The following is a 72,089-nucleotide window of genomic DNA, read 5'->3' on the forward strand; positions in this document are numbered from 1 at the left end:
AAATGTTTTCTTCAAAATGTCTTGTATACAATAGTTTTAGTCTTTTTTTTTTTTTTTTAATTCACATTGATAGCCAAAACTGAAGAAATAATATTATTTTGTTTTTTGGAGGGTTTTACTCATCAGTGAGACCATAGGTATATTTATACGTGATAGCTTAAAGAATTAGAGAGATCAAAATAAAGTCGTTTTTAAATGATGGTGCATAATAACCTGAACAGTACATAGATTGAAGCTGTGGAGTTCACATGAGAATAGGAAAGAGGCAGAGATGACAGAAATGAAGGAAAGAGGAAAGCAGAGATTTCATTCTTAGAATTTACATTTAGAATCCTTCCAATTCTTAAAGGTTTTGGTAAAGGTTAAGTAATGGGATAAAGGTCTATTTTTGACCATGTCCATCGTTTCTCTAATCTCCTTCACCCTAGGGTTTGGTACCCTTAAGCTATCAAAATTCCTATATACAGTAGAATTGTATTAGCATCCTGGGGCTGCCATACAAATTACTACAAAATGGGTGCTTGAAAACAACATAAATTTATTGCCTCAGAATTCTGGAAGCTAGACATCCTAAATCAAGGTGTCAGCAGGGCTCTACTCTTATTGAAGTGGAGAATCTAGTCCATGCCTTTGTCTTAGCTCCTGGTGTTGCCAGGAATGCTTGGTGTTCCTTGGCTTACAGATGCATCACTCCAATCTCTGCCTCCGTTGTCACATGACATTTTCTCTGTTTGAATCTGTAATCCTTCTCTTCCTAAAAGGACCCCAGATATTTTGGATTAAAAGTTCACCCTATTCCAGTCTGATCTCATTTACTTAACAAATTACATCTGCAACAAACCTATTCCCAAATAAAGTCACATTCTACGGTCCCAGGAAAGATATGATTTGGTGGGGGCGTGGAAAGTGACAGTATCCAATCCAGGAGAAGAACTAACTTAACTTAGATCAGTGGTCTTCCTGGACTTACAGGCATTTCCTTCTAAATACTAATCCCTATTCATGGAATACAATACTTTCTTCTACCTGTTAAACTGATTTGGCAAATTCACATTTAGAGAGTCATCTTAAGGTAGAAAGAAAAGAAGAGAAGGGCTGTCCTAGGTCTTTCAAACCACATTATTTATGCTCAAACCCTCTCTGCCTCGTTGTCCATTGTTAAGAAGGGCATGTACTTGGCCTTAGAAGAGCCTCTTAATCACATCACACAGAGAGCAACTGCATCAGAGCATTCACCAAGGAATAACTGCTTGACCCTATGGTTGGACAACATGTAAACAGACTTGTAAATTGGGAAGCAGAGCTTGTGTCAAAAAATGGATAGTGGTTTCAGAGGAAATTATATTCCATCACAGAGTGTAGTCCATTTATCACTTGTGGCTTACAATGTTGTAAGGGCAGCAAGAAGTGGATATAAACATGACCCTTACGTTTTGCACAAAAGTGTCAGTTGAGAAACACAGTCTCTGTTTGCAGGGCATGATCATCATAGTGGTTCCGCTGTTCAAAGATGGCGGTAGAGATTGTTAAACCCACTAAGGATGAGTGATAGACTAAGGTCTACCTAGCTATTTAATAACAGAATCCAGAATGCAACACAAAAGTCTTGGCTTCCAGTGCCTAGCTGTCAATTTCCAGTCAGCACTCTTCCAACACCAGGAAGAAAAAAAAAAAAGTAAAGCTCACCATTAATAAAACAGTTCCTGCATTTTAAAATGAAACGAAGAAAAATGTTAAAGAAAAAAAAATTAAGAGAGAAGAAAGTGTGGGGGGATTGGGGCCGGAGTTTGGGACAGAATGAGTTAGTTTTGGCAGAAAGATTGTTCCAGGGCTCCAGGTGACAGTGACTACTAACAAATGCTTTGAGCTCCTTGTTAAACAAATTCTTGTTTGGTTGATACATTTGCAGTTGGAACTAAAAAGTTCTCCAGTTGGCTGGATGTTTAACAAGCTTCTCTTTGGGAGTTCAGCATCTGTCAGGTGAATCAGAACAAGGGTTCCACTTATATTAAGCAGGAGACAAATTATATCTAATGAACTGTTGATACCAAGTGTTTATTGATTTCTCCAAGGCATGTTCAAATCAAACGTAAGTTAAAAGGCTAATATGAGTTTTTGATGATCTGGGAAAACTATTCACAGAGAAAAACTAGATTGAAATTTTTATGAGCAGAACGATTTGTTGAAGACAAATCATAAGATGCATTATTTCATCCTCACAACTCTCCTAGCCTGAATGCGTTTTGTTCCATTTCACAGATGAGGAAACGGGCTGTGTGAAATCGAGTCACTTTCCCATAGTTACAACACCAGCATGTTGCAGAATTGGCATTAGAAATGGCGTGACTTAAAAACATTTGTACTTCCTCCCTGGAAAATGATGCAGCTAGAAAAAGAGAATTTGAGAAAGTATTTAATCCTACCCATCCTATTCTACACATGGGGACACTGAGAACCAAGTGTGAAAGTGATTGCACAAAAGTCATGTAGCAAAGCCAGGACTAAATATTGGTATTCTGACTTCATCAGAGGAACCATATTTATTGTTGTAATACTATTTACTATGGAGCTTACATAGAGATTTAAGTGCTTTCACGTAGAACTACAATTGAACCGTTATGAAAATAGGCAGTTCCTGCAATATGGAGTTTGTAACAAAATGTCCTTTTAAGCCAGACTAATGTGGACCATCGATCCTTTCCTACTTGGGACTTGGTTATATGATATGGAAGGGAGAATGTGATGGCTGCCTTATCCCTCACTGGTGTTCAACAAAAGTATTTGTTATTTTGGACCTCAGGTTCAAAGAGTAGATCTAACCACACTACTTAGTTTATTGATCATGAATCTTTAACATAATTCACATTTTCCCCCTTTATCATCACCAGTCACTTTTCCTATCCCCTAAAAAAGCACCAGTTCTGACTTGTTTCACATGTGTTCTTTAATATTGCAGCATAACGTGCAATGTTGTTTTTAGTGTGTTATGTTTTCAACATATACAAATAAAAGTGTGGTACAAAATTTGTTCCCTTTCCTACTTTTCTCACTCAACATTTAAATTGTAAAGAATTTCAAACATACAGAAAAGTTGTGAGAACTTTACATTGATCATCTATATACCCATTATTCAGATTCAAACATTAATGTCTTACTGTCCATCTATGTGTCCATCTATCCGTATGTTGAGAGCATTTCAAAGTACATTGCAGATATAAGTACCTTCCTGCCTAAATAGACCAGTGTGCACATCCATACCTGAAGCTGAGGCTGGCAGAGGGGGACATTTTCTTATAGGGAGATAAGGAGCCCTCACTGCCTGTATGTGTATATCCCCTTGTTTGGGAGTATGCTCCCTGTTCTGGCTATGATGTGTACTCATTGTTCTGATTAAGGGTGTGTGTCATATGACACCTGGCCAACTTCACGGCTGTCTCTGTTTGTGGTCAGGAGGCAGCATGGTCCTTCATCTGCAGTACAAGAAGAGTGCCTGCAGACCATTCTCCTTGTTATGGCTTTGGGACAAAACTTGCTGTCATGGGGACCATTCTCATTCTTGAAGCTGATCTTGCTCCATCTCATCTTTATGTGAGTGAAGCTTTATTCCAACCAGTGCTTATGTTGGTTGTGCCATTCTTGACATCCCCAATACCTGTAAACCATGCACTGGGTTGCCATTCTGAGACTGCTCCTCCTGGTGGTAGGCGACAAGTGTCACTTGCTTTACAGGTCCCTTACCTGTGCCTTTCTCAGAGATTTTCAGACTCATACACCTTCCTTTCCTTCTGCAGTATGTCCAAAATTAAGCCAGAGAGAGTCACACTAGCCATGATTGATTTCCATCGTATTAATAATTGCATATCAAAGTAAAAGGTCTTTAATTCATCTTTATAATTGTAGTTACTGTTACATAATTTATGTCCATTTTATTACTAACTATGTAAATTTTCTGGTATCTAAAAAAAAAAATACCAGAAAGGTGAATTAAAATATTTCTCTTAAAAGTATAATACCCAATTAAATAAATTTACCTTTACTAATTTAATCATTTCCATAGTTTTGGAATTTGAACTGCTCGCTTGTTTTAAGCGATGTTATGATAAACTTATTTTTTTTTAATCTGCATATACTCTTTTTCTGTGCTTGCTGTAAAAAAAAGCACCACACAATTTTTTGAATAAAACAACAGAAATGTATTCTCTTACAGCTGTAGAGCTCAAAAATTCAAAGTCAGTATCACTGGGCCAAAGTCAAGGTGACAGCAGGACAGGGCTCCTTTCAGAGGCTCTAGGAGACAATCTGTACCTAAACACTCCAGCTTCTGTTGTCTGCTAGCATTCCATGGCTTGTTGCCACATCATTGCAATCTTCAAGGCCAACATCTTCAAATCTCCCCCTGCTCCAATCCACATCACCTTTCCTTGTGTGCGTGTGTGTGTGTGTGTGTGTGTGTATGTGTGTGTTGAGTCTCCCTTTGCCTTTCTCTTATAAAGACACTTATGATAGCATGTAGGGCCTTACCAGTCTATTCCAGAATAATATCCCAATTTCATGATTCTTAATCACATCTAAAGGGTCTTTTCTACATAAGGTAACATTTACTAGTTCTAGTGATGGGGATGTGATATATCTTTGTTATTATTCAGACTGCTACACATTATTTTCACTTGTGATTTCTTCTCAGAATGAACAAAGCTAGATCAATGGGGATAAAACTTTAAGGCCCCAATATACATGGCCATTATCCAAATATAAGGCCCCAATATACATGGCCATTATGTTTTTTCAAAGTCATAGTTTTTATTTACATCTATTCTAATAACACATGACAGAATCCTTTTACTGAGAAGTTGCCTACATTGTGAATTACTATTTTAGGTGACAAATAGGCTACGGATTTTACCTTCTTGATTAATTGTAAGGAGGAATATTTTTTCTGATTGCTTCCTGCTTAATTTTCTGCATTTTATGTATTATATTTGTTGTCAACTGTTTTTTGTCTGTTGTGCAGTTTTTTAAATTGGCAACTATTGAAAGAACATTTTAATTTTTACATAGACCGATCAAGCTTTTTCTTCTTTTTTGGTTTCTTCCTCTTTTATGTTTAAAAAAGCCTATTTTCTCCAGAAATCAGGGGCATTGACATTCAATTCTATTACCTTTTATTTTTGTAATTTAATTGTATTTTAAATGAACAATGAGAATATGCCCAGCAGAAGATCAAGTCAAATATTAGCCTCATCCACAAATTTATTGAATGAAAATATAAGAAAAAATATTGACTAAGTTACTGTTAAAGCATAAAAATGGCATTTCCTTTCTGATTCCTCTGACTTTGTAATTAAAGCTGTATTCCTGCCCATATTTTAGGGAAATACTTTAAAATGGTCATTTAGCAATTGATTGGTTACATTAATCATAATTTCCATCTGTAATTTATTAGTCTCAAATGTATTCCTACACATATTTATTGAGATCTTTCTATGTGTATGTTTTGGACTAAATTATACCCCCCCCCATTCATATGTTGAAGGCTTAACCCCCAAGATGACTATATTTGGAGATAGAGCGTTTAGGAATTGGGTGAAGGTTAAATGAGGTCATAAGGGTAGAGCTCAAATTCAGCACTGTCCTTACAAGAAGAAGAGACACTAAAGATATCCCTGTCTGGGCATGTACAGAGGAAAGGCCATCTGGGACACAGAGAGAAGGTGACTTTCTGGCACCATGACCTTGGATTTCCAGTCCCAGAACTGGAGAAAATAAATCATTGTTTAAGCCAGAAAGTTTGTGGTAATTTGTCATGGCAGCCTGAGCCGACTAATACACTGAATATGCTATAGATAATAGAACTATATTTAAATAATCTGGTTGACTTTTAGGAGCTCACATTTTATTTGGAAGAGGGGAATTTGCCACCCAAACATATTTGCCACCCAAAACCTAAAACACGGTGTATTTTACTTTGTATATATACTCATGTGTTCAATTTACCAATGATGTCTGTTTATGTGCAAGTGTGTTTGCTTCTCTTTACCTTTTCTAATCAATTATTTATAACCAATTAGTTACTCATTCTATTTATAGCTGAAGCTTGCTTAAGTCTCAATTAAAGAAGACAGAGTAAAGTTAATTTTGATAATTTAAAAAAGAAAACACGTTCCCAGGACACTTAAGCAAAATATCTTTGCAAAAGAAAAAAACAACTACAGCTGTAACATTTTGCTTACATTAGGTATTTCCCTAATGTCCCGCTCTCTGTGATGAAAGGCATTTGACTCAAACATCAGTTCTTTACACCCATTTCCCCCACTTCTTCAATAATGTCTACGTTCTCATTTCCCACTGTGGTGTTACTGAATTTGTAACAGCAGTTCTGCCGAGTATCATTTACCTGTAAGCCAAACCAGCAAATTCAAGGAGTTTCAAATTCTGAAATCTGATTTGGTAGCTTTATGCTAAATGACAATCAGATGGAAACGATGCTGAAATAAAAATATGTTGAGATGCACAAGTAGGTGTCATTTTTCGTATAAGCAGAAATTTCACTGCTGAGCAAGAATGCATAAATTGTGATACTGTCAATCATAGCCTCAAAGATTACAAGGGAATTTTAAAAAAATCCATTTTATGGAGAAGAATATTAAGATTGAGAGAGGCACGCTATAATAGAAAGAGCACACGTTATTAACCACCCAAGTTATGAACTGGGTTCATGGGCCAGTTACACCGATTATGATGAAAGGATCTGGGACAACGCCTTTAAGTTTCTGAGCCTCAGCTTCCTCTGATAACAGAGGTAATTTGTTAGAAACTAGGAGACGTCCTGCCTTATGCCAGATAATGAAGAGTTCGCGTGGAAAAACAGAAACAATTCCAGCTACTTCCATTAAGAAGGGAGTTAATACAAAGAATTAGAGACTTATGAAACTGTTAGGTGAGCTGGGGCAGTAAACATTAGGTAAACCGCCACTAGCTTTCTGGAAATCATAAAGTGCAGAAATCACAACTCCAGACAAGACTTTCAGCATCAAAAAGGCCAATTCCCATTTTGACACCTAGAATCTACCAGGAAAATCTCCTGTCTGCCGTCATCGGAAGCTCTCATACCACCATTCTGAAGTCAAAACAACCCTCCATCTCTCTCTTCCTATCAAATCTTTAACAAGAGCTTTTCCTTTGCAGGGCATGGCCTGGAACCCTGCCCACAAGGCAATCTGGAGAGTAGTCTCCTGGATCATGCACCAGAGGGCATCAGAGAGAGCAGTGTTAGAATGGGCTTGAGATTCCAACAGAAAATTTACAAATTAAACTAATTCTACATAGAAAACAGTCAGGAAATCTAATCTGCCCACTGGTTTTGTCTGCTTTACCTACAAAATGTAGTTCAAACCTATTTCAAGTTGATCTCCCTAGAGTGCCACCACCAATAATTCAAAGTAACATTGTTTCTCACATAGACAATTACAATATTGATCTTGCTTTTCTCTTTCCACATTGCTCTCTGTCTTACCCATAACAAGTTTGGTTATGCTGTGGTTACAAGCTATCTCAAAATTGCAGTGGCTTAATCCAACTGGTATGCATTTCATGTTTATGTCATATGCCTCCTGTAGATGTTTGAGGGCCTCTGTTGCATACAGTCTTTTAGGGACCGAGACTGACTGAGCGCCTACCATCTTACAGAAGTAGCACGTGGAAGACTTAGGCACCTCCACTGTCGTGCCAGGCGAAGTGAGGGGCTGGAGAATTGTTCATGGGAGACTGCTGAATAAATCCACCACTGAACTGGTGATGCCCCATTCAACTCCAAGAAATTCAATTGGAATATTTGGTTGACTCTACTGTTTATTCCATAGTTCCTATAATCAGCTTTCTACATTGTACCCAGAATAATATTCATAAAATACAAATCAGATTATATCATTTCTCTTCTTAAAAATATTCAGGGGGTACTCATTGCACATAAAATAGAGCAAAAACTTTTTATCATAGCATACCACATCCTACAGGATCTGGAGTGCCATTTTTTTTTAAAAAATCTAATTCTTATCCCTTTTGTTCTTGTTCAGTGCAGTCCAAGATGTTGGTTTTATGTCCTTTAACGGGGTGACACAGTTCCTGACTTAGAGATTTGCACCCACTGTTTCTTTTGACTAGAATTGTTTTAAATGAGTTTTGCCATGACTCATTCTTCAAGACTCAGATAAAATATCACCCCCACACTTTATTCTCTTGTCTAACAGCTTTATATCACTTTTCAAAACCTGTAAATTGATTACAAGTTCATTGTTTGTCTCTAATTCCTTCAAAATAAACTTTATGAGGGCAAGGGCCATTTGAGTTTTATTTTTGCGTCGTCCTTAATACATAGAATACTGTCTGACCCATAGTAATCACTCCATAAATGTATGTTGAATGAAAATACAAATGAGTAAATTGCATCTAACACTATTGACCAAAGTCATTAAATGGGACTAAGAGAAATTAAGGTAATATTTCAGATACAGATTAAGTTGAGAATATCTTTTTGCCTTTCTTTTAGAATTAAGGAAACTTAAAAGCCTTACATATTTTTTATTTATTTATTAAAGAATGCTACTTAATGGTAACTTATTTCTGTCTTTTATACAAACACACAAACACATACACACACGCATCTAGTTAAGAAATCAATTAAACAAAAGCATGAATGTGTAATCCAAATGCATTGTGTCAGAAAAGACAAATTGTCCTGTTTCGCCATTAGTTAACATCCATTTATTGATAAACATGGTAGCATTTTTATCTTTGTAAAATATAATAATAGCTATCTTTTTCTCTTCACATGTATGTCATAACATTTAACTATTGGGGTCCTAATTGGGTTCTTAAAGAATCATCTGGAAAGTCATGACAAGTATCATTTTGATGGGTTAGTAGCAAGCTCAGCCATCCTTAGTATTTTATTTGTGAAATAAGGTTTTGTGGTAGAGAAGCATGAGCACATACTTGGACTCAGACAAATCTGAGATTCACACAGGGTTCTGCCTCGTTTAGTAGTCTAATATTGGATAAGTTGCTGTGGGATTCCAGATTTACATCAGGATAATTAATGGAAGAGCTTATTTTTGAATAAAATCACTATCATGGCTTCTGACTCAATGAACATTAATTCTCTAATTGTTTCAACCAAATATGGACTAGAAAGGATTTCCAACATAGTACATAATTAATTCAGACAGAAGTAAAGAAAAAATGCATCATATACTTCTCCAAATATTTCAGAAATGGTGGTGTTTTTATTTTTAAAACAAATTTGAGGTGTAAAAAATGAGCTAGACAATTCAAATTTGAAAAAAGAACAGATGATCACAGCATGAAGTCTACACAGTCCAGGGCAACCTAGAGGACACCTCAAGACACAATTAACAAAACAGACCAAGTATCCCCAAGTTCCTTTGATCCAGAGACTTCATGACTTTGGAAAACAGTAAACTTTCGATCTAAAACCAAACAATATGAATGACCAGATTTCAAGAAAATGTGTAAAATCTTTTGCAAATATATATATATGAAATAAACCCTGATTTAAAATACATGGTTAAGAGTTGGAATTAACACATAGAAAAAGACAGTTTAGATTTAATTTATTAAAAAATACTGTCAATTCCTTATAATGTTGGACGAGGAAAGTAGCAGAAGAGAATACTAATTCAAAAAATATATATGTAGGCTGATACTAAGAAGATACAGAAACATATTTTTGATAACTATACTTACTCTCTACTTTTAGGAGAGCCTTAAAAATGAAATACACATACAAATGTTCCCCCTGGTAGGACTGGTTTCCTAATAATTGATTAATAGGTTGACCAATTAAAATGACACAAAAGTGAGAGACGAGATTAAGCATATGAATAGGTTTTTAGTGCCAGGTAAATTGATTTGATTACATGCCAACAAAATATCAATGTGAATGAATTATTAGCTGCTTACTCCTATCTGATTTTGTCTGGTGGTAATTTAAGCAGCAAAATGCCTTCCTTAGAAAGAGTTTTATATATTATGGTTTATGTGGTGGAGTTGAAGCCAATTTTCCTGAACTATGAGTTAGGAAGTCAAGTTCTTAAAGAACCTGAACAGCAACAGAGAAGTATTCCATGATGACCATGAGTTTGGGAAATGCTGAGTTGAAAAACATTAAATGTGATTTTTGCTTCAGCTTTGAACGGCTTTTTATATTCCTGGAGACTGATCTCAGAGGATGACAGTATGCAGTGCTTTCCAGAATGATTTTCATGGCATATAATCCATGAAATAAACATTCTCCAAAAGCTTGGTCGTTAGTGGAATTATTTGGTGAAAATGAAATTAGAGGTTATCTGTCCCTTTTCAAGCTGTGAGAAAACTGCTGTCAGAAATGCCACTAGAGAACTCTGAAGGTGTCTGTAAGAGTAAGTTTCCAATTAACATAGAGAAATAGTATTGCCTACCAAAGGGAGGCAGGGTGGGGATAGGCCATCTTTAGCTGCTTTAATTTGACGGTATGAGGGCACCCTAGAGAAGGGGTTGGGCAGGATCTCTAAAAACCTTTTGCTTTGATATCACAGCCAGCTAAATGACTGAGCATACACAAAGCCCTTCCAGTCTCTGGAGAGCACCAAACGCATATGATCTCATGGATGGATGTTTTAAACAGTTGTGCTTATTGTACAAATCCTTTCCTTTTCTGAAGCTTATGTACTTCATATTCATCCTTCAAGACCCCACTCAAACCTTGCCTCTATCATCAAGCCACCCCAAGAAAACTTTCTTGACTACTCCAATCTCATCTTCTAACTTAGTTGTACTCTTTTTTTTTTTTTTTGCTCTCAGCATCCTTATCTTTTTTATTCAAATAATGGATTGCAACATGTAAATACATACTCATTTGTTTGTTTATTTGTGTAACTTCTCTCCTTCTATTGGAGTCTAAGCTCTACAGGACAAGCATAAGAATGTTTGCATTATCCACTTCTCTACCCAGACTCTATGCCAGGCACAAAAACAGCATCCATTAAATCTTTGATGAATAGATAAATATAGCTGCAGTGTAATGAAACAACGCTTAGTGGACTTAGAGACCAGGTTTCAAATTCTGGCTCTTTCATTTATCAGTTCTCTCCTCTGTTAAATTCCCTTTCCTACCCCATACAATATTTATAACGTTACCAATATCATAAGGGTTTAGTAACAACTAAAAGAAATAATGTAAATTTTCACATCAGATTTTAGGCAATCAATAACTATGTTATTATTAATCACTGATTTTTCTTTCTCTAAATAGCTCATAAAACTTATTGCACCAAACACCTGAAGGAAATATAACTTTATGCCTGTGTGAGGGAAAAAAAAATTAGAAAGAGCCTGCTCAAACCATCCAGTTACTAAAAATCTGGAATATATTTTTGTTTTTCATGAACTCAGTGCTTTTATTGGTAAGTATTTTCTCAAATCAGGATGGGAAAATCTATTTTACAAAATATTTTCAATTAGCTTTAGTCAATTAAATGCAGTACCCCACTGAGTCTCACTGTAAAGCCTATTCTTCAAAGATCTCAAATGAGTCTTAATATCCTCCTTAGACTCCCATTGCATTGGTGAGGCTAACCTTAGGTGTGGGAGAAAAACAAACCAATTTTTATTTAAATTATAACAACTAATTTTGTGGCCTATAGCTTAGGGATGTAAATGCATAAAAAAACATCCGTTTATATTGACATGAGAAGAATAGTAGCTTTCAATTCCCTCTCATGTGTCCTTACTTTAAAGATGATGCTCAATTTGTAATTGATAAAATTGGATGCCAAAATCAGGGCAGAGAAGGAATTTCAGGCATTTCAAGGAAGTAATCTTGAGGCACATCAACTCAGCCTGAGCATCCACTCACATCTGTCCTAAATCAGTAATTCCTTTCAACTTTTCCAGCTTTATTCAATTATTCCTTAGTTTAATAAATATTTATTGAGAAGGTGTTACATGTCAAAACTGGGGATAAGGCAGTGAAAGAAACAGAATCCTTAAGCTCAAATAGTTAAGTAAACAGACTAATCACAAAAGCTCTGGGAGCAAAGAAGAAAAGCTGACCTGATTGCAGGGAACAAGGTCTCATGGCTCCTTTTCCAGTGTGAGTCCCCTTTGCCATGACACTTAGCACAATGTCATAAATACTAGACACTTGGGAAATAGTTGATAAATAAATCAATAAGTTTAATTGACCTAAAATTCATCAAGATAAACACCTATCAAAAAAATCATAATACACACACTCATTTACTTTCAAATGCAGTCAACTTAATTTATATGCTATCTATTCACCAACACCTATTTTTATTCAGCTAACATTCATCCAAGGTTAACCATGGACTAGGATCTTTAATATAAATTTTCACAATGATTGTGGTAACATTAAATAATGAGGAAGTGATGTCCAGTGGAGCAACATCAGAAGTAGTAAATCACATAATACGATGACGAGACTAAAGGCAAAATCCTTTCAAAGGTTATGAGCTAGTAAATGGAGGGACGAGAATTCAAATTCCATCCTTTTGTTCAGTGCTACATCTTTCTTACTTCACAACCTTTTATACTAGACATCTGATAAAATAAGGAAGTTTGGGGAAAAAGGCCAAATTTTAACCTTCTGATAGAAGAGAAGGCAAACAAAGGAAGATGGATCATTTTCAGGAAGACTCAAGAGATACAGCTAATCATTTGAATTATTTACACACACACACACACACACACACCACCACCACCACCACCACCACCAAAAATAAATAAATAAATAAATAAATAAAACGACTCTGGTTATCCCCTGGAATACTTTTTGCCCCATCCTGAAAAATGCACAGTCTGTGGCAGAAATATATCTCATTCAATTGGTAGAAATAGAGGAGGGTTCACATAGTGAAAGGATTAGAAGAGGCTTGGTAGGTATACCTTCATCCAAAGCTAGAGGAATAAGTATATTCTTCTTTGAAAATGATAATCATAAAAAAATATGGGTGAAAAATTAGATTTGGAGACAAGAATAAGAGGATAAAGGTATAAAATACTGAGGGACATCTTAGGTATGAAGCTAAAGTCATATACGTGCAATAGGGAAATAGCTATTATTGTACTTTGTTATTCTCAGAAGCATTTTTGAGTCATACATATTTTATATATTTGAGCCACATATTTCAGATATATTAAAATTGTAGTTTGTGTTCAAGTATCATTCCTACTTAAATAAAAGAAATAACTATCAGTTGTTTGTTTTAAAGCGCCTTATTAGCGTACTGATTTGTTTGGATCCAATTTATTTAATGTTTACAAAAATTATCTAATACTTTTTTGGAATTAAAAATCAGCAAATTCAGTCTACCCAAGAAAATAATTATTTTAAATCCTTCCTTTGAATTGTTAAATAAATTTTATTGAATTAAAAAATTAAAATATAATAGAATTAAAACACTAAAATAAGAACATGCATAAGAGAGTCATCCTTTAATGGTTACTAAGCCACCATTTTCTGTACTTGCATAGATTCTATCTGCACATTTGCAGAGGAGCCAGGCCATTGATTAAAGGACTCATTTCTCCATGTGGATCCTACTATTTGGGGATATGTATATGTAGAGAGCTTAAATTACCTTAGTATATCTCATATTTTGGAATTCACAATGTTCTGATGTAAGCCATTCATTTCCATGATGACTATAGGGAAAGATTCTAATGAAATACCTAGTAAGGGGATTATTTAAAGGATCACATCTTCCATGAGCATGGAGGTGACTAAGGATACATAAAAATAAATCTTCTAGTGCAGATAATATTTAATAGTAATAACACAGATACAGGGTTAATGTCCTGAAATTTGGCTGTGGGAACTTTTGATAAGTTTGCCTGAGATCCCTACCTTCCAGATTGTCAATTTTCCCCAAAGCTCAGGAACTTCTAAAAGCAAAGGCACCAGCTGTTGCTTTCCGGGATAAAAATTTGGAGTAAAGCAGAGTAGATCCAACCAAGACTCAGGGAATCTTGAAATAAATGTGTTGGATAAAGAAGAAAACTGAGCTATTAAACCAGGCTCAATACACTTGCTCAAGGGGCCAAGTTGAAAAAAAGTAGTGCTGACAATTGGCATAGCTGAGGCTGAGATGCCTCCTGAATCCAGCCATCAGGTCAAGATGTTGTACTTCAGGACTAATGGGAATGAGGAGAGAATAAGACAGAGAGGGAGAGACAGAGAGGGAAAGTGGGAGCAGGGGAGGGACAGAGAGGGGGGAGGCGGGGTGAGGGAGAGAAAGAGAGAGGAAAAGACAGACAGAGAGAGAGAGAGAGAGAGAGAGAGAGAGAGAGAGAGAGAGAAAGTTCAGATTCTACGTCTGTGGCCCCACAGTGGGTGACTGGCCCTCCGGACCTGGCATCAGCAAAGGGTAGACAAGGTCCATGGGACAAGGCACTGTTCGTCTTCACCACTGATTCTCTGTGACAGTGAGAAACTATGGAAATGGTCTAAACTCTGCCTTCGTGACTGACTGGCCTCAGAAGTAGCTGTAATCAAGTAAACACCTGGAATTCCTGAATGGTTTACGAAAGTGTACAGCTGCTCGGGAAGGCAGTGTTAGATTTTCTGTTTAAAAGGTCTGAGAGGCCTTTGGCAATCACTTAGGTAAAAACTATGTTATTACATTCATAACTTGGATGTACAGAGGAATTCATGAAAATAAGCAAAAGTGAAATGAGTGGGTGGCATTAGATGACATAGATTTTGAACCCTTTTAATCATTTCCCAAAAGCAGCAAAAAATTCATTAAAGAGTTAAATGATTTCTTTAGGATTATAAGTGACAAAATGGCTCAGTGCTTTTCTACTTTCCTAAACTATCTCAAAAATTACAATAAAAAATAAGCTAATTTTTTTCCAGAGGGATGGAATATATGGATAAAATGTAAACTTGATAAATGAATGAGTTTCTTTTGTCTTATTAGTACAAATAAAGTATTACCTTTCATAAAGTACATAGCGTAATTTTATTGAAATCTATCCCTCATTCCCATGCATAAATATGCATATATCACTTAAAGTAAATAATTCTAATCTGAAAATGTAGACTTACATAATAAATGTATTTACTCACTGAATAAATATTGATAGAAAACCTATGCATACCAAACATTACTGCATTTAATTGGTCATTAGCGTTGGGAAAAAAATTATATATATATATATATATATATATCCTTATAAAAGTATTCACTGTAGGATCTTAGAAAAAATGACTCAGTCTGCCTTTAAAATTGGATTTGTTATATAATGATCCAATTTGTTCTCAAAATTTCATGATCATGGTGATCTATTAGGCAAGGTACTAACATTTACTTAAGTGTTAATTTAAATATATCCAACAAGAGAGGGTCATTTCAAATGCTGGCTATTGTCACATAAATTATGTTTCTTGAAATAGTCTAGAATTTTTCTCAATATGTTTCTATGCATTACCTATCAAAACTAGCAAGGTATTTCTGAAACATACTTTGCACGAGTATTAATGACCTTAGAGAAAGACGATTTGTGTTATTGACTGTGTAATCTTTTACCAGAGGCCAGTTACTCTAAATTAATAAATATAGTAATTGGGAAATTCATTGAAATGATACTTAGACTATTACAATAGTTCAAAATAGTATCTTACTAACATTCACCATTTCAGAGTAAATGACAGGGTTAGACATTTTTATTTTAACTTAAATTATGTAAAAAAGCAATTTAAAAAGAAAGCACCCAAATAATTTGATGTATAGTTAAGTATGCCTTATTACCAAGAAATACTTTGTGTTCATAGAGTTATAATGAATTGAAATAATCAACAATTTTTATTCTCTCCAAAAACAGGGGTCAGGTTAAACTATTTACGAGAATATGTGGATATGTGTTTCATTTACTTCCAGCTTGTGCTTCTAACTATGTTGATGGCTTAGAGGGCATGGTCTAAAAGAAATGGAAATTGCTGTTAGTTTTTAAAAAAATTATACAGGTTTGACCTATCTTGATGGACTGAAGGGATAGTGATGAAAACTGTAATCTTAATAAATCTCCCACAGCTAGAGGTTTAAAACTCATACTGTTTCAAATTAGTGAGGACAGCAATATTTATTTGCTGCCGAATTCCAGTCAGCATGGCATTTCAGCAGGAAACACTTTATAAGACTTAAACTTATGAGTAGCAAAGTTGAAAATTCGTGTTAAAGAAAAGGAACAGAAACTAAATACACTTAGTGATTCATTCTAAATCAAGAAGGAAACTAACCAAATTTTATCATTTCCTTCTCTTTGTCTTTCCTCACTGCCATTGGCTTCTACTACAAATAATAGCAAAGAATGTTGGCTTTAATAGAGTACTTTACAATGTTCAAAGAGCTATGAAAAGCATCATCTCATTGGACTCACACAGGATTAGTTACAAAAATAAATAAATATTATTCTTAACTTATAGAAGAGGTAACTGAGATAATAAATCCAGTTGTCCAAAATTATATCTAATGATCAAATGTGGGGTGTGACAACAAGTTATGTCAGATCAAGTTGCCAGATGATTGGGCCTCTGTCAACAGCTCATTTTGGTAATGAACATGGCATCTACCACAAGGTCAACTAAACATCGTGATTGTAGGGTAAGAAGGCGGCATGTAGGCTGTGTGATTAGATAGGACTTAGTGAGAAAGGAAACCATCGAGCAACCTCTGCACATGTATTCACCTTCCACATTTATTCTCTTACCAAGACAGAAAACCACTCTTGTTTTTGCTCCAGTCTCACTGGCTCCTTGTCAGCCCCTTTTACTCGGTATCATTTTCTCCTCAACTGGGGAGCACTCCAAAATCAATATTCTGGCCTTGTTTCCAACTATACTTAGACACATTGTGACGTTAGTCAATCCCGTGGATTTTAACACCAGCATCTCTATGCAGATGACTCTTAAATTTACAGCTGTATCCCCATCTATCTCCTCAACTGTAGATTCATATAGAACTGCAAATCTATAATACACTTGAAACTTAACATGCCAACACTGAACTCTTGATTTTCTATCCAAACGTACTCTTCCACTTCAAAATAAATAGCATTACTATTTACCACGTTGCTCAGAAAACAAACTGTAGAACCATCCTTGATTTCTCTTTCTCTCTCACATCCCGTAACTAAATGACAAACAAACTCTGTTAGCCTTACCTTGAATATGTATCCAAAGGCTTACTCTCTTTATAATTACATTACATTCCAAACCATCATTATCTGGTTTCTCTGCTTCTACTTTCAACCCTCTACCATCTGAGATTTACAAAAAATCCAGAGCAATCCTGTCAAAATGTAAATTATATTAGGCCATTATTCTGCTAAAACTCTGTATTCTTTTACCGTATAAATTCTAGGGGCTGTATATGGCCTGACTGTTGGCGACTCTTCAAATGTCATTTCCCACAGCTTTCCCACTTACTAAACTGGCATCCTTGTTCATCATGAATCTGCCAAGCAGACTGCTGTCTCAGGGCATTTGCACTTCCCGCCCTCTTGGCCGGAGTTCTGTTCACTCACAGAGCTTTTACAGATTCTTCACTTATTCATTCATTTATTTATTGCCTGTCTTCCATACTTGAATGCAAGTTACATTAGAACAGAACTTTTTTTTTTCCCCTGTATTGTTTGCTGTTCTACCTCTAGCATTGAGAACGGTGCCTAGTAGGAAGTGAACTAAAGGCACAGAGGCAGAAGGGCAGCAAATAAGAAAGGAAAGAATGACAGAAGAAAGGAATGCAGAAAGATAGGAAGGGAAGGAGAAAGGAGGAGAGAAATGGATTAATTAGTAGAAATTTGTCCTGTAGTTATATAAGGAATACAGGGCAAATTTCTGTGCCAGGAAAATACAAATCAAAGCCCAAACATGTAAGGCAGCTGAAGTGTAGAAGTGATTGAAACTGCACTTTCAGTCAAACCAAAGCTTGCTGGACTTATTGGTTCTGTTACAGGGGAAGACGATTCCATTGGGGCCACTTTTTGACAGTAGAAATAAGCGAAACATACATCTTTGAGAGAGTTTTTCTTGGCATTTTATTTAAAGCAGAGGGCTGCTGAGGAATTCCTATCTCAAACTAAGATCATAATAAAAATGATAATAATATTAACTATTATTTATGATGCCAAGTATTGTTTTGAAGATGGGGCTAATTAATCAATTCCCTTGCACTCTAACAATTACTGAGGGTCTGCTTTGTGCCAAGTTTTGTTATAGGATTGGTTTTGATAAAAAGGATAAATGCCTCAGGTCTCACGAAGCTTATGTTCTAGTACGGAATAAAGACAGTAACATTAAATAGATTAAATAGCTTAAACTAATGTTTAAGTGCTATGAAAAAAAAAAAAATCCTGGAACTGTCGCAGAGTTGTTTAATGGTGGAGCCAGGATTTAAGCCCTGTCTTGCTCAACTCTAAAAGCAATGCTTTTCCCACTATAGAACTTTTCAAAGGAGAGAACATTTTTCATTTCCCAAACACGATCTCAGTTAAGATATACAAGGGGTTTTGAGGTAGACAAATATGACCAAAAATAAGAGTGAAACCTGATTTACAACGAGCAGAAAGTTCAGGTTTATTTTGAAAGGTTCTCTCATTTTTCTACCTCTGCATCTGATCTGTCTTTACTGTTCCATTGATTATATCTTAATAGTATTTTCTTGGCAATTCTAGGTATTAGACTAAATTTGGCAACTTCAAGTAAAGACCTACAGGATATAGGCATGAGTGCTTTAAGCAGAAAGTTTAAATTATCCATGAAACTAAAAATCTCTTTTAGTTCCAGGTATCACATTGATCACTAAAATCAATTAGGCCAAAACAGATCTCTTTTATTTTTCAGTTTTGAATATTTATTATATTTATTTTTAATCAGATGTATTTCATTGTAGCTTACAAAATTAATTAATTATTTTTTTAATTTAAAAAGTATTTTTTAAATTAATTTTTACATTTTAATAATAGTTTATGAAATTCTTGGAAAATTAACAATTAGTTCTTCCAAGCCAACTCCAGCACAACTATCTAGCACACCAGCCCATCTCTCCATTGAAGCTAGATCATAAAACTATAGGGTGCTCTAAGGTTTCTTTGTCAGTTGACACTGCCCTACTTGAAGCTTTCTCCTCCCATCCTTCTAGGTGAGCACACTGTTGTGATTTTCCTTTGACGCTTCTGGCCTGCCTCCTCCATCTCTTTTCTTGTTTCTGTCTCTTTTCCCTACACTCTTTGCATATGTGTGTCCCCTTGTTTTCATTCTGACCTATCTCTTTTGATGGTCATTGATTTCAAAGATGACTGATCGTCAGACTTTCCCCACCTCACAGTCCAACACCACCACCATTCTACCACATATTGATAAGTGACCCAAGATTTCTCTTATATTTTCACTCCCCATTCTCAATCTTTTATAATGTTCTGTTGAATCTACCCTCTAAAACTTATTCCAAATCTTCATAATCCCTCTAACATCAGCCAAGTCTACATCACCATCATCTTTTTATGCTACTTAAATAAACTTAACACATCACTGTTTTCTTTCTTGTCACTTTATAACCTATTCTTTATTAGGCCGCCAGAGTGAACTTAATCTTTTATAAAGAAAAACCCTTCCTGAAAGCAGAAAAGAGAACTAGCTCCAGTGTATAAGAGCTGTTCAAGTTCAAAATCAGATTGGAAGGGCACACTGAATATACAAAATGAGTTATGGAAACATGTACAGAAAGATTTTGAAGCCAAATTCACAATTTATTATAATCTTAAAATATGACCCAATCTCTTTATTTTGATTTTATTTTCCATATGACTCGACCACTGCTACAACTCCCACTATACTTCATAACACTCTTCATCTAACCTATAAGGGTGCCCTCATGCTGTTCTTTGGGCTTTTATAACATGTCCAGTTTATCTACACTTTGGGGACCTTGTGCTAGCTCAGGGGTGGGCAAACTACAGTCTGAGAGCCAAATTCAACCTACCACCTGAGTTTGTAAATAAATTTTGATTGGAACAAAGTGACATCCTTTAGTTTTCATATTTTTGATGTGGCTAATTTTGTGCTACAACAGCAGTATTGAGTTGTCATGACAGAAGCTATCTGGTCCATAAAGTCTAAAATATTTGGTCCCTTATAGAAAAAGTTTGCTGACCCCTGTGCTAGCATATCCCTCTGTCTGAATACACTGTCCCCTCACCTTTACATATGTTTTTCTTTATTTCATTCAGATTCCTTGTAAAATATTAATGTCCTATAGAAATTCATCTGAATAGCCAATATTAGGCTGCTCCCAATTTCATCATCTAAATTTAAATCTCTTCAGGGAAAGTATAGCTATCTGGTATGTTATTTTTAGCATTTTTAATTATTCATTTATTGATGTGTTACTGCTTCTTCCTGGAATATAAGCTTTCTGACAGAAGGAAGCTCATTCATCTTCACAGCTGCTTATAACAATATCTAACATACAGCAGATTCTCAACAAATACTTATTGAATGAATGAACGAATAAATGAATGAATAAACAAATAAGCCATCTCAGAGGAAATATCCTTCTTTAATCCAACTGACTTCAACCTAAAATCCTTGGTTAAAGTCCATTTCAACCAGACAAAACATCATAAGGTAACAATAATCAAATCGGGTTCAGTGGTTCTTCAACTTAATTGAATGTGAATTCCCTTCATGTAAGTGAATGAATCTGCAACTCAACTGCTGACCCGGGTGCCTTGGATTCACAGACATTGAAAAAATGTCAAAGTGACAGTAAAATCATATTGGTTTTATTCAGAGGTCCTGAGCTGTCATGGATTTGAGTCATTTAATTATGACACTGGTAGACACTGGGATAAATTCACTGACTCAGAAGTTGTAGATCAGTTCCTATGAAGACCATCTAGAAAAGCGAGCCATAGTTTCTTTCCAAGAATACTTAAAGGTTAACTCTCACTATGAATAAATTGACTTAGTCAATGATTCATTCATTCCTTCATTCCTTCATTCCTTCCTTCCTTCCTTCCTTCCTTCATTCATTCATTCATTCATTCATATGTGTATTTAAAGGCTGAGAACACAGATTTAAAAGAATATCTCTATCCCTGAGGAGATTGTGGAACCACAGATTGAGAGCTTGGTGTCATATCTTCGCTCCTCTGTGTTTTTCTCTGAATCTTAAGGTAAAAGTAAACACCTTCGATGGTTACTATAGGACATGTGCACCTGAGCTAGGATATGGGCTAAAACAAATTAAGGGTCTTGCCATTTTGTGAAGTTTCTAGGTATGTGATGATATGAGGCATGTTAAGATATATTCTTCAAAATGAGGACCAGAATGTTGTACTTTATGAACTCTATTTCTAAGCAAAAGGCACAATGCCTGATGTTCTTGGAGTATGTTTGGTGGTAAAATATAATACATTTTGGTGTGCTAAACAACCAGTTGCACTATAAGAAGCAGGAGAAGACAGATCAAGATCAGTATACATGAGTTGCATTTAGATTTTATAATCCAACTGATTCACCTGACGGTCAAGTATCTCCAGAAGATACAAAACTTTCTATCAAGACACAATAGGGAATATAGGGCACACTCCTGTTTTTGAAGGTAATTATAACGCAAAAAATTTTGATAAATAGCAACTGGTTAAAACTGAGTTTGTCTATGAGATATAAAGCAGTATGGAAACTGAGCTGCTCATCATGAGTGAAGAGTTATTTGGTCCACCAAACTATAATTGTAATACGGCAACAGAACTCCATCACTAAAGTAGAAATGATATATGTGATAGAAGGTTCCGCCAGATCCTGAGGTGCCAGTAAGTTGCAGTATCAATTGCCTTCGATTCTTATAGTTCTTAAATGGACAAAATTGTCATACTTCCTTCAATCCATACCTAATGCAGTCTTGGGAAGTTCCTTATGATTAATTGACGAATAGAAGAAAAAAATAACAAGAAAATACAGATGATATTCTGACATCTCCCAAAAGTAGTCTACTTCACAGCCATACATTGGAGAAGAGAAATCACTGGGAGAAATTTAAGCAGCACAGCTACCTCTACCATCTCTTTGAAAGAAGAAATAACCAAAGATATGTTTCCTCTTTGATTCATGGCAGGGACTAATGTTTGTCTGGACGATCAGTGAAGTGACAAGAAAAAGATTGACAGGTAATAATAAGATGCTTTGGGCAAGATGTATGTGAATGGACCTTCTATGATGGACACTGAGTGGGAGGATTCTGCTCTGTTTTAATTCCCCACAAAAGACATCCAGTTCAGTAAATGATGGCCAGGAGAACTTGTTCTACAGATGGAAGCTTCTTTTCCTGCTGTCATACCCACCACCACTCCCTGCTTGTGAAATGGACTTATAAAGTTATACTGATAGCAAAGATGATTATCCATGGGCGCCAAAATATATTTCTTCTCACCAAGGCTGGCCTCTACCATCACTTACTGCTAACCTGTTGTGGTGGGCTGAACAGTGGCTCCCAGATATGTCCACATAACCCCAGAACCTGTGAATGCTACCTTACATGGCAAAAGAAAATCTGCAGTATGATTAAGAATACTAACATAGGAAAAAAAATATCCTGGGATTTTTAGGTGGTCTATTACCAGAATGCAGAGACCCAGAAACCAAAAGAATCTGCTACCTGTCCCTGTCAATTTGGATCCTACTATGTTAGAAGTCTTATTGCACAAAGGTTGAGTACTTCCACAAGAAGAAAAATAATGCTTCCAGTGACTTGGAACTTAAGTCTGCCACCTGACCACTTTAGGGTCCTCGAGCTTTTGAGGGGGACTGATCCTGATAGAGGGACAAAGAAGTCTGGATTTAAGGAAAATTTCTAGGATGACATATAGTACTATGATTAAAAGTAGTAATTGTTAATAGAAAATTATAGTAACTAGATATTAGCAAAATCAGTAATGACACAGAATTTTCCAGAAGTTTTGTATCAATTAATCGGGTAAATAACCACAACCAGTTGAGGTTTTGGCTTATAAAATGTGGACAGAAACGGATAGTGAAGAAGGAAGTAATAAACAGTAACTACAACCTAAGGATGAGTTGCAGAAATGAGGAAAACAAAAACAAGCATATTATTTTTGTTGTTTGGTTATTTATATATATATATAAATTTATATATATATATATAAATATATATATAAATTAATATATACTGATTTATATATATATTAATCAGTGGTCTCTCCTTTCAAGCAGATTTTGTTCATTGTGTTTAAATTTATAATTAGAACTTAGATCTTAATTATAATTATATTTTCAACTTTAATAAATCATTGCAAGTCATTAAGGAAGACTGTGAGTTAGGAAATGAGTGACCATCTCCAAAAATGGAGTCTTTTGGGGGAAAAAAAAGAACACTTTTTCAGAGGATTAAAGATAGTTGCATCATATTAGGAGGAAGATTGATATTGTTGTTGTTGCTTTGCAAGTTTAATATGTTAGAAGGGGATATTTGGGTTAACAAACGGGTAAACTATGCTATATAATTTGTTACCAACTCTAAATGATATGTGCTCAAGAACAACAACAGTAAAAACAATCTTATTCAAAAATGGACAGAGGACCTGAACAGACAGTTCTCCCAAACGACATACAAATGGCCAACAGATATATAAAAAAATGTTCAACTTCACTAGCTATTAGGGAAATGCAAATCAAAACCACAATGAAATACTGTCTCATACTTGTTACAATGATTATCAATAAGACAAGTAATACAAAATGTTGGAGAGGATGTGGAGCAAAAGAACCCTCATACACTGCTGGTGGGAATGTAAATTGGTACAGCCACTATGGAAAACAGTATGGAGGTTGCTCAAAAATTAAGAATAGAATTACCACATAACCCAGTATTCCCTCTTTTGGATATCTACCCCAAAAATCTGAAAACATTTTTCCATAAAGATATATGTGCTCCATTGTTCATTGTAGCATTATTTATGGTTGTCAAGATATGGAAACAATTGAAGTGTCCTTCGATAGATGATTAGATAAAGAAACTGTGGTACATATACACAATGGAATATTACTCAGCCATAATAAAAGATGAAATAGTGCCATTTGTGACAACATAGTTAGATTTTGAGATTATTATACTATGAGAAATAAGTCAGACAGAAAAAGTCGAGAACAATATGACTGCAGTCATATATGGTATATAATACTAAAAGCAGCAAACAAACAAGACAAACAAACAAAAACTCACAGACACAGACAACAGCTTAGTGGTAACCAGAGGGTAAGGGGGGAGGTAGAAGAGGGAAAATGGGGGCCAATATGTGGCGATGGAATGAGAACTGACTCTGGGTGGAGAATACACAATGCAATATATAGATGATGTATTATAGAAATGTACACTTGAAAACTATATTATTTTACTAATGAATATCACCACAATAAATTTAATAAAGATAAAAAGTAAAAATAAAAGTATCTGTTTTTCCTTACATTCATCTATTCATCCTAAGGGGAAAGTCTGCAATTTATTTGCCAGTACTCCTTTCCAGTATTAGTGTGATTATGCTAATAGTAAATGGTGCTTGAGTAGATTTGGAAGATGGAAGAGAACAGAGTTCCTTACTCTCCGGTGCCAGTTGAGGGAAGATGTGAATCTTGTCGGGGTTCTCAGGCAAGCCCTTGTGAACCCGTGACCCAGAACTGTAAGCTGTAAGGAGCTGAGAAATATGGAGGCAACTTGCCTGGGATTCCTGAGCTTTACACAGGCTTCTCTACAAGCAACTGTCAGTTCCCCGATTCTGTGCTGCTGGCAGCTGAGATCATAGCCAGAGTCTTCACTGAGTACCTGGCAGTTCCCATTTTTATGACTCTACAAGCATCTTCTATGGCCTTTGCTGCCCTGGCCCTTTCAGAGTTGTGTAAGTTTCTAATGCATTGTATTTCTATTTTATTTTTTTAATATTTAAATTTATTGGGGTAACAATTGTTAGTAAAGTGACATAGGTTTCAGGTGTAAAATTCTGTAATACGTTTATATATCACATTGTGTTTTCACCACCCAGAATCAGTTCTCCTTCCATCACCATATATTTGATCCCTTTTACGCTCTTTACCTCCCTTATCCTCTGCTAACCACTAAACTATTGTCTGTGTCTATGAGTTTTTGTTTCTCCATTTGTTTTGCCCCTTTGTTGTTTTCAGTTTTATATTCCACATATCAGTGAAATCACATGGTTCTCAACTTTGTCTGCCTGACTTATTTTGCTTAGCATAATACCCACCCTGAAGGCACCTGATCTCATCTGTATTTCTATTTTCAATTTGGAATAATGAATTACTTCTTTTTTCCTGATGAACTCCAGCGAATTCCACAGTGTAATGGGAGATAAATAATTAAGCACACGTACAATATTGTGTTATAAAATATCTGATAGAAACATTTATAGTATAAATGGTAACTGAGGAAAAAAAACTATATTGTACTGAAAAGTTCCTCAGTGTAGCCAGAAATATATTATGTGCCCAGTAAACAGTGGTTCAATGAATGAACGGACAATTAATGAATAAACAAAAATGAGTGAATCTGGGTAGATAACAAGGAGTGATTTGAAGAAGCAAGGACTGAAATAGGAGGTTATAACAGATATTTTAAATTGGTTCCCAACACCCATTCCACATGTTTTCACAGCTGCCATGTCTAGGAAGCTTAGAACTATAATTCTCAGACTCTGTTGGAGCTCAGGATTTGGATGAGATTTAGGTTTTGCCTATCAGATGCTCTAGGTGCCAATTTACCAGTGAATTGCCTGGGAAGAGAAGTAGAATTTGAACCTCCCTGGTGCTGGCCCAGATCAGATCTGAGGCAATGTTCCCTTGGATCCAGCAGCTATGGCATCAGCTTCCCATTCTGCAATGTCCTTAGGGAACAGAAGCAATAGATCCCTGGATGGCCAGATCTCTGGTGTGATCTGAAGAAAGTTTGTGAAAGATCCGCCTTGAATCTGCTTCTTCACCTTTCCCAATAATTCTGTTATCTATATCTCTTTATACATTTATTTTTTGTTTAATGGAATAGATGCCATTGTCTCCAGTAATAATTTTTACCATTTCACATAACCTCCAAGCAGAGGTAATAAAATGGAAAAGAGTTTAGTAGGAGCAAGAACAGGTGTACAGAAGGATTTAAGTAATTTTCTCTAACTGAAGTGCCAGTGGTTGTTGGGGGAAAGAAAACACAAAGGCTGGAGGTCTGGGTACCACATAAAATGTCTCAAGAATAATATAGCACTGAAATTACACTATCACTGGGTACTTACATCGTATTTTATATTTCTAAAATATATTTTAAGTCCTTCACTTCCTTATCTTTACCTAAGTTCACATATTAAATACATATGGACTATTTCTGTTGTATTATAGAAAAAGGACACAAATATGAATTCCTATTAAATTCCAGGCACTGCCTAATTACTTTACAGAGGTCAGGTTTAAAAGAAAATCTTGGCTTTGGGATAAGTTTCAACATGATATGCATTAATTTATTCAACCAATATTGAATTCTAACAAAGGGTCAGGCCACTGTGCCCCAGGTCTATTGATCTGGAAGGTCTCTGCAATAAAAAGTACCTGAAAATTCTTCCCAATTGCCGATTTTATACTGTTTTGCTACCTCAAGATTTAGTACAGTGCTTGGGGTATAATAGGTCCTCACTATTGGTTGTTAAATAAGTTAATAAAGAGACTCCCCGACTATTTCTATACAAGAAAATCAATTCTTTCTTTGAAATTCTGAAGCAATTATTGTTAATGAGGCATCTGTCATTTTCTGTAGTATTGCTGTTCAATTTTGCACAGTCACCAGGACTTAAGGCAGTGTTTGGTATTTAAAAAACAAAACAAAACAAACTAATAAAAATAACTCAATGTATATGAATAGATTGAAAAGCTAGCTGAGATATCAAGTCTAATAGGTCACGAGGATAGTGTCACGGTTGATATAGAGACATTACCATAAGGCATTGGTCCAATGGCTTGCCAGTACTGTAAAGACATAACTACTCACTTTTGAAAAGAAAATGAATTATTTCAGAAAACTAGAATTTTGCTACAAAAGACAAATTATGTTTGCCAATATTTGCCCTTGTGTGGTGGTAACTATTTTAGGGAAATCTATATGTTTTATAAAATACTATTTGATGAATTATTAAAAAGTCTTTTACTGGATTGACTTGGCTAACCTGATTATCCACAGCTTAAAACCCTGGATTAAACTGGTATAATTCATTTCAGGACCTGAAAAGACGAGGACCACTCTAGTGCTACCCTGCAAAACTTGAGTCACAGCCAGACTGTAACCTTCAGAGTAAAATTTTTTTGAAATATGAAATCCTCATATTATTTTAGTGTGCCTTCTAAAATTCTGGCATTCAAATGGTGTAGATACCAAAGAGTTCTCTCTAAGTACCTAATTATTGGGATATTTTTTTTTCTTGCTCAACGTAATATTCTTCTATTTTCAGTAGTCAGAAATACTAAGGTACAAGTCCTAATAAAAATAAATTGAGCCTAACTCTAAAAATGGAAGTACCTGTTCACAATTTGTATTTATTAAGGGCTTAAGAGAATATTATGATCGACCTATTTCATTTTCTTTGACCCTTCCTAGAGCTAAACTCTTTATAATACATGGGGTGCTGACATTACTGAGAATAATTCAGGAACAGTATATGCAAAGCATAGGTTTGAAGCTTAAGAAATAATTCAACGGAAGGAAAACAGAAACCACTGTCTCAGCCAATGAGCAACTTGCCATTATATAGCATTATCAATGGAAAAGTGGCCAAGATATTCATTACATTTTTCTCATTATCAAAGATCACATAAAGAGGTTAAACAATATTTTCCTAATATCTGAATATAAGGTTGTTTTCCAATTTTTTTCACATGTTTATATTTGATTGATTTTACCCAAAGAAATATCATTCTATAGGTAATTTAGCACTCATTAAAAATATAACCTAGTTTTTTTTTATTGTTTTGTTTTATTTGTCTGTTTCTGTCCATAAAATCTATATGTGATAGCAGTGAAGAAGTAAACAAAAGTAGGCAAATGTCATCTTTGATTCCTGCTGTCCCAGGAAGTGATTAGCCCATTAACATTTTTTGGAAAGTACAGGTACCAGAAATTATAAGAAAGAAAATAATTTCTTAGAGTAATGATCTTCCAGGAATTCAGATTTTGCTCTAAATCGATCCATTTCTTGATATTAAATACATATCTGTTTCATAAGCTGTGGAAATTCTTTTAAAAAGATAATCTCACAGGAAATTCATAAATGAAAGAGTTAACAGTGATTATTATTTTGTATTCTTTTCATTTCTCTTCATTCACTTGAAAGAGTTGTTTCTGTATAGATGCTAAAGAATGGAATCGCAGTAACAATTTCAAGTATACTTCCTTCTCATCAAATTTCTCTTGCCCTGTACCAATCAGCTGAACACCTTCATTAGAAGGATAGAAGCTATCAAATTAGAACTCCTTCATTTTCCAACCATAAAATTTACAAACCTGCTTGTTTCTGAACTCATATCTCTTTCCTCAATTTCCCTTAAGAAATTTTCCCTGTCTCTTCTTAATACAATCCATCCATCCATTCTCTGGATCCCAGGTTCTTTCTATCTATTTGTCTAGTTATCTATCTATCATCTATCTATCTATCTATCTATCTATCTATCTATCTATCTATCTATCTATCTATCTATCTATCTATCTTTCTTTCTATCTACCTATCCAACTATCATCATGTATGTGTCATCTATTTGTATATTTATTTTCAAGAAGTACGCTCCTCTTTATCTTTTTACTTGTCCTTTGTGCTTTCTCTCTGCATTTCAACATATTTAAATATTTTATTGCACAATTTCTTTATTCCTCTTTATAGAGCTAAGCACATTCTCTCAGTTATGGTTAAATTCAGGTTTATAGAACAGAAAATCCAAAATAAGAGTGGTTTACCAGATAGAAATATATTTCTGTCTTTTAAAATGAAATCTATAGTCCAGGGCCTTCTAATTCACTGCAGTGACATCAGTAATGTGTAGCCTTCATCAACTTAGCCAAAATAGATGCTGAAGCTTCAGTCATTGTGCTTCATTCCAGGTGACAGGAAGGAAGACAGGACAAAGAAAGGACATCAGTGAGTGTATGGCAGTACTCTTTGAAAAAGACTTCCTACCCGTCCTCTTACAACTCAAGCCCCAGATGTTAGTTACTAAGTGAAAAAGGCAATGGAGACTATAACCTACATTGCAAGTAACCGTGGGATTTGTCAAATTCGGGGGTTTAATATCTAAGGAAGAAGAGGAGATATGTCAGTGGTGACTCACATTCTCTCCCATGCTTCCCTAAACCTATTTTATACTCCTCTTGCCCAACTCTCCATTTTCATTCTCTCTCATCTGTCATCCATCTCCACTCCTCGATTAAAACTAGTTGCAGAGATCATCAGTGAATTCTCAATTACTGTACATACCCTTTCTCACTTCACCAAATTAGTTTTCTGAGTAGATACAAGATAGTTGATAATTAACTCCTTTTTGGGAGAGCTTCTTGTATGACTGAGGAACAAGATACTCCTCAGATATGCATACCTCTGTTTTCTATCTCAGTCTCCTGTACTGGCCCTTCTTTCAATCCAACCTTTTAATATTAGAATTCCTCAGGGCTAAGCTCTGGATACTTTTGTCACTCTACACTTCTCTCAAAGTCATCTCATTCAGTTATATGGTAGGAAATAATATCTTTAAAATCATACAAGTTCAGACAATTAAGTTCATGAACTCATGCTAGAGAGAGTGTTGCATACCTCACTGCTGAATGTCACTACAGTCACTTTAAAGTCCTCCCCTTGGGAAGCTATGCACCGATGCCAGTGCCTAGTCCACACTTCAAAGCAATTTTGAAACTCTTTTTTCTGGAATGGCCACCAGAGCTATCAGCATATTATCCTTGATGTCCTGAATGTCATAAAAAAAAAGTCTTCCTTTCATTATTTCCTTTATCTTCACGTAAAGAAAGAAGTCATTGGGGGCCAGATCAGGTGAGTCAGGAGGGTGTTCCAATGCAGTTATTTGTTTACTGGCTAAAAACTCCCTCATAGTGCCATGTGAGCTGGTGCATTGTCATGATGTAAGAACCATGAATTGTCGGCAAAAAGTTCAGTTCATCTAACTTTTTCACACAGCCTTCCAAATAATAAACTTGGTTGACTGTGCTGTCCAGTTGGTGCAAATTCATAATGAATAATCTCCCTGATATCAAAAAAAAAAAGGTTACCAACATCATTGCAACAAGTTCGCGAACTTAGTTGTTTGACCTCATATTAGTTGCCTCTCTGACATTACAACTTGACCCTCTCAGGCATCCCAAACCCATGTTTTTCTTAGAATATCTTCCTTTCACCACAGTAAATTTCACCTAAATTAGAGTTCCCCGTTACAGTTTCCTATGGTCCTGTGTTTTTCCTTTGAATACATATTTATTTACTTATTTATTTGATATTTGTCCTCTTCTTCACTAAACTGAAAAGGCAGGGATGGGCTCTTGCTCATCAACTTATCCAAACCCAAAGTACAAGTCCTGGCATATAATGTTATTTAATAGGTATTTGTTGAATGAGAAAATTATTTAACCAGTGACATAGAGCAAATGTCACGCTGGGCATCTTTAGAAAGTACACAGGGCACCTGTATCAGAGGAACTATTTAAAGTTCAAGCACAGGAAATTATGCCATAGGGGAAGGAGTGAGACATGCAGCAGGACAGGAAAATACCGTCGTAAAATTAAAATAAAAAAGCTTCTCTAGAGAATGGAGTGAAATGTGTCCACTAAAATAACACAGGAAACAGAGGTTGTAAAACAAGACTTTTATAAAGATTTGCAGACTGGGCAGTAAAGTTCACATAGGTAGACACTGTTTTAAAGCAGAGAATGTACAGACAACCCTTGCAACTTGCATAAGAATAAAAGAACTGGTAAATGAAGACAGCTGGCAGGGGACAGCGACAGAATCAACTCCATTCAGAGACCCTCACCACTTCAGTGTTGGAAGACAGACTTGGTGGGGTTACAGCTATAGAACATCTTTGTGTGTTGCCACAGGATTCATTTATAAATTGAAGTCATAATTTTTTGCACTGTGTGATTTTCATGGTCTTGAAAACCATGAGAATGGCTCTTGTTTCAAATCCCAATACAATATATAGTAATTGTACCTGACATTTGTTGACCATCTGTCTTTTTCTATGCAGTGTTCTAAGTATTTTATTTGTATCGATTTGTTTATTCTTCATAATAAGTTCATAAGGAATGTGATATTATTCCCCCCATTTTACAGATGAGGAACTGAGGCACAGATAAGTTATTTAACTTTGCTAACACAGATACCAAAAGGAGAAATTGTATTTGAACACCAGCAGCCTGATTCCAATATTGGCCTCTCAATCATCATATTATGCTGCCTTTTATTTAAAGAAAAAATTTCAGAATAGGTAATATTTCAAAAATATCCAAATGCTGATAAACTTTCTAAAGCAGTAACAAGCTTGCCTAACCACATGTGATTCACCAGAACAGTAAGATGCACAGTGAAAAGTCATTTCTTGTCTTCCAATGGCTCAAATATCTGAATAATAGTAAATTTTACAAATAATCATTTAAATAAGGCTAACTATCTGAATAACACCCCAGCCAACATACAACCAGCATCAGCTTAATGAGCATTTCAGGACTTTAAGATCTGTGTAGGGAAATAAAATAAAAAAACAATGGACTCAGCATCAAACATCTGAATTTAAACTAATTATACAGACTATTATTTGTATGACTGTACATTTGTCAGTTTCCTCATCTATAAAATGGACATTGCAACATTTACCTGCCTACCTCACGAGATACACATAAAACTAAACTAAAAACCATGCATGTTGAAAAGGGGAAAGTCCATTTCTTTCATTTCGAATGACAGTGCAACCACTGTCCAGTGGGGGAGACAAATGGAATTCGAATCTCAAGGTACATAGTTTTTGTAATTCTTTCAGAAGGGTATTTAGAGGGATTAAGAAAAATCTCACCACTGATCAGAAAAATTAGTTAACTGTTGAATATTTGGACACCTAATGATGAACCCTGCGTTGCCAACATCTTGTCTTAACAGATATTATAAAATGGCAGTAGGAGGGTAGGGAGAAAAAACAGACTCCCCATAAAACAAGGAGTAAGTAAGAGAACGTATCATAAATAAGTAGACTATGAGCTATTGACAGTCATCATTAAAGAATTAGAGAGAGAAGACTCTAACTTAAAACAATTGCTCAGGAAGCCTTCACAGCTGAGTGAGAATATGAGCTAGTTTTACATAAGAGATAGATTAGATATACAGAAGGAAAGAAGAGAGTGGGGAAGAATAACTGTGATTAATTCCATGAATTAAAATAATCAAAAAATAAAAAAAGACATTTGGTTATGAATTTGGATGTTATTTCAACTACCTTGGCTACAAGGCAGTTCTGACCAATAAGAAAACATAATGCCTCTAAAAATTATTACATTTTGCATTTATATGACACCAAATAACAGATTCCTTTACCTTTCTTGTGCAGGTTTCTTTAACACATGCATCATCAAAGCTTTAAATGAGTATTAGTTTTTCTAGTGGTAATTAGGCCAACCACACTGGTCTTATTTGTATTTTTAGTTCAACTGTCTTAAGTGGAAGGGATTATCAGTAGGATTCAAAGACATGGCCATGGCTGGGCAGGAGACATTGCCCATTGTCTTATCATACTCAGAGTCTGTTTTTTCTCCCTACCCTCCTACTGCCATTTTATAATATCTGTTAAGACAAGATGTTGGCAACGCAGGGTTCATCATTAGGTGTCCAAATATTCAACAGTTAACTAATTTTTCTGATCAGTGGTGAGATTTTTCTTAATCCCTCTAAATACCCTTCTGAAAGAATTACAAAAACTATGTACCTTGAGATTCGAATTCCATTTGTCTCCCCCACTGGACAGTGGTTGCACTGTCATTCGAAATGAAAGAAATGGACTTTCCCCTTTTCAACATGCATGGTTTTTAGTTTAGTTTTATGTGTATCTCGTGAGGTAGGCAGGTAAATGTTGCAATGTCCATTTTATAGATGAGGAAACTGACAAATGTACAGTCATACAAATAATAGTCTGTATAATTAGTTTAAATTCAGATGTTTGATGCTGAGTCCATTGTTTTTTTAACTGACTCATGAAGTTTCAATTGAAATATAATTGTTTTTGACTTTAACCTTACCCAATAAATTGAAGAATTCCCTTTGAAAATCTTAAGGCAGCAACAATCTCATTAATTTAACTCTACAAGAGAGAAAAACTGCTGGGTTGTTCTCATGCTGATTAGAAACATTTCAACTAAAAAAAAAAATCAAAAACCAGAGAAGACAAAAAAGGGGTAAGAATCGACAAAAGTCAAAAGAAAAAGTGTACTACAAGTGGAAGATTTTGAAAATCAAAACTTAAAGGCTGTTGGACAGTTAAAAGTACACAGGAAAGACACAAATCGTGCTGCTAAGCCACTATCTCTGCTGCTCAAGTTAAAGATAAAAAGCATGCTTGGTAGTTGAGAGGAGCTCTGATTTTAATGGGTACATTTGATGTATGTTGATATTGTACCCAATATAAGTATATGTCTACTGAGGTTCGATGGAATTGGGGAGATGAAGAAGAATTAAATGGGTATATTTTTAAAGTTTTAATTTTTTTTCTCCTGCAAACAGAGTGGAAGCCGCCAAAAAGCCACTGATCAAGGCCTTTGGGTAGTCTGTAATTTAATTAAGACCAAATTACAAATTCTAATTACCTGGCACCAAAGAAGCCAATGTGTGAAAGCTTGTTTAGTATTCAACACACAATTCAAGGGTTTCTGTTCTTGGATTCAGCTTGTTTCCTATTAGAAGCACACATGCAAAGACATCATGTTACTCTCTTTTTTTCCCCATTCTTACTTGATGACTTAAAAATATAAATGGTGAAAGTCTGTAAAAGAGAGTGGAAGACAGTTGAAACTTTACTTTTATAAAAAAACTGCATTTTTTATTATAACTTGACTTTCGAATTTTATATTTAGGAAAGAAAGAAATGGGGGATTAATGTACATATTGACTATTATCAAACATTAGGCTAGAAACTTCAGATACATGTTCTTTCATTTAAGTGACATGACGGATACAAGCGATAGAGATGAGAAAATTGAATATCAAAATTGGATAAGTAAATTAAGAATCAAGAAGCCAAGATTCACACCCCAAAGTCATCTGCTTTCAAAGCTCAGGCTCCCTTTTTCTTTTTTTTATATGTACATATATAATATGTATATTAAATTATAGTTGACATACAATATTATTCAGCTTCAGCTTCAGGTGTACAGTGCAGTGGTCAAGCATCTACACGGTCCGTGAAGTTGTCTTCCTAATAAGACACGTGCCCATCTGACACCCTACAAAAAATATTTACAACATTATTGATTAAATTCCCCAAACTGTCTTTCATATCCCCATAGAGAAAAGGGAACCCTAGTGTACTATTGGTGGGATTGCAGATTGGTGCAGCCACTATGGAAATCAGTATTGAGGTATCTCAAAAAACTGGAAATGGAACTACCTTATGACCCAGCAATTCCACTCTTAGGCATCTATCCAGAGACATCCAAGATGCTAAAAATATAGATAGATGATAGATAGATAGATGATAGATAGATAGATAGATAGATAGATAGATAGATAGATAGATAGATAGATATACACCCCTATGTTTATATGTGGAATCTAAAGAACTGAATAAATGAGCGAAGTAAACAGAAATAGTCTCAGAGATATAGAGGAAAAACTGATGGTGCTAGAAGGGAGGGCGGTGGGGATGAGAGAGAAGGGGAGGGGATTAGATAGCATAAATCGGTCACTCAGGCTCCTTTTAACCCATCACCACTTTCCATTTCTGTTCTTCCTCCATCCCCTAAACAATAATTATAGTGAGACACTCATTGTCCTTGATAGAACGAAATCCCATATCCACCAATAATTGAATCAGATTATATTGAGGTTAGATATGAAAGGAAGGCAGAGAAAGCTTAAAAAGTAAAGCACGGTCTTCTCAATAGCAATCCCACAACCAAATATATCTACTTACTTGACATTTAATCAAACCTCCTTTGAAAAGAGACAGGATTAGTTTATTAGGGTCAAATGATTATTTAAAATAAAAGAATCAGGAAGTACAAATGATAAAACCCTTGATTTCTAGGAGAGGCTAAGATCATAAACCCAGAAGCTCTTCCATGATTATTCAAAGTTTTATTCTCCACTTCGACACTAACATAAACGCTATTTTGAGTTTACAGTTTTTGTTTGTTTTGTTACATTTTTGAAAGATAAATGGTCAAGTGGCCCCACAAATCAATAGGGCTTAGCAGTTGAGCTCGTCAAGCTTGACTCAGCCTGATGGAAAAGAAAACTGGTTTTTTTTCTAATATTACATTCAATGGTGAAATCCTAATAGATCTAATAGATTAAAAGTCCACAAGTGAAGGGTCAAACAATAAATTTAATAGAAGAGAATGGACTATATCACCTTTATGATATAGGAGTGAGGAAAGACACTGCAAGCAAATATAAAAACAAAACAAAAAAACATTGAATTATGGGGAATTCAATTACAATTCAAAAATAAAGGATTTCTCTCAAACAAAGGACACCATAAATAAAGGCCAGAAAGATGATAATAGCCCAATGCTTATTATGTGCCAGAAACCTTTTATATTATCATGCTCACTTTGCTGTTGAATCAAAAACAACAACAGAGGTTAAGTAACTGTCCAAGATGATCTGGATAATTAAATGAAGAGTCTGTGTCTTTTACCACATGCCATGCACTCTCCCCTTGGATGACTGAGAGAAATATGTTCAATATCAAAAACTAGTAACTAGACTTTTGGTAGTGATCACTTTCTAGTGCATACAGATGTCAAATTATAATGTTGTGCATCAAAAACATAATATTATATACTGATTTTACATTTAAAATTAAATTTACTTTTTTTACTTTTACATTTACAATTAAAAAATTTAAGTGCTGCCTATGTAGAATATACAAAGAATTCTGGCAAAGCGTCATCAACAATAAGAAAGGCTAATACTACATACAAAGGTAAAAATAGAAAGGGTTATATTAAAGCAATTTTCAAAACTGCAACCACCAAAGTAACAATGGATTCTAAATCACATTAGTAAACAGAGAAGTGTAAAACAAGTATTTTTTTAGACTTCTCAAGATGGCAAATATTAGAAAGCTGGATGAGTCAAGTTGATGGAGATTTTGGAATATGAAAACATTCCTGCACTACTTGTGGGTGCAGCCATTCCAGACAATTATGGGACAGCATTAGGTCAATTTTGATACATATTCATTTACACCTGGGCATATATCCCAAAGAAATGCTCACATAGGTCCTTCTGGAGATGTGCATGTAGATGTTAACCATAGCTGCGTTTGTGGGCCAGAGTGTTGGAAGAAAAGTAACCATCTCTTACTGGGGAAGTGTATTAGTAAATTGTGCTAGATGTATACCATGGAAGATAATGCAGCAAAGGACTAAATAGTCCTTGGATAGTGACATCACTGAAACTAAAGAAAACAATGCAGAGTAAAGAAGGAAGGAAGATGTGAAATCTATAATATGATAGCATATGTGTAAATTACTCGTAAAATCGTATGTACCCCCAAACAACAAGAGACATTTTATAATGGCATATACCAACAATGTAATACATATAAAATACTTTTTGAAAGTAAATGATGAATGAGAATAGGGAATAATTCACTTAAAGGGAATAAAATGTTCAATCAATCAAGAGAGGGACTTTGGGCAGCCAGTTAGCTCAGTTGGTTAGAGTGTGGTGCTGATAACACCAAAGTTGCTGGTTCGATCCCCACATGGGCCACTGTGAGCTGCATCCTCCACAACTAGATTGAAACAACTACTTGACTTGGAGATGATGGGTCCTAGAAAAACACACTTAAACAAATAAAAGTTTGTGTTTTTTTTTTTAAAGAAAGGGACTCTGCATACACTAATGATGATAATTTTCCAGGAAATGAAAGATTATTGTTTCAAGCTAGTATACCCAAGGTCCAAACAGAAAAGAAAGGGAAAGTAATATTTTTTAAAGTATTTAATATTAAATGATAATGTTTATTAATCACCTACTTTATGTAAAATTACTGAACTGAACGGTTTACATACATTATATCTTGTATTCTTCCCATCAAAAATGCCTGTATTAGAAATATTAACTGCTGTTTACAGGTAAAATAATCATGGAGCTAACATATGAAGTAATCTATTAAGAACTGGCAGGGTTGGGAAACGATCACCTGTCCATTACCTGTTCCAAAATATTTTACTCATTTCATTTCATTTTTCTAATATTTTCAAAGTATTTTCCCAGGGATTTATATTCATATTTAAAAAATACAGGGGAAAACAATGTTTTATTACTACAGGGTTTCCTAGAACGTTTAATTCCACAGCTTAGACAATCTGCAGCATTTTTTGAGGGAAAATAGCACCACACAAATGCATACACCACCATTTAGCAAGTCTGTAAAGAAAGAAAGGAAGAGAGAAAGAGAGACAGAGACAGAGACAGAGAGAAGAAAGAAAAATAAAAGAAGAAGTGGAGGAAAAATAAAAACACTTTTTTTTTTTAATTGCTCCCTACTCCAATTCAAACCCTCTAGAAGCTAGTTTTCCCCCTGCCCTTAGATGAAGGATGAAGTGTTGGTTGGGAGTTATACCTTACGTCCTCTCTCAGGAAATTAAAAGTTACCTGGTCTATTATGTCCATATTCACAAGAACAGTATCAGTTCAGTTATTGATGTAATCCAATGTTATAATCAATCAATCCACCTTCTCTTAAATTGAAGCTCTTTTCTGCCTCTAGTGTGGTCCTGCTTGGGCTGCTTACCTTAACTGGGACTCTGTAACTGGCTACCTCATTCTTTCTCTTGCTCTGTGTTGCAACCCAACCTCATCGGTTTGAGATAAAGGAACAGGAAGGACAATTAAAGGGAGTAGAAAATATTCATAATAATCTAGGTGAAAGATGATAGTGGTTACAATCCTGGACCAGATAGCATAAGTATCTGCTAAATTATTTCTGATTCTAGTCTTTCCTTTCTACTCCTTTGTTGTACATGTATTCTCGACACAGAAGCCACCAGTGATCTATTTAAAACATAAATTGGATCTGCCCACTCATTAGCTCAAAATCCTCCAATCAGCCCCCCATTCACTCAGTATGAAAGCTAAAATCTTTGCAAGAGCCTATATAATCTAGATACAGCCACCACTCTCACCTCATCTTCTATGAACCCAGCCTCTATTTCTTCACTTATTGTAAGTTCTACAATCCTGAAGCTCTTTCTTGAACATACCAAGTCAAGTATAACCAAAACAAGACCTTGAACACATTATCAATAAGAGTTCAGTTACCTCTCAAACCATAGTCCTCTCCCCACTTACACAGACAGCCTCTCATCCTTTAGATTTCTTGGTCCACTCTTCCCATGATTCACAGGACACATATTTAGCTTTTTGGACTGAATCTATTTGAAACTCCTCTCATTATGCTGAAAATGAATGGGATACAATGCTTATTTGCCCCTTGTGGTGGGGTGGGGAAAAATGCGAGCTGTGCAGTATTCTCATTGATGTTTTGTTTAATAAGTATTAGATAATTAAGGATTCCGCCAATATACCTCAATAATGTAAAAGAAGACAACACAGGACATAGAAACACAGGCTTGCAAATATAGTTAATGCATCAATATTTAATCACTGATTTATTATTTACTCATACAATAAGTATTTATAGAGTATCCACTATATTCCCAAAGCTACTCTGAGAGCTGATGATTTGGTATGAAAAAAGATTTTGAAGAAGCTCACATTTTAGTTGAACGTAGACAGAGAATAAGCAAGTCAACCAACAATGAAGAAAAGAAGGCTTTCAGATAGTGATTGGTACTTTGAGGAAAATCAAGTAAGGTGAGTTGATCAGGAGTAAAAGGACAGGCTTGTAATAGAATGTACATGAAATTTCTAAGAATGTGCCATTTGAGCCAAAAACTGAACTCAAGATATTTTAACTCTTTTAAAAATTAGAATATGCACATATTGTACTTAATAATCTGCTGTACAACTTATTATACATTGTATATTTGCATATATGCATGTATATACATATATATAAACAGACACATATACATGTATATGTATTCATATATACATATATCAATTTATCTTTACATATATGTATAGTATGAGTAATATATATATTTATATAATATGTAGGGTATACCAAATTTTATAAATACTATATATCAAAATATATTTCCTACTATGCATATTTTCCAGGATTTCTTATGTTACATTGACTTTTTTCCTACCCTGAATTGATGAGATTTTTAATGAACAAGTACTTTTATATATTAACAATATGAGAAACAACTTATAATATGTAGGTGTATGTTATTTTTTAATCATTTGTTTTTATTTCTCCAGTTATATTCCCAAATAAATAAACAACTCAATTACTGACTTCAAATGTTCCTGTCTTGTTATTTACCATATTATAGACTAAAATGCCCCTTGCTGTACAGACAATACATAAGGATCCAGAGGAAAGTCTAACTTACAGTGAAAATTATTTCAACTAGAATATTAGTTCTCTATTTTAATGGTGAGTAAACTGATATTCTGACACTAAGGCTCATTTTATAATTCATTTTCAGCACCTTGTTAGTAGTAACAACTTTTTCTCAACTTCTATCTTCGTTTTATATCCCACCTCCCTTGACCACCACCAAGACCTGGACACTTCCAGGTTGAAAATTATTTTATCTCTGCCTTACTTTGTTTAACTTTCCAAGAACACATTTTTATTCTTTTCCATGTATAATGAGCACCATTGGAAAATGCCATAATTTTACATTCTAGTACTCACAAGTGATTTAAGAGTTGGAATTTATTTTTTTGCCCTTCAGTAAATTTTAGAAAGAAAAAGAATATAATGTACAAATATCATTCATCCACATAATAAATTATGAATTCACACATCTTTGAAAAATGTTCGGTTTCCCAGCAAAAACACATGTGTACATTCACACCCATCAGAGAGTAACATAGAGCTGCATCTCTTATGAAAGGACCTTTATATACTTCACAGAATTTATGAAGAGAGGTCCTTTTAAACACCACTGAATGATAACATCTGTGGTTGAAAATTCAACAGGTATTCAGCACCACATCACAAAGAAAAGGGTGATTTGAGTTATAGCTCAGAAATGTCATGTATCCGGATACCTTTGCTAGTTAAACAGACTCCGTATGAATTATCTTTTAAACAAGTAATACAAATTCATTGTAAAATACAACTGTGATGCAAGAAAAATTATTCATAACATAATTACACAGGTAGACAACTTTTTTTATGTTATCTACAAATAAGCTTAGTCTTGTGCTTGGCATAGTATAACCATTCACTTAAAGGTAGCTATTGTTATTAATAATATGAATGACATTTTTAAGATTATTATAGATCAAGTAAAATTGTTCTTACCTAAGATAACCATTTCTCTCCCTGTATTATGATGAATAATATAAATCAGTCATCTCACATTTTGACAAATAGCATTCCTTTTAATCTTCATATATTTATTGATAACCAAAACAAAAATGACTAATGGATATTGAGCATACAGTATGTAATGGGAACTGTAATAAACACCAAAATTTGATGGTAACATATTTATCTATAGAATAAACATTTCCAATAGGTACTGATTTAGAAACTGAGACACAGAGAGGTTGAGAACCTAACTCAAGGTCACACAGAAAATAAGGAAGGATTAAGAATCCAAACCCAAACAACTCTTCCAGACCCTACTATATATTCTTACTGATGACAGTAGATACTGCCACCTATGCCTCAGAGGAGGTACGTCACTGCAATGCGTCAGAAGTCTACAGGACTGATTGACCAGTGACCCATGCCTCAGCCTGTTAAGGGACCTTGGGTCTCTGAGTGAGCCCTCACAGGACAGATCTGAAAGCCAGAAGGGAGTCCTCACTGCTCCATACTAATATGGGAATTCTAGATGTAGAAAGGAAAGGAAGGAAGTGCTGACTAAGAAAAGTGCTACAGTGTGTCAATCTAGGGTGCCTCAGCTAAAGACAGTCTTGTGAAAGATACCCCTTTGCTTAAAAATTGCTTATCTCAAACTATTAGGTCAATAAAATGTAATATTCTATAACCCAGACCCATCCCTGCCTTTACTAGGTTACCCCAAGGTAACAGGGTAACCATAACTACGAGAGGAGGAGGTTTTGCCCTGGAGACCATGACTGATTCTGGTACAAGATAGCAGTTAGAGCTTGTGCAATGTGATTGCTCTCAATGAGCTCTAATGTCCTCCCTGCCAAAATGAGGATAATACCTACCATGTACTATTTGATATATGAGAAAACACACATTGACGCTCAGTTATTGTTAGACACCTTTAACTCCTGTATTTTACTAGAAGATGCCATTTCTGATCCTTATCAATGTGATCCATTCTTTAAGACTCCGCTCAAGCCCTTTCTCTTCCAAATGTAACATTTTCAGTTTATTCCAATCCTCATACATTTCTGACTCGTATTACATTGTATAATATCTGTTCAGCTATTAATCGTGACTTTCTCCCAATCCTTGTGCTGTGTTTAATTTTAATTTACCTTATACATTACTGTTTAACTGAGTAGAACTTAATTTTACTTCCCACATCCCAGATAGGTATACCAATAACAAAAATTATGTGTTGTATTTGTCTTTACACCAACATTAGTCTCTCCCACAGTAAGAATTCAATATATAAATAAATGAATGAATAAACTGATGTCATAAATTGATGAAAATATCACTCATTCCTTTATATTGAAAATAAAATTGTTTTTACAGTTGCCTATTTCATACGATTCTTGTGAAGGGAGATTTTTATATTTGTACATATCACTAGAATTAATTTCATGGGATGTAACAGCTATTTTAGTGGATAATTTAATATTTAACAATTATAAAATACCTTTCTTTGAACATAGATTTATAAGGGAAAAAAATCACCTTTACTAATGCAAAGTCCTTTTTCCCCCTAAATCTCATCTTACATTGATTTGACATTAATTGATTATGGAAAAAAACATGGAAAAGTGACAACAAATTCTATTTCCAAATATGCTATCGGTTCACAGACTGTCTCCAGGACACAGAAGGCAAGGAGAGACAGAAGACAGAAGCAGACCACTCCAGAGGAGTAGGTGGCAGTTGTAATAATAATCAAGGGAACTTAACAGGAGGCTTGTTTTGTGCGACCACAAGACAATTCGACCTGCAAATCCACCCAACAGAATCTTCAAAGTGTACATAGACTTCTTAATGGGACTCAGTAATGGATGCAGTCCAGATGGTCTCAAGAAAACATTCTTCTCTCAAGAATGCATCCTTGAAACCTCCAGTTGTGAGAACTCTTCACAAAACATACATTCCAAAGCCAGTGGAGGGGACGGGGAGACTGCAATTGTCCATTTGCTGGAGTCAAGTTTACAGGTCGCCTGGGAGTTGCATCCTCTCTATGACCTCCACCAACAGATGCCTTTGGAGCTTTCTTTTAAAATGGAAGGTGGTTCAAAAAACATTCCTCTCTGGATTCAGTGGATACAATTATATCGAAGGCGACCTTGATTTCACTGTCAAATGTTACTTATTCTTAAAATTGAAAAGACTAATTTTGTCTTTGGGAACAATGCACAGTTTATGAGAGGTGAAGCTAAAAAAAAAAAAGAAAGAAACTAATAGAGGGGAATATCTCAAAGGGGAAATCAAAACAAAACAAAGCAACACACTGATAGAGGATGATAAAATCAAGTGAATGAGGTAGGCAGGCTGATCCCGTTCCACTCAATTATCAAGAGGTTGATGCAAAGATGTCAAGCATTCTTACTTCTATAATTTTTTTTTGTAACTTCAATCCCCGTAGATTTTTTTTTTTGTCCTGACATTGAATGAAGCAAATCATCCTAGTTCTTGAACATCCTGTACCACAGATATGAAACAGGCACCTTACAAGTTCAATTGGTTCTTTAAGGTCACTTGGGATACAAAAGAAAGCAATGTGGCATGGTGACCAGGGCACTGTAGTAGGAACTGATACACAAGCAGTCCTTAGCCTCAGACCCTCAGATCTAATATGCCACTGTAGGAGTACACTAGGATTCAGAGATGATGGTGGCATTTGGAGGTAAAATATAAGGCTTGGATCTAACTCAAAGTCTATTGTATTACAGCCTTATCAAAGACGACAGTACTTCAGAGTTATGGCACAAACGGTTGGATCAATAAGTTCAATTTTCAAACATAATAAAAAAGTTCATATTTGTAAAAAAATAAATAAATGAAAGATTTTATATTATCAATAGGCTGCACTTGAGCCACTAAAATTGTATCCATTCTGTTTTCTAGTGTCTCTCTTTTTCATCACCCTTGTGTGTTCTTTTTGTTCTGCAATTTTTAACTAGTCTAGCTCTTATCACACTTGTTAAAATTGTATGTCAACACTATAAAATGGTATCAGGGAACTTTCTTGGGAATGGAAATACTTTTTACCATGCTTGTGGTGACTGCAGATATTTGTGAAAACCTATTGAACTGTATACTTTAAAGGGTGAATTTTACTGCACTTCAATCATGCATCAGTGAACCTGACTGTAAAAAAATGCAATAACAAAAAGAAATATATTTCAATGACTTTTGTGTGTGTACCCCTATGTTTTCCAACATCTGTTTCATGAAAAATTCTGTTTATTTCGCAATATTTTCAGTATCATATTTCAAAACATTTTTTAGTTGCAATGCACTAGCAGGTTTTTTATTTGCACTAGCATCACCTGTGAAAGACATACTAATTATTACTAGTCAGATAATCAACAGGGATAAATGTTTGGCAGGTTTGAAGTTGAGTTATAACTCGGGTGTCCAGAAATATGATTTTCCTAGTTGTTTAGTAAGTGAATGTAATTTGCTCTCCATTTTCTTAATGGCAGAAACTCATAAACTACCCAGCTTAAGGGACTCAATGATTCTATGTTGAATACAGTCATTTTTGTAAATATATTAATCAAATTTAACACTTTTTTTTCTTCTTTTCCTTTACCACTCCACCCCTAAGCATGATCAATTTTACTGAGACTGGTGGGAGGAGTTCTCAAAAGGGAAAAGGGAGAGGAGCAGGGAATATATAGGGGATATATATTTTTCTGGTATCAGTTTTTATTCTCTCCTATGTTATTTCTGGCCTCGGGTACCTTGTATCTCATTCCATTGGGGCATCCTGTGCTGGCTTCAGTGGAAGAGTGGCTTCTCCTGTCCAGTTTTCGAGCATCCTGAACTAGTATCAAATACCAATGCCCATGGTCCCTGCTGTGTCCTCCCGGGAGTGTGTGAGATCCATGTCTTCTGTGTCCTCTGAGACACGATGTCATCTGGACCATGCTCCATTTCAGCACTACCAAGTTTCCCACAGTTTTAGGAAATACTTGGCTACGGTGTCCTCACATAAGCTTGACGTATGAATTAATTCTTTGAGACTATTCACTGAGACACCCTAGATACTAATTTACCACCAAGTTGTCATGTTATTCTGGGGCCTTGGGGAATACCAAGATATCTTAGAGACTTACAGTCTTCTTAAGACCACAAATAGAAAACACTAACACTCCTCACCCCTGAGTTTACCCTGGAAGGAACAGAATAGAGAGCCATTTCTTAGGTGCCCATCTGCAACGATTCATTCATTATTATTTTTTCTTTATGAAAGAATCCCCTTATAACTATTCCTTTATCATGGACAATAATTAGAAAGGTCAAAATCAGAGTTTTCTTCTAATACTTTGAAATATTGTATTTTAACTATTTTGAAAATTTGGGTTACTGTTCTTCTTTTAATGACTTAGTTTACTATTACAGTCACTAAATGACATATATGACCTACAGCCCCTAGTTTTCTAGTGGATGGATATCATACAGTTTTACAAGTAGGTGGTAAATCAGTGTATCCATTTAAAAATTTTGCACTTTTGTATTTAAAACACAAATTATAAGGTATAAGTCATTTGGAAAACACGAGTTTAGGTGAGCGAATATTTTAAATTTAATATTCTTGAAAATTTACTTAGCTCTAGCATGTCAGGTATATAACTCAGTGAGTTTGTGTACATGAACCATCCATCTTAACAACCAGATTTATGCTTTGTATTCTGATGAATGTTGTTTGCTTTGCAACTATGTAACTCTGAAGTGTTAGATTAATGAATGCATCAAATTACACATATCTGGAATTTGTATTTTACCTTTTTAAAACTCTGTCAGTACAAAGAGTGACAGAAGTATTTAAGTCCCCACTATTTTATATCTCCTTCAGATTTGAAGGTCTCTTTGTCTTATGGCTTTCCTGAAATATATTTTAAAGCAACATTATTCAGGACATTGAAAAGTTTTGACAATTCTTTGTAGGTTCCATCCTCTATCAATATAAAATGACTCATCATTGTTCCTTTCAGTCGTTTTCACTTTGAATTTCATTTTATCTGACATTGATATTGCATTGCAACTACCAGTGATGTTATGTTTTCATTTCCTGATGTATCTTTTACTTGTAACACTTTTGCCTATAATTTTGTTTTACTCCTATAAATAGCATGACATTGTTTTTATGCATCCTTATGTGAGTTTTATTATGAGACCTTCTAATCCATGTATATTTATCATTTAGCCTGATATATGTAATGTTTTGTCATCTTATTTTTCCTTCTCCAGCACGTGTTATAAAAGCTTCAGATTTTTTAACAAATACTTGATTGGTCAATGACCAGCTCTGCCTCCCCCTCTTCCACCTTCTCTCCCAGGCATGCTGTTGCAGCAGTGCTTTCCGCTTTATGTAGCCTTCTGCCAACATTAAGTATAGGTTGGGTGTGAGAGTGACAGATGGGGTTTGTGCAGTGGCACCCTTGTTCTTTTCAGGAAACACAGGTATATCTGATGTTTGCTTCCTAGATCAATGACTTATAACCATCTCTATACATACAGAATTACCTGGAAAGTTTATACAAAAAAATCTCCCCACAACCTCACCTCTCTCTCCCACCAAGATTATGATTTAATTGTTTTTTGGATAAAGGCTAACATAACTGTTTTTAAAAGAATCCACAGGTGATCTAATGTGCAGCCAAGGTTCAAAATTGCCTTCTCTTCTGTCTCTGCACTTCCAGCCTTGTCCTTCCCACTAATTTCAAGCTCTGGAATCAATTTCTTCTCATGTATGACTCATGTGTTTGTTGATTTTTTTTTACCACAATATCCCCCGAAATATCTTCCCCAAATTATTTCAGGCTTTCAGGCATAGAGATGTCATCTTTCCCTAATTTCCAGCTCTGCTCTCATTTTTTTTTCTTTTTATGCAGTTACTTTGGTATTTCACTGGGAATTCTGAAAATATGTGGAATGAGTAGATTCAAACATCTGGGTCTCCAAAATACCCCAATAAGAAAATTTCCTTGGAAATGAGGTATCAAAATACAAATTCATCAAAAGAGGGTGCCAAAACATGTATACACATTTTAAGAAAGGAAAATTATTAAAATTATAATACTCAATATATACCAATATCAGAAGATGAATACAAGTCACATTTGACTTCTGCAATTACAAGAGGTGCTCAAAGTGGTTACCATCAGCATCCAGACAGTTCTGATTACGGCAAACTACTGCTTGAGCAACGATGTCCACTTGTATACATTTTTTTGGCACCTCCAGTATATATTTTAGTGTGATCCCAAGAACTGAAGCCTCTCTACGAGCAATTTTTTACCTTCTCTGTGTTTACTTCTTTGTTGAGCTAAGCCAGCTAAAGTAAAACTGACTCTAACCATTATTTTTATACCTATATTTTCTAATTTTGGGTATATTATTGCCCAGAAACCATTTTAAAACAGATTTTTCACTTTTATATGAAAGTAATACAGATTTGTATTTTATCAGCAAATAAGATAAGCCAACAAGTTTGACCTAAAGCATCAAGTCTAGTAAACATTCAACTGTTCTCATGTTAAAGGCTTTAAATTTAATTGAAAACTTCTCTTAGGATTAATGAAAGGGAAATATTCAGCATATTATTTTTTGCTTTCTTCATTAGTATTTTTGCCACATCAGTAGTTATGTTGATTCCTCCGTTAAAACATGGGTAAACACTCCAGGTAGAGCTGATGTGCCCAAATAGGTACAACATATTAATTAGTTTATTAATGATGATATTTACCAGTTGGTGGGTTACACTGTGATATTTGAAACCTTTAATTCAGCATGAAGAGGCACAGCTCTTCCAAAATAGGCTATGATATTGTAGACACTAAAGTGTCAGAATTTGATGAAAAGAAAATATGGCCTGTGCTATTATTAGACTATTAATGGCTCTACCTCATACTTGATGTCTTATACTTCTCTCCACTATTTCATTTAATAATGCACAAACGAGTATGATAGTAAACACACATCCTTCTGGAGATCTGTGCAGGAAGCATTTAAAAAATAGCTACTTATAAGTACCTTTGGTACTCTGAGGCCATGGTTGGAACCAGGTTATAACAAAAGTTCACCTATATCTCTCAGTTGTAAGCTGAGGTCAGCAACAGATAACACAGTGGCAATAACAAAAATGTCTAATAAACATCTACATGAATGTTTGAAAAGATTATAGAACAATCTTTTTCTCACCTGGAGACTATGACTGAAAATACAGAGCTGGCGTTATCAAACTCATGACAAAAATCACCAAATAGAAAGAGTTAAACTCATTAGGTCATCTTTGTTCTATGAATATTCCTTCCCCATTTTATGACTGAAGAAGTTTATATTGTTAAAACTGAATAAATATTATATCATATCTAATGCAATTTTATTATTATTTTTTTTAATTTCAAATTGCCCAATTTTGGAATTTAAAGAGTGTCATATATAGATAGACAGTTATAGATGATAGATATAGATTTGATGATATAGATATATAGATATAGATGTAGATATAGACATAGATAGATATAGATATAGATATTGACAGGTATAGGTATAGGTATAGATATAGACATAGGTATTTTTCATTGCAACCGTGAATGTCATTTTTGCTAAGTTATATTTAAACAATTTTTCCCTGAAGTCAACAACATAAAAGTCTTGAAATGGAATATGTGGAGATTGAGCACAAGTGTTTTGCCTGAGTTTCTGAAGATACTATTTATGTCAAAGTCACTCTTATATTTCAGTTTTATGAAGTAACAGTTAAGCTCTTTAGGGAGGTTATTTCTTATAACCTAAAATTCATTCAGCCTGACCAGTAGCTTAACAACTCCATGAAAACGAATTAGAAGTTTAGAAAGAATAAAAAGTATTTTTCAATATTTTTTGGTGTCTTTTTTGTTTGTTTTATTTTGTTTTTTCTCTTTTTGTTTTTTGTTTTGTTTTGTTTTGTTTTCCAGCCTTCTAGCACCATGTGACAACTGAATGTCAAGAAAGAGAACAATATGTACATAACGGGGTGCAGGACAGATCTCCATAGAACTGATTGTGATTTTTATATGACTGTCTCTAATAACTACTAATCAGAAATTTAGATTGAATGTTACAGAAAAAATTACAGAGATACTTTATTTCCCATTTAATTTTAATATCGACTTCCACTTTCCTTTAACGATTTAAACAATACTTATTGAAAATAACAGTACCAAATACGGCCAAGTAAGTGGCCCAAAGATTTCAGTGCTCTGGTGATCTGGGTTGAACAGACCCAGAATTTTTTTGGTTTCTTCTCTTGACCCATCTTATTGTTTACTTATAATGGAATCTGCCTCTCTCTCTCCTCTCTCTCTCTCACCCTCCACCCCCCCGCAAGGGCTGGACCTCCAACAAAACCTGTAGTGAATACATGAGGCAAGAGATCAGGACAGGTGATTTGGACATGGGTATTGAATCTGCAGCCAGTGGACAAAAAAGGCTCAGAGTGGGTACTTAGAATTTTTTCAGTGGAATAATTTTAAGAGACAGTGGTCACAATGGAATCAATAGTTTCCAAGATCCAGTGATGGTGACAGTGCTACATAACCCAGCTGTTCCTGTGCCATGGCCTGTGCTGTTACTACAACCATCCAGCGAGGGTGACCACCTGTTCCAGTTTGCCCAGGACTGAGGGTTTCAAGGGGCATGGGACCGTCAGAGCTAAAACTGGGAGAGTCCCGAGCAAACCAGGATAATTTGGTTACTGTACATCCAGCTTCTCTAGTTTCTTTCTCAGTGCCTGCGGTTGGTTCTTCCAAGGGATTCCATGACCTATTTTAGTTATTTCGTAAAAATCCCTTTCCTGTTAAAATTAACAGGGGTCTGTTTTTGATTTCTGCATTACAGACCCCTGACTGGTATACAAATTGGCACAGGACATGGGTTGAAGGCAAGAAATCTTCAAGGAAATCAGATAATCTGGTACTGGTTATCTGGCTAAGTGAAATTCATTTAATATTCAGAGAAGGGCTATTGGGTACAACTAAAAGTGAAATTCTCACTGGTGATAGCTTGAAATTAAGTGCTCATTGAGGGTTGGCTTTTAAAAAGTAAGGTCATGAAACTGAGGACTGAATGTGGATTGGCTGTCTGTGCCTGCAGAGCCAGGGGCCAGGGGGAGAGGAGAGAGAAAGAGGGAAAGAGAGAGAGGGAGAGAGAGAGAGAGAGAGAGAGAGAGAGAGAGAGAGAGAGAGAGAGAGAATGACATGTTACAACCCCTGAATATTTGTTGAGATAATAATAACTAAAACCTGTGAATTTTCCAGGACTATGATAAAGAAATTCTAATTTTCAGCAACTGCACAACTGAAGTAATAAAAATCTAAATGCAAAGTTCAAGCCTAAGTGTTGTTGCATTCTAAAATGGGTCAAAGTCACCCATTTTATTCACCTAATATCTTCTGTGAAAGTTAACAAATGAATCAGAAAAGAGCAAGATCCTGAAACAGACAGACCAACAGGGCACAAGGCAGTGAATTTGGAATACTGAAATGCTCAATCACCACCAAACTGCCTTTGTCACTCAGAGAACTTCTGTCTTCCTTGAAGATGTTACTACTTCCTCAGCTGATAGCTTCCCTACGTTATAAGAACAGCGTTTTCCTTGTGACCCTTCCTCCCTATGTCTACTACTTTGGTCTCTATTTTTATAACTAGAAACTGCTCCCAGTTTATCCTGGGGAAAAAGTTTACAACAAAAACTTGGCGGACTGTGTTAATTTGCAAAATTCTGGTAAATACATATAATAGACCCTGACAGTACTTGGTGAAGGATAGAAGAATGTAAATTTTAGATCAAGCTGACTTTAGCAATATGGGTGCACTTACCAAAAATTCTAGTTCCCACGTGTTGGTTTAGCAGCTAACACCTGGGAATCATTGTACCCATGAGCTCACTAAGGTGACAAACACCATTTGGTAGAGAATAGAGGAAGGAATTAAACACTATGGATAACATTTAGGATAACTGAGCAAAATTTTCTTGTTCATCATTCACTCAGACAAACCATGACGCCACAAAGGACCTGGATGCTACCCTCTAACCCTAGTCCTTTTGAAACACATAGGTGAGGAGAGTGTAAGAATTTCTAAAAATTATTTTAGGAGCTAGTGGGAAAAGGGGAAATGGAAAGGGTCTCATTGGCAGAATGAGTGAGAAGATGGCAAAGTTAAAGAGGCCACAGAGCAATAAAACTTTCAGAAGTAACTTGAGTGTGGAGACCTGAGAGGCAGCAGGCTACCATGGTAACCTGGATAGGGTGACCCGCAGTGGTGTGTGACTGATCATGGGGGCTGTAGGGCAAAGAGAGGTGGGCATCCTGCTGAGATCCTACTTGGTTTTTATCACCAACCATGGTGGGGACTTGTGATATCTCACCCGATTTCTATTCTTAAATTATTTCATGGACTCAGAGACCCTGAAACAAAGGAGAAACCTGATCACCTTTAGAATGCAAATAGTATTAGTTCTGTAGACCCTCTCCCATAAGGAAGGAGGTGGGAAAATACTCAGAAAAACATAGATTTATTTATTTTTCCTGCCTGGGGCTCTGAGCTTCTATTAATTTCTGGGTATGTAAAAGACACTGTGATCCAGAGACACAGCGTATAATGAGTAGTAATCAATGGCGTTGTAATATTTGTCTATTTCATAATAGACCCTCTAGGACTCCAAAAATATCACACTCTACTTCCCCAGTTCGGGAATGCATAATTGAAACATAATATGTCCTTGGTAACTGATAGGCTCCCGCGTTAGCTCCCTGGCACACAGGCTGTTTTGACAGGAAAGGTCCTATAGAAGTCCCTGGAACTTCCTTTACATGTGAACATAAATAAATAAGGATAAGTGCATTCCTGGTGGAATCATAGACATTATCATTACTATCAAAGATGTGAAATCTGCCAAGACAGTGGTTCCCACCATATCCCTCCTAGCAGTCCACCTCAGATTGTGCCGAGGTAGGTAGGCTTTGGCGACTAGCAGGGGGCTATCAGTGAACATAATCAGATAGTCTCCACCTGCAGCAGCTGCTGCAAGTGGGTAAAACCTCCAGACTTAGCAAGCACTTCCTGATCGGAAGTATGCGATTTTCTCTGTATCTACTTTGCTGTCATTTGGAAGGAACATGCACTTTAATTGTTTTGCTTCAGGATTGTCTCAGCTCTGAGACACAATTTAGTTGGGACAGAACCTAACCATTTCACAATCCGTAGAATTGCCTACAGGTAGGTCGCCATCATTGAAAGTATCATGTTAATCGGATTTGGAGAGAAGCAGCAACAGCAGATGTCTCAGACACACTCAAGACGGTAAGAAAAGAAAAATCCACGGAAATAGAGGAACTAACTGTTACTGATGTTTCTGGGGATAAATAGATCTGGGATGGCAGGACATCACCTGGAAGGTAAAGAACTCATCCCTAGGTACCTGTTGTAGCTCTTATTGTTCTGTAATGTCCTCTTGATGTTGAGTCTAACACATACCACTTTGGGGAGAGCAGTTTTGTTACACTTTCCAGGTGACCAAGGGCTACGGAGTGTGGACATGCCCCAGGGTCAGAAAAAATATCTGCAGCTGGTTATGGCCAAAGTACAAGCAGGGCTTGTGCTCGACCCTGACGGACCAACCGATTCCATCCAGATCAAAACGCTGAAGAAAGGCTGTGTAAAGTGTTTAACATTATGGGGCAAAGCTATGCTCTGCTGGGCACACACATTTTCCTTTTGAAACAAAATTGTGGCTCTGGCAGAGGCTACCAACATTACTACACAGCCCAGACTGTCTGCCATGAACTTGGGTGCTAAAGTCCGCATGCGCATAAACAAATGAAGTGTCGTTGACCACTGAACAAGGAGGGTTTGAACTGCACAGTCCACTTGTATGCTGACTTTTGTCCATAAATATTAGGCCCTCCATATCCCCAAGTTTGCATCCTCATAGTCAGTCAACCGCAGATCAAAAATGAGACTTTTGATCTGTGGTTCGGAATCCATAGGGGGCCAACTGTATGTATTGTGCTGTTTTATATAAGGGACTTGGGCACTAGTGGATTTGGGTGTTGGCGGGGGTCCTGGAACCAATCCCCCACTGGATACTGTGGGACACTGCAGTTAAGTTTTTGAGGAGTCAGAAATTATACACGGATTTTTCCGTTGCCTGGGGCTTGGCACCCGTAACCTTCGTTTTGTTCAAGAGTTAACTGTAACACATTCAAGTCCGAAAGGCAAAGATCCCGACGACAGTAGTTAATCACATATATCTATAAACTCATAAATAGTTCTGAAAGAACTGCTTATTATGGAGAAAACAATTCCATCATTTGCAGAATGATTAAAGCTGTTTCACATACTGTGGATTCTTTTCCTGCTGATTTTTGTTTTGTTTTGTCTTTTGCTTTTCTGCGTTCCTCTAATACAAGGAACAGATAGCATATTTGGGAGGTATACTTTTTAGAATCTCTTTAAACCTTTCTGCAACAGGTTTCTCTGAATTCCTCACAATGAGGCAAATGGAATTGTAAAAAAAAAAAAAAAAAAAATTATCTTTAAAAATTACAGAAGCCCTTTCCTCCGGAAATGAATGTGGTGTTGGTAATGAAATACAACTGCTTGCGTTTTGCGTGCCTTTCAGAGATATATACAATCCACTGCCCAAGCTGCCATGCATAATTTGATACAAATGGACTATCTGCCTTTTTGCTTTTTGGTTTAGACACAGAGCAGAACTAGCATGCCAAAAAAAGAAAAGAAAGAAAGAAAAGAAAAGAAAGAAAGAAAGAAAAGAAAGAAAAGAAGAAAGAAAAGAAAGAAAAGAAAAGAAAAGAAAGAAAAGAAAGAAAAGAAAAGAAAAGAAAAGAAAAGAAAAGAAAAGAAAAGAAAAGAAAAGAAAAGAAAAGAAAAGAAAAGAAAAGAGAAAATAGAAATACCACCTGTAAGTTATTGAGAAGGTGGTCAACTTTCTGGGAGCCAGGATAAGGGTAACTACCTGGAAGGACCACACTCTAATCTGCCTGGAGAGAAACAAAAATTATATACTCTGTGTGTGTGTGTGTGTGTGTGTGCACGCGCGTGTGTGTGCAAGCATGTGTGTCTGCATGTGCACTAACATTTTCAAGATGACTGTCACTATAATCTACCAAGATTCAGTTTTATCTTCCCCCCGTTCGAGTAAAACCCAGGTGCCACTGTCAATACTGTAATATTTATTAGGTTGGTGCAAAAGTAATTGCAGTTTTTGCAATTTTTAACCTTTTAAACCACTGTTACTTTTGCACAAACCTAATAATAGGCAGCGGTGGGTGGAAGCCTTTTTTTCTTTTTTCTTTCTTTCTTTCTTCCTATTTTTTTTTTTTTTAACACACTGAATTTCTCTTACTCCTTGACTGGCACAGCTTTCTCCCCTTACATCCACTGAAATTTGCAGAACAACTCAACTGTAAGGTGATTTTGCATGCCTCTTATTTCTCAGCTCCCAGTAATTTGCTCAACAAATAACACAAAGCCCAGTTATTTGCTGCTAACACAAAGGTAGTTTCCTCTGGATTCATAACTTAGATATCAAATCTTGAGCATGCTGTTATTTTTTTAAAAACGTTTTAATCTTGGCCAACTACAGTTACAATGTATTTCCATATTTCACCTTTTCCTTCACACTTCCTTTTCACCATTGTGTTATGAGCAATACATTGTGTATTTGTTCTTTCATTCAAAAAGTGTTGACAAACTCATTTCTGTCTCCTACAACTGAGCTTGTGGCAGAAAAAAAAAAGTGTAAATACATGCATCTGCATAAATTTTACAAAATAATAGAAATAACAGACTACATTTTAATAAAATTGAGAAATCCATTTGATGGGTGAGTGTCCCTACCTGCAAAAGCTGTTTGAAAGACAGGCATAGAATCCAGTATAATAGACCCTTGGCATCTATGTAAATTCTTAAATCCATGGATACTAATGCTATACTGCATTTTTAAATAAAATGACATGCTAAAATATTTCTTCAAATGCACACACCCCCCTCAAAGGCTTAGCACTGAGCAAACAGAAACATATGACATGCAGATGTCTTCTCTCCCTGGTACCCTTGTCAGATCCTCCTCTGCTTGTCCCCCTCTCCTGAGGACTGGCACTCTGCAGGTCACTACCCCTTCCCTTCCTCACCCGTCCAGTATAGCTGCCAACATCTGCTACATTCACTCCAAACCAGCAAACCAGCTGTGTCTTCTAGCATGTGTTTCCCCTCCAACAGGAGGATGGCACTTAACATAATGCCTTTCTTCCAGCTTCAGTGGGAAAGGATATGGCAAATCCCCCAAAACCACTTTATTTCTGCCTGTTTCATTAGAGTGGAATGAATATAAAGCGGGAGATATTCTCCCCCTTCAGGCCCCTTTTTCTTCTATCTAAACCTCATTTTGGCTAACAAACATATTCTCACACATATTCTCTGCTAGGAAAGTGAATCCTTCCTAACCTTGCCTGGCAGCTCCGGGTTAACATTTGTTTCAGGAAAATTGCCAACTACAGGATGTTACAGACCTTGGAGGTGTCACATTAAAGGAAAGGGGAATGGGGACTCCTCGCTATCCTATGTGGAATAAGTTCCTTACTACCTTGTGGTACAGATCATTACTGAGTAACTTCTATAGGAGTCAGTAGCTAAGAAAAAAAAATAATCTTTCTTTTTTTATTTTCAAGAGCAAGAAACTTGTTTGTGACTCTCTTTGTCTCCCACACTATGTTGGACATAAGGGAGGTGCTCACCATTTAATACTTTAAGAGGAAACAAAACGGCATAAGGTGGAGGAAATAATTTATTGGGGTTTTAAAGTCCTATCTTGACTCCCTTGTATTCCAGAAAAATGAAGGGGAAAAGGGGAGCTTGTAAAAGAAGAAAAATATTCAGCGCACGATCACTGTCAAATTTATATTTATCCATAACAAATTTGTATATTTTTAATATTTGCTCACATTGTATTCATTTAAGGGCTCTAGTTTCAATTTTTGGAAAAGTTTTAGAAAGAAATGTTAAAAGAGGTAGCTCTTGTCCTTTTAAGAAGAAGAAACTAATAATTTGTGTCATTTCTCCACAGGGCCAGATACTGAGAGACAAAGTTTAAAATCACTAATACCGTGTTTCCCCAAAAATAAGACCCAGCCAGACAATCGGCTCTAATGCACCTTTTGGAACAAAAATTAATATAAGACCGGGTCTTATTTTACTATAAGACTAGGTCTTATACAATATAATATAAGACTAGGTCTTTGTAATATAATATAATACTGGGTCGTATATTAATTTTTGCTCCAAAAGCAGCGTTGGAGCTGATTGTCTGGCTAGGTCTTATTTTCGGGGAAACAGTGTATTACCTTTTGAGTATTTCAGCTACACATAAGGATGGTGGAAATGAGATACTTAATTAGTGAATGTAAAATTGATAGTTCTATAAATGTTGACCAAAAAGAGCCTCTACTAATTTCATCTGGGCAATTTGAAGGCAATGAGGGTAGCCTGATTTTTCAGAAGTTTGTTTCGGTTACTTGTTTTCAGTGGAACAAAGAGATTGATTTTGGTTATATATTGTTCAAATGAATCACTAAATATTTTATAAAAAGTACAGGTGAGTGAAATTTTTGTGATCTGATATTCTGTTATCTCAGTCTGACCTGAAAACTCTTAACAGGGCAATGTAGTGACCCAAGTTCTAGGGTGTCCTTAGTCCCATTTCCTAATTCAGATACAGATGCTGAGATTTATATACACATATATTCAAAAGAAAATAGAAAATTAATTTTTCAAAGCAACTGGAGTTATGATCAATATTTTTAAGCAGATGGAGAAAACAATCTTTATAAAAATTAGTCAATTCAATTTCAAAGTTTATATACATCAAAATACAGCTGTGTGACCAGATGTTTTGCTTCCTTTGGTAGCTTTATCATTGTAACATGTGAGTCTCTTCTTCAATGCTAATATAGCTGAGTTACTCTTTATGAAAATAAGCTCATTTGATGCCAACCATAACTGTGTATGTCGGTTTTTTAGGAGTGAAAATAATTTAGGATTTACTATAAAATAATTTTTGGAGAAAAATATGAAAATTACTGACAGTCTTCTAGAAATACCATTAGAAAGCCTACAATATTAAGCAGTTGTTTATAAAATATTTGATAATGTCACAGTTCTGAATCTCAGAGAGCACAATAGTAAAGATATATAATCATCTCACAAATTTTAAAGAGCACAGAAGCTTGACACCTGGAGCATTGATGTCTTTACCTTCATGCTTTTCAAGCTTAGGGACCTTTTCCCTTTATGTCTTATCACCTCTCCTTTTCTCCTTTAAACCATAAAGCAAAGGCCTCCCAATGTGATTTATCCCAGGCCTTAAACCTCAAATTTGGCCCTGAATGGCGCCTTTGAAGGCTAAAGGAGGTCCAGATGAAAGAGAGGCTGACTGGAAAAACCCACAGAGAAATGCATTACACAGATTAACATGCCACAGCCCCTTAATCAAAAATCCTGAACAAAAATCAACAGGCAACAGAGGCTGCATCCGAAAGTTGTTGGAGGAAAAATGTAGAGAGAAAGGACATCTGGACAGGAAACGGGTTGAAACAATGTTTATAGCTCAGTGCTGACTACAAGAAAGTTAGAAAATGCAAAAGTCTGGGAAGGGTAAAGAAAGTATTAAGTAGAGTATATTAAGTTAATAGGGTAATTATTATTGTGGATATACATATCATGCTGCATTTTCATAAGGAACTTTATTTGTATCCCTATCGTGTTCTATGCACTGTTATTTGGTATTAAATATCTTACGTCACCTTTATATCACTCTATTAAGATAGGTGATATTACCTGATATTATGGATGAGGAAACTACTGTTAGAGAGAAAGGGGTTTGATCAATTTTAAGTGTGCATGGACAGAGCTGAGAAGGATTATTAAACGGCACTACATCCCAAACTTTTCTGCTTTAAACTGAGGATACAAGTTGTAAACGCATCCTTGAAGGAGAAGAGGCCTTAAATTTTATTCTTATGTAAATGCAACTCTAACATTGTTATTTATATAAAATCAGATATTTACTGTGCATCTGAATTACTTGGCTAAAAAAGGCAGATTCACTGGTCTGCTTTCAAATCATCCTACTCAGTAGGTCTGAGGCAGTCTGAGTATATTGAGCACACTTTTAGAAATCCAGTGTTCCAATGACGGGTCTGGATTGCAAACAACTGAATCTGGCTTTGGCTGCTATAATCAGAGAGTAGACATGTTTGGCAAGCAGAATGATAGCCCTCCAGAAATTTCCAAATCTTAATCCCTGGAACCCTGGGACTATGTTACTGTACCCGGCTAAGGGACTTTGCAGATGTAAATTGAGGATTTTGAGACTGGAATGGGGAGATTATTCTGGATTATACGGGTGAATCCAGTACAATCACAGGGTCCCTCTAAGTGGAAGAAGAAGGCAGGAGAGTTGGAATCAGAGAAGGAGATGTGATGAAGGAAACAAAGGGAAAGAGGGGGTATGAGCATGGAACCTCCGATCAGAGCGATACAATTGCTGACTTTAGTGATGGAGGCAGAAGCCAGGAGCCAAGGAATGCAGGCAGCTTCTAAAAGCTGGAAAAGGAAAGGAAACAGATTCTCCCCTACACCCCCCAGAAAGCATGCAGTCCTGCCAACACCTTGATTTGAACCCAGTGAGAACCATTTTGCACTTCTGAAATCTGTAGTTGTAAGATAATAAATATGTGTTAGTTAAGCCACTTATATTTGAAGTGGTTGTTGCAGCAACAATAGGAAAATAATACAGAAGCATACTGAGGTACTCATATTTATATGGACTTCCAAAACACAGTGTTATGCCTCTGGGTGTAGCAAACACCATGTATCCTCTGAGCATATCTCTCCATATTTCGTTATTAGTTTAGTGTTCTCTTGTCCTTGTTTCTCACTACTTCTTTCTAATGGCTTAGTACCTGGGGACTTTTTCAGAGGATTTTCCTTGGGCTATTAGAACAGAAGTTTCTGTTGAGAGTTTAAGTGTTCCAAGCCCTACCTAAATACCAAGAAACGTACTACAACATTCAGTAGTGACCTATTTATGAGCTTTTTCTTCTCCATGCAAATTTGTTCAGTTGTCTATCAATCCTTGGGGCTATCTGAATACATTGTCACTCACTTTAGATGTTCAATTAATGTGTTTCAAAGGAATGCACCAATGAATGAAAAAAAAAAAGAATGGAATCATCCTTGACATGACGAGTCCTATTTACTTTTGACTAATGTAACACAATCATCTCAATAAATACATATTATTCCGAAAAGAGTACTCTAAGAAAAATAAGGCAATTTATCTAAATGGTTTGTGTTTTCTTTTCACTATTAATGGGGTGTGATAAGTGGGAATGCATTTTGGATCTCTCTCTCTGGCATACTTACACACATGAATAACATCCACTAAATATTCTTCTCAGCCAAGAGTTACTGTAAGAGAAATTTTATCACTGATGAAATGACAATGGTTGTCTGACTTCACATTTAATTTGTAAGTCATTCACAAAAGACCCAAAAACTGTTCAGTGTACTTAGCTTTAAATATGATAATTGAGGAAACCCTGTCCATTTGAGGAGAAAATGCCGGAAAGCCAACAAAATGACATTCCAATTATTCTGGCTAACTCAAGATGCATTCGTGCTTTCCTTGGCTTGCTTGAAATAATTCATTTTAAGGACCAAAAAAAAAAAGCTACATTGATTTTAATTTCCCCATGTCTACCGCATCATCTTTAATATCACTATTTTGGTTGAAATAATGGACTTCAAAATATATTATTTGTTTAAAGATGGAAGGATATAGGATAGTTAATAAAGTAGTTGTTTTCCTCCTTATTTAAATTTAACAAAAAAAATAAGGCAAAGATGGATAGTTAATTATGACAAAAACAATATATTATTTAAATCACTTATAATCTAGGTACCTTTACAAAATTATGGTATTTGTCATTTGGGAGTGGAGCAATACCAAAATCTACAAATGAAACAGAATGGAGAAGACAACCAATGTTTAGCGGATTTAATTTAAGATTAAGAAGAAGTTGCAATAATTTGGGAAATTATGGCTACGTCAATAATTAGTGAAAAACTGGCTGTAATGAGGGGAAAAAAATTGAGTTAGAACCACACCCCATGTCATACATAGCAATAAACACATAATAGTTTAAAGAACTAAAAACCAAATAACTATTAAATATATATGTGTATATATATATAATTTTAAATATATATGTGAATATATATAATGCTATATATAATATAAATATAATATATGTTATACATTATACATATAATGTATATATATGTAATATATATGTGTATATATATGTAATATATATGTGTATATATGTAACATATATTACATGTATAATATATATATTTATGTAACTTTGGATAATGGAAATTCTTCCTGAAATGAACAAAAACCAAAGGCCATAAAAGAATAACCAACAGATTTGAGTATGTCAAAATTTAAATTTCATTATGATATATTCATCTATTAAAATAATTAAAATATAAACTACACTTTGAAAGAATCGTAGTATATTTAATAAAGAATTAATGGGCAGAATATGCAACACTCATATATAACTGAGGAAACTATCAGTATATACTCCAACAGAAAGTAAATATAAGATTTAATTAGTCAATTCACAGTCCAATAAATACAAATGACAAAAGAATTTATAATCAGGGAAATGTATATTAAAAACCACAATGTGATATCTCATTAGGTAGACAAAACTTTTAAAGAATTGAAAAATGATGTGGCAAAATGAGAACTCTCCTCTACTGTTGATAGAGTATATATTAGCAAAAGTTAATGAGCCAACTTTGTAATATATATCAAAAATCAAATGATTCTATTCTTAAATTCAGAAACTTAATCTCTACAATACTACCTTGATTAATATTTTCACATGTAAACAATAATATAAATATGTGGTTTACTGTGATATTGTTTCACAATTTGGAAATATTGGAAATCCCTAAGTGCCCATCCAAAGGGGAATTATATACTACATATTTCAGAATCTTCATAATATGGACCATGATGTAACCATTACAATTAAGGAAGTCTTTATGAATTGATATTAAAACATCTCCAGAGCATAATGTTCAATAAAAAAATCAAGTTTTAGAACAAAAAAAAAACATGATCCTATTTATGTTTTTAAAAAATGTATTTGTAGAAAATACACTTGTAAATTCATAGAGAGAATATGTTGACCAGTTCTTTAACAGGGGATGCCTCTTGAGAGGGGATTATGGGAGGAAAAGATTATGGGGATATTCCATTTTGATGTTTTTCTATACATTTTAAATATTTTATAATAAGCAACATATGTATTTTACCATTAAAAAGACCTAAATATTCTCTTTTATAAACATCCCCACATTTTGAAGTTAGAATCAAAATCATTCCTTCAAGTGAGAATTTCAACGTTTTAATAACTGATTACCCTTTAAGTCATGCAATTTTTCTTACCAGAAAGCACCAGCAGAGCTCTGATCATTAAACAAGTAATATAAATTAAATATATGATACATATAAAATACACACCAAACAAAAGCTCCTCAAGATAATTCCTACAAATATCTTCCAGCCTGTCTTTCAACACAAAACTTTCCATTTGAAATGTTTTGAGATTTCACAATTATATTACATTTAATTATAATTTATAAATTTTGAAATTTAGAAGAGAAATCCCTTCTATGTTCCCATTTCTCCTCTGTACTAGATTTTTCATTCTTGATCGTTTGTGTTTGATTCCCTCTGGGGTTGTCCTCCTTTTACTTAATAAGGTACTCCAGTAATGAGACTTTTTTTTAGGAGCACTTCCTCCCTTTCCTTCTAACCTTCCTTGACTTGGTTTGATATCAGTGAGCCCCTGATAATTTCCCACTGCCCTGTAAAGAATTTCTTTGCTTGAAAGAGTATTTGACTCTCCTCAGTTTGGCCAGGCCTTCCAGGCTGAAATTCAAAGTACATCCAAGATAAAATTCAACCTTAAAGAGTAAAACACCTATCTGTCCATCTCTGGATTACAGAAAAGCATTGTGAGGTTGACGGTGTATATAATATTTCGATGATAGCAGAAACAGAAGGAAGAGACTTTTCAAGTCTGGGCAACAACAAAATAAAATGACTGTGGTGAGCCCTAGCCCAACAGCGACATCCCAGGAAATTGACAGACCCGAGGCGGCTCCTAGGACATCAACGCAAAGGTTGACAGAGCCTGCCAAGGAGCCAGATGCTGCTGTCAGAAACAGGACAAATGGACTGCAGTTCGGTGTCTGTTTCCTGTGATTAGCATCAGCGGCACCCGTCACTCCCTTTTCCAGATTAATTAGTAAAATCTGGTGTGAAGAATTTCAATAAAATGTTTGCTCAAAAGGGGGAAACGAAACATCTGTTTCAGAGTTGTTTTTCTCCCTTAGTAATAGTCTGTCAAATGTGTATGTGTGTTGTTGTTTTTTATATCTTGTTTCTGTGCTTACATTTGTTGGACATTAAAACAATGCTGAAGCAGAGTTAAAGGCAATATTGTTTGATTCTTATTTTATGATACTTTTTTCAGCATTAGTCTCACAGATGAGGATTCAATGTTTTATACTTTCCCTAGTCCTTCTTCTTTCCTTCCTTTCTCTTTTCTTTCTTTTTTCTTCCTTTCTCTCTCTCTCTCTCTCTCTCTCTCTCTCTCTCTCTCTCTCTCTCTCTCTCTCCTCTCTCTTTCTTTTCCTCCCTCCCTCCCTCCCTCCCTCCTTCCCTCTCTCTCTCTCTTTCTGTTTTATTATAAAAGCAGTTCTTTATGTCATAGACAGTTTCATTTAAGAAGCAAAACAATGTTTTTAAGACCAATAACACCTTCCATGGTGCCAAGTTCAAAAGGAACCACACTGTACTGTGAAAAGCCAAGGAGACTATGACCTGAAACAAATATTTCTTACCTCTTATATGCAAAAATGTAGACTTCTTTCTCCCCTCAACCCCCCAAATGACAATTACTGGTTGATTAGAAAAAAGAACAGAATGGCCAAAGGCTAGTATAAATTATAATATATTTTATAGGTTGTTAATTAAAAATCTGTTATATAATTGAAAGTTTTTCTTTCTTCTATAAGAACATGATGAAAACAATTCATACCTGAATAGAACTTTACAGTGTGTGTGTACCTGTCATGTGTCTTACCTTGTTTTTTCTTTATAGCAAAATTGAGAGATGAGGAAACTGGGTATCAAAGACATGGCCAAAAGCAGCCAGCTGAAAAGTGCCAGAAGAGGGACACAAAAGCCTGGATGAACCTCCAGTTTCAGAGCTTTTTGATTATGCTACCGAAACTTCAAAAGAATATAATCTATTAGAGAAAAATACATATAAAAGATGGGTAAACATACAGGTGCAATTATTCAGAAGACTGGGTCAAGTACAGTTCTTTCTTAAGAAAGAACAGTTCAATGAATAGACAAATACATCAATATTACAACCAGGAGTTTCATTATCTTATTTGTCCCATTTGTTTTAAAGATGTGTCAGACTGCATTAAGGTTATTTAAACAAGGGTGTGCCATTTGAGTCACTAGTATTAGATTACTTTGGTATCCATAATCTTATAGGTTTTACAATCCTATTTTTATAAAAAGCAGGGTAAGCAATGTGTGTAAGGTCAGTTAGAAGTGGTAAAACTCTCACAAATGAGGAATTCTCAGTACATTCACTGATCAGCTGTTCATCTATTATATTTACTTCTCTCCTTCTCTATTCACCTCTTTATGAAGTATTTCATTATGCCTCTCTTTTAGCAAAATTGAATTTACTTTAATAGCCTTTTCTTGGAAAATCATACACTTGTATTTTTACCACGTATACAGGGGTGTTCATATTCAATATCTCCATGAAACGAGGTTAGAGGGCTGAACTTCGAAGCGTCCTTACCTCTACTGCTTTAAGATGTCTGTGCTTTATTAGTCAATAACCAAAGACCGTAAAAGTCTAATTATGTACAAAATTGGATATCAATTTTTTAGAGTTAATGAATGCACAAATTACAGTTTATTTTAAAGGACATGCCATCATACACTGTTCTCAGAAATAAGCACTCCAGATTTAGAAGCATGATTTTTTGTTGAGAGTATCGTTTACAGTTTAAAGAGCTACCTTGTGTCCATTTTAAAGTATATTTATCAATCTCTCAAAGGCAGCTGATATCTCCGATCTGCTTCTCACCTGAATCAGTAGAACAATTAAGGGAATATTAGTGCATATTTTTCCTAAGTCAGAGGCATGATGGGGTGGGGAAAGGTCTATAGCTGGAGAAGCCTCAGAATAGGTGAGTCATTTCTACTTTAAATTTAAAATCAGACAGGGCAAGACGATTCCTTTCATGGCTAATGAAGGTAAGGCTAAAAGCCATATTTAGGGCCTAAGAAACAACAGCAGCCACCATCATAGTTATAGAGCTTATACTTGCACATTTAAAGGTGGAGGACAAATATGCAGCCAGCTGGAATTGTTATTATTTTTTTAACCTAAGAGTTTATTTACTTAAATCACTTTGATAATCCATCTATAATTAAATTATAAAATTGGTAATGTATAGAATATTAAGTTAGATTTTTATTTTAATGTTATAATAAACATGAAGAAATCTTAAATTGACCCCCATAAGAGACAATATAAGATGCATAAATGACGAATTTGTGACTATATTTGCAATCAACTTGCAACACTGTATTTGAAACTTTGAAGTACAGTTTTTTTGTGTGTTGCATATATTACATATATGGAATCCAAGTGATTAAACATGAAGCAAATAGGAAACTTCAGTCAGCTGTGAATCAAATTGTGTACAATTTTGTCATCGATGACTACCAAGTTTTGTGTTAAATTTAGTGTCAACAATTAGATCGGAGATTTAAGTGAAGGATTTAATTTATTTTTTTAATTTAATATTGACCTTTCTGATTATTTAATTTTCATCTTAAATTTCTGTAATTACATCAAATAGAAGTTTTAAGCATCCCAAAAAAGCTGTTATTAAAGTGAATTGTCTCAAGCTTAGAAAAGAGCTACCGATACTTGTATGTTGAAATTCAAAATTGTAGCAAACATATCATGGAATCATTTTTTTAAGGATGTATTTAAACAACATTACGTTTCACTAAACTATTTCAAAAATTATTTTGCAGATATAAAAACACAATTGTGATATTAAAACACAATTGTGTATTTGAAATGAATTTAAGGAGAATTGATCTCTGTCATATTTTAAGTAATACGGTAACTAACGAAGAAATTTTCATGAGAACTTCAAATTCTAGAAATTAAAAAAATTTCTCAAAATATTCAAATATTTGGATTTTAAAATAAAATATGATGTAAAATATTTGCAGATAAAATAAAATATTAAACTGTAGATTATAAAATTCAAATATATTAATATTTGGGGGAAATAAATTTTGTCACCAAGAATAATATTGAAAATAAAGAAGAAATAAATTTTGAAGAAAACTGGGAAGTATGGAAAATATTGATCTGTTGAAACATATTTGACAGCAATTAGGATGATGAATAAGTGTCATCAATTTCTATAACATATTTATTAATAATGCATTTTGAAATATGTTTTTCTCAGTTTGTTTTTCTTGCCAAAAAGCAGAAACTGAATCATAGGTAAGGATTCAGCTTCATATCTTCCATTACAATTGAGATACTTTCATTAAAATAGAGTCATACATCACTTAACATGGGGCTAGATTCTGAGAATTAGTCATTAGGTGATTTTGTTGTTGTGCAAACATGATAGAGTGCATTTTCACAATGCTAGATGCTACATAGCCTACTGCTCCTGGACTACAAACCTGTACAGCAGGTTACTGTACTGAATACTGTAGGCAACTGTAACACAATGCTAAGTATCTGTGTATTTAAACATATGTAAACATAGAAAAGATACAGTAAAAATATACTATAAAAGATGAAAGATGACACACCTGTATGAGGCACTTACCATGAATGGAGATTGCAGGACTGGAAGTGGCTTTGGGTGAGTCAGTGAGTGAGTGGTGAGTGAGTGTGAAGGCCTAGGACCTGACTGGACACTGCCGTAGACTTTAAACATTGTATACTTAGGGTGGACTAAATGTATAAAAAACACTTTTCTTTTCTCAATGATAAATTAACCTTATCTTACTGTAACTTTTTTACTTTATATATGTTTTAGTTTTTGTTTTAACTTTTCAACTCTGTTGTCATAACACTTTGCTTAAAACACAAACACAACATAAAACCATAAAACAATGTATTCTTTTATGACCTTATTCTTATCTTTTTTCTAGTTTAAAATTTTTTTCTTTTAACTTTCTTTTTTTCTTTTGAAACCATTTTTTGTTGTTGCTATAGACTAAGACACAAACATATACATTAGTCTAGGCCTACAGGGTCCAGACCATCAATATCCTGTCTCCCACCTCCACCTTTTGTCCCCCTGGAAAGTCTTCATAGTCAATAAAACACATGGAGCTGCCACCTCCTACGACAACAATGCTGTCTTCTGGAATACCTCCTGAAGGGTCCGCCTGAGGCTCTTCTTGGGGAGGTGTCACCTTTTTCAGAAATAAGTCCATGGTGGTTTGCTTGGTCTGTTGCTTTTTTTTTATTATTATGGATTTTATGATGGTACATTATATGCAGATCATGACCATGAACATTCTGCTCTATTAGTGAAAACATTTTAGTGTGTGTTTGGGGGGGTGTCCATGTTTTTAAACTTTTTACAGAGTTTGTGGAGGCCTGCCCAAGCTCCTACTAAGCCCTTCACTGTGAACTTTTTTGGCGCTTCTTCTCCTTGTTCTTCTCCTGAAGTTTCCATGTCTCTTGCCTCTTCTTCAGCTATGTGTTCTTTCTCCAGTTCCAACAGCTCCTTGTTGATCAATTCCACGGGGACCACCTTAGGATGACTCCTCAGTGTCATCAACACCCACAGCCAGATTCAAGTTGCTTACCATCTCACCCACAGCCTGATTGATTTTTGCATCCTCCTATTCCTTGGCAAATCCTTCAAAGTTATGGCTGAGACTCTTGAGCATCTTCTTCCAGATGCCATTCATACACTCCTTGGTGACATCAGTCCAAGCCCAAGCAAGGTTCTTGATGCAGTCATAGATATGCAATCCTTTCAGAATGGCATCAGTGTTTCCTCAGTGTCTTCCTCAGTTGCAACAATAGCCCGTGCAAAGGTTCTTCTCAGGAAAGTAGGCTTTGAAAGCTGCTATAACTCCTCAATCTATTGGTTGGATCAAAGCGGTGGTGTTTGAAGGCTGAAACCCCACTGTGATATTGGGATGAAAATCACCAATAAAAGGACGACATCTGGAAGTATTATCAACAAAGTATAATCTTTAAAGGCATGTTATCCTCCAAAGAGTACTTCTTCATTTTGCTGGCATAAAAATTCAGGAAGTCATCTTGGAAGAGGAGCTGGATCATCCATGATTTCTTATTGCTCCTGCAGTACACTGGTAGCGTGTGCTTATTGATATACTTTTGAAGGCCCTGGGTTCTCACTGTGTCAGATCACACAGGGTTTCAATTCGTGGCCTGCAACACTGCCCCAAGCAAGACTGTAGTCCTGTCCTTAGAAGCCATGAAACCTGACATTGACTTAGGATTTCCTTAGGGAAGGAAATCCTTTCATGTACACATTTCTAGAAAATAGAGTTTTCATCAATACTGAGATTTGACTCTGGCAAGTAATTTTTCTCCACAATTAACTGTTCTAGAGTTTCCAAAAATTATTCTGCTGCCTTCACATCAGGACTTTGATTCACCACTCACTTTCACAGTTTGTAATGAATAATGATTCTTGAATCATTTAAACCACCCAGAACTAGCAGTGAATTCAACATCGTAGCTGGGTCCAGCCTTTTCGTTCAACAAAAAGATACTTTTTGCTTTGGTCATGACCATCATGGTGCTGAGAGGGATACGCTTCTGTTGCTGGTCTCTAATCCAGATTGTTAGAAGTTTCTCAATATCTGGTATAGGCCCTTCTCAAAGTTTCATTGGACTCATTACCTTCAATGAAACAGATCATTTAATAACTTTTATTACTTTGTTCTTGTTTTTCAAGATTGTAGCTTGAAGAACTACAATCTTCCCCGGAGTGACGAGTAATAACTATCACTGATTTTTCACCTTCATAGTCCTTAATCACTTTTAATTTCATTTCCAGGTCAATTATTTGATGTAACCTCTTACTGGCAAAATTAGCAATGTAATTTGTATGCTTGGGGCTATGATGAACAAAACAATGTGACATTAAATCAAGCCCAAGAGAAAATGATGCAACCAAGACATGATAAGCGTAAGATGTATGAAGCTGCGGGCAGTATAACATGGCATACTGCCTTACAGCAAAATTTTCTTTTTTGTAAATGGAACAGTACACTCTAAAATAATGATAAAACACACACACATATATATATATATATATATATATATATATATATATTTATATATGTATATATAGATATACATATGTGTGTACGTATATATATATATATATATATATATATATATATATATATATATACGTACACACATATGTATATCTATAGAGAGAGAGACAGTAGACACTTTGGTCAACATTGCTCAATCAATAGTTCCCCAAAATCAGAAGTGTCTGGATGCTGATGGTAACCACTTTGAGCACCTCTTGTAATTGCAGAAGTCAAATGTGACTTTTATTCATTTTTTGTTAACAGTTTATATTTAATATTATAATTTTAATACAGTTTTCCTTTCTTAAAATGTGTATACATTTTTTTGGCAACCTCTGTGTGTGTGTGTGTGTTTGTGTGTGTGTGTGTATCACATAAACCAGTAACTTAGTCATTATTATCATTATCACATATTATGTACTGTATATAATTGAATGTAATGTACTTCTCTTATGCTATTGGGAGCACAGTAGTTTTGTTTGCACCACAGACACAAGAGTAATTTATTGCACTAGAACTTTAAAATGACTACAATATCACTAGGTGATAGGAAAGTTTCCGCTCCATTATATCATATGGCACCACCATCATATATGTGCCCCACCAATGACCAAAACATTATGCTACACATGACTATATAAGATCTGGCTATCAATATGAAATAAACTCTCTTGTTTCAGTCTTTAAAAAGTATATTAATAATATTGAACTTTTACAATAATGTTTAAGATATTTAGTCATAAAATATTATATTAAAAGTATTAAATATTAAACATATGGAATTAATTCATCTATTTTGCCATTTGTGGAAAACAAATATAAGTTATTCAGATAATGTTAGGAACTGGCTAACATAAGCAGAGCAGTGGTGACATCCTGGATATTAAAGGGGTGAATTGTAATACCATCCTGTCATTAATATGCATGTTTATTCCAGATAATTTTACAATTAAAATAATTCTGGGAACCAAATAAATATAAAATATTTAGATCTTATACTTTCTTAGGACTATCTATCATGATCATCTAATTATACTTCTGAAGAATTTTAATGATATGTAATCAAGTACAAGTAATGTTATATCTTTAAATGTATGGACAAAACGTGTGTGTGTGTGTGTGTGTGTGTGTGTTGTAATTTCATATATGACTGTGGGTGTGTCACTGTTAAGAACAGCTGTATTTTTTATTCAGTATATAGATTCAAATATTGGAAGGAAATGCAGTAAGATATAAGTAATTCTCATCTAATCTTATTTCTTTATGTATATATATTTTTAATTTCAACAAAGAGGATATCTTTTACAATGAGAATGAATTATTTCCGATACTATATATGCTCATACGTTAACCTGACTGATATAACAGAAAACCCATGATGTTTTGGGTGGCTTATAAAAAAATACAGGTTTATTTCCTTTCACATAATTTTTACTGTAAGTCACCCTCCACTTCCTCCATCTTGCAGTAGCAAAAAAAAAAACAAAAAAAAAACAAAAAAAGGAGAATGTTCACCAGCACTCAATAACTTCAGTGTAGAAGTGACATAAAATCCATTGGCCAGTACTAGTGGACAGCCCCAACTTAACTATCCGGTAAACTTGGAATCACAAGGATCAAATAGATATTTGCCAAATATTAATTTTCCCTGCCCAAACATCTATTCGCCAGCCCTATACCTATGGCCTTATGGTGACAAGTTCACAGTGGTGTTTAGTTTTGTTTAGGGTCTCCCCATTTATAGTGTTAAGCCTGATTCCTATGAAACTGACGATTAACTTGATGTGGTAACTTGGCTAGGCTATGGTGCCCAGTTATTTTGTAAGCACCAGTTTAGATGTGGCTATGAAAGTGTATTTCAGATGTTCACACCACTCAAATCAATAGATTTTGAGCAAAACAGATCATTCTCCATTATATGGGTGGGCCTCATCCAATCACTCAGAAGCTCTAAAAGACTGACGCTCCCTGAAGAGAAAGAAATTCTGCCTTCAGACGGCCTTCATCTTCAGACTGCTCAAGATTGCAAGTTAATTTTTGCCCAAACCATTTCTTTAAAAATCTCTCTATCTCTATCTCTTATCTCTCTCTCTCTCAATCTCTCATTCTTTATATATAGATACCGTGTTTCCCCAAAAATAAGACCTAGCCATACCATCAGCTCTAATGTGTCTTTTGGAGCCAGTCTTATTTTAATATAATATATGACTGGGTCTAATATAATAAAATATAATATAAGACCGGATCTTATATTAATTTTTGCTCCAAAAGACACATTAGAGCTGATGGTCTGGTTAGGTCTTATTTTCGGGGAAACATGGGATATGTTCTATCTATATCATACACACACACACACACACACACACACACACACACAAACACACATCTTACTGGTTCTACTCCTCTGGAGAACCCTGATTAATACGCTATTTCTCAGAGAATAGAATATACTGAATTTTCTATGTACTGAACTTATTTAGGGAACTTGTTTAGTTTTGTTTAGGGTCTCCCCATTTATAGTGTTAAGCCTGATTCCTATGAAACTGACGATTAACTTGATGTGGTAACATTGACATATGGTCTAAAAAAGAGGAGAATATTTGAAATTAGAACTCAGAAAATCCAAGATAAACAGTATCACAATAATGTTCCCCTAAAGACAAATTAAACATGTTTCTATAGACATGATCTGTGAAGGGCGTTAACCCTTTATCCCATCTTACCTCTAATTATGCTTCTATTAATAGTTTGTTTTCTTACTAAAATATAGAAAGCAAAGAAATAAAAACCAAAAAGTATTTTTCCATGCCAACCCTTAGATTGTAGTTTATAGATATGATTACCTCTCCAGGAAAAAAATGCCCATATTGGTAAAATGTCTTGTGAGGTTTGGCAACTTTATGTTTTATCTTTCCCTATTTGGTTATCTTTCCCATTTCCTATAATATATGTCGTTTTTTTTTTTTTTTTCCTGGCTATTCACTGACTTCCCAGGTTTAATTTGTGTCCAGTGGGAGCACTATATTTGCTTGGTTTTGAGGTTGACACTTCTCTTTGGATACTTACCATATGTTTTTACAATATATATTATACCAAGTTCCTGTTTTTGCAGTGCATATTTTTATATGTGGGGGTTAACTAGAGCAAAATGAACAGATTAAATTATAGCTCAGTCATAGTCTGGCTTAATTTTCACTTGAATTCGTTTCAAACTAAATGTTTCATCCCCATTCATCTTTATTCATTCAACTGTATCCCATGGACGGTTGCCATTTAAACACCTGGTAGTTTTCCCTTCTTGGCAGATTCTTGGACTCGTCCTAGCTTTTCTAGTGCTTTGGTAAAATTAAGAACATTACTTTTCTCAAAGGTGAGGAGAGTTTGGGGAGAAATTTAATGTCACTTATTTCCATGCCAAAGATGTGCTAAGAGGTAAGTTTTGTAGCTACAACCCTCCCTCCAAGGTTCCATACTTGTTATAAATGTAAATTTTCACAGTGCATTTGTGAGGACTGAGAGGGTGCAAGCAGCAGAGAGTCATTGCCAAAAAGCACCAATAAATAGCAGTGCTTTCAATGTCCATCTCACTAAGTTCAGAAAACTCAAAAGTAGAATCCACAGAACACAACACCAACACTGCA

Source organism: Rhinolophus ferrumequinum, chromosome 6, assembly GCF_004115265.2.
Source record: "Rhinolophus ferrumequinum isolate MPI-CBG mRhiFer1 chromosome 6, mRhiFer1_v1.p, whole genome shotgun sequence".
NCBI lineage: Eukaryota > Metazoa > Chordata > Mammalia > Chiroptera > Rhinolophidae > Rhinolophus > Rhinolophus ferrumequinum.